This window comes from Pinus tabuliformis, chromosome 4_2, assembly GCF_031772625.1.
Source record: "Pinus tabuliformis cultivar Carrire ecotype Pingquan chromosome 4_2, CPIR1, whole genome shotgun sequence".
Classification (NCBI taxonomy): Eukaryota; Viridiplantae; Streptophyta; class Pinopsida; order Pinales; family Pinaceae; genus Pinus; species Pinus tabuliformis.
In genome coordinates, this window is record NC_142304.1 from 965,881,518 (window position 1) to 965,953,606 (window position 72,089).

Consider the following 72,089-nt stretch of genomic DNA (forward strand, 5'->3'; position numbering starts at 1 on the left):
TCTGATGATATATGGTTCAGGATGACGGTCATGAAAGAATGAAATATAATGTATGGTAGTGGATGGGACACAGGTGACTTCTCTGGATGACTTCTCTTGAACATGTCGGCGATACTTATGTGATGGATTGGTAGCATTTACCCCAAATGTGGATGGTATGGTGTGACCATGGTGATGTGACCGGTGAATGAAACAACCCAACCCGACTCGGGCACGGAGTGGAAGTGTCATGTTCAAGAGCGACTTGCTACCAATAAAGTTTCTTTGAGTTTTCTTCCCAATTTTTCCCCAGTCATTGCTGACCAGTACCTCTTTATTTTTGTCAAGCTTGAGGAGGATAACATATGCTTGTTCTATAATTTGCCCTTCGGGCAAACCCATCGCTATGTTTTAACGAGCCTAGCAATAGTGAAACTCGTTCTCGTCTAAAGACAAGTTTGTCACTATTAATATTTTTAACGAGTCTAACGACAAAGATAACTCGGTCCTTTTCATTTTTAGAGAGTCTGAAAAGGTACGTAAAGGTAACTCCGAAATTCCTTTTTCGTCATCTAATCCCTTAAGTCCGAAAAAGTATAAAACAATACAGAAGGGATGAATTTTCGATAGTTTTAACGAGCCGAACAAAACAAGTGCTCGATCTTTTTGTGCAATAATCCCTCAGGTCCAAAAAGATTAAAATCTAGAGGAGGGATAGCGCTTCCGGTCACTTTAACGAGCTGGAAGGCCAAAACTCGGCAATCTTTTCATATTTTACGAGTCAGTTGAAAAGAGCTTAAAGAAGACTCGTCTTTTGAGGAACGAGTGATAAAATGGGTAGCAGCTGATTCCAGGTAAGGTTTGGAATTTTCCAATCACGGCAGTGTCACAAGGATGGCTAGTGAAATCACTCTTCGTAGCTGTTCCTCAAAATGGGTAAACAATCAAATGGAGGTGAATGATCGGCCAATGGAAAAGTGGAGGTGACGGTGCAAACACGACCAAGGCTTTAATGGCTGAAATGCTTCATTCACGGTGGTTATTTACCAGGGAATAGTTCATTTTTTAACGAGCTTAAACGCGGGTGGAAACATTTGCTCATGTCTTATGTTTATTTTTTAACGAGCTTGAACTATGTGCTAAAACTGCTCGATTAGATGGTCTTGTTTTGATTTTTACCATAGATAGCTTTGTCCTTCCAAAGATCGTACTGTGTTTTCAACTGCTTCATCAAACTAGTTAGAAATGAACAACATTTGCTTTGAAAACGAGATTAAAACACTAATATTTTACTTTGAACTATGTAAAATTAATTAAAAAGTGTTTTTTACCTCTCATTTTACCATTTCATTTGAACTTGGTTTGTTTGAGCTTTGGAGGTGTTTTCCGCCTCGATTTTCATCAGTTGATTTCGGGAGATTCTGTGGACGATTCTCGGCGTCGTCTGGACTAGGTAGGAGTTAAACCTGAGCTCCTTCATTTCATGGTTTCCATTTTGCATGTTGTGCCTTATTCCCTGCTTTTCTGAGCCCCTGGGGTTTGAGGGATTCGTTCTGCCATCAACGCACCCTTAGTACATCGAAACCTGCATTGAATGCTAGCCTGTATGAAGGCAGTTTGACATTCAGCACACCTGGAACACTGCTGCAGGTGCGTTGGGCGCAGAAAGGGAAATTGTTGCACAATTTTTGATGGAATTTTTGCCTGTTTCTCATCAAAATCAGGATCTAACTCCTCTCTTGTTTGTTTTTCAGAGATCTTGGAGCAAGATGACCCTTACATGGCGAGAACGAGAACATGAAGAAGAGGACATAATTGCCCTACATGATCCAGTTACAATGAACGCGCTGCGGAATTGTGGCTTGTTGAAGTTCTTCCGCATCTCTAGCATGAGACAACAGATTAACTTATTGCAGTATTTGCTCGATGCTTGGGATCCTATCAACCAGGTTTTCCAAATTAGGGGCAAATCTATCCCCTTGACTGCAGTAGACATCTATTTCTTGACTGGCTTGTCGAGGTGGGGTGCCCCCATCTCTTTGTCAGGTTCGGCCCGAGGAGGCGATTCTGTGAGAGATTACGTCCGCCGGTATTGCAGAGAAGGATCTCAGCCGAGTAAAGACGGCAAGATCATCATCTGTGATGTCACTGACAGGTCTCTTAGGACTATCCTGTTTACTTTTGGTAGGATGGCCGGTAGTGCGTCTCTTCATGTGGCCAACAGATCCTATATGCAGCATGCCTTGGAATGCCTCCAACCGAAGGTGTTCAACTGGTGCGACGCAATACTTCTTGTGATGAAGGAACAGTTGACCAAGATAAAGAACGAGAGGTTGAAGAACTTTGGGTACGGTTCTATTTTGACCGCCTTTGCCTTGGAGAAGATACCACTGATGCAGCCGCAATACATTGTACTTGACTTACCTTCTCCTACTGAACCACGTATGCAGAGATGGGTTGACCATATGTCTAGGCATGCTGGCCAATCTCAGATTTCATTTTCTGATACCTTCTTCAGGTGGTTTGATCATCAGGAGATGGTTTATGCCGAGTATCCATATGCTGGCATGGACTTCCGGGGTGATCCAGATTTAGTACTGCCGGATGGCGAGCAGTGGGGTGCTATTGGTAAAATTTCTGACCATATTGTTGTTTACTGTTTTTGTTTATAATGTCCTTGTGCTTTGTTCCATCAAGACTCTAATCAAACTCATGTGTACATGCAGATGTTGGTCTCGTTCGTCCAGTAGTTCGCATGAGAGTACCAGCTGCTGCCCCAGTAGGAGAGGCTTCCGGAAGAGCTATTCTTCGCGACCTTGATGTGGCCGAGACTCTCACAGCTTTGCAGGAGCAGGTTGAGGGCCTCACTCTTGGTATACCAGATGTGAGGACTGACGAGCTACCTTTGCGGTTACAGCGGCATACTACTAGTGTGCCCAGACGATGGACTCGTCTCCTACGCATGATCGCACAGGCTGTGACTTGCTATCACGAGCATCATTAGACTAGGGTGCCCCCTAGCATTTTGAGTTTTTGGGTTGCGTGACCGATTTTGTCTTGGTTATAGAACATTATATGTAAACCATAAACAACTATATATATTTTTGATTTTCGGAGTTTTATTCTGGTTGAGTTATATGATCCACATGTAAAACATTGATGATGTGTTTCTTTTTATAAATGTTGCAAATGTCTATCTAACACATAGTTTGCTAATGCGTCGGTTAATGTGTTTAAGTTTCTAGAAATATGTTGGTATTGAATAAAATCAAATTGTCTTTCCAAAATCTTAACCCTTAGGAACATGCGATAAATAGCTGGGTTTCAGACGGAATATATACCATTGAGTTGTAGTATTATGAGCTGTGAGTCTAGCCTGACAATTAGTCGGCGTATACCATGAGTGATGGCATCAGAGAGAAGTTCTATCAACGCGCTATACTCAGCGATATTGTTCGTTGATCGACCAATACATACACCTCTGAAACTTACTAACTCGCCGCTTGGATAAAAAATGTCCCAGGCTGCGGAGGACAGGTTCCGCGAACTACGACTCGCTCCATCGACATATCCAACACATGGCTCCAATGGGTTTGACATCTGCAATAAATGTAAAAAGGTGGATTACTCGACCAAAACAAACACTTTAGCGAAAACAAAAATATAACAAAAGCATACTAGTTACTACTACGCGTAGTAACGCTTGAGGTACAACCCATTACGAGGTTGCGCAAGTGGAATTCTGTCATAATCCACCAACTCGTAGGCTCCCTTTGCTAACACCCGCTTAACAATATAGGGGCCCATCCATAAAGACTTAAATTTTACCTGCTCCCAATTTGTCGGATTCTTGGTCGTAAAGCAAGACCAAGTCACCTTCGGAGAAGACACGGGGTTTGACATTTTTATCGAACTGTGCCTTGACTCGTTTCTTATGGGCTTCGTTAGCCAAAGCGGTGTCATGACGGGTTTCATCCAATTGGATTAATTCCAAGAAACAAGCCTCTTCTTCTGAATTTCCGGGGAGGAGATCAATTGCGAGTTTGAGAGACGAGATTTCACACTGGACTGGTAAGATTGCTTCCAGGCCATATACCAGTTGGAAGGGTGTGAACCCAGTTGCATTCCTTACCGATGTTCGGTAAGCCCACAAAGCTGAGTACAGGATTAGGTGACATCTTCTTTTGTGAACTCCGATCATCCTTTGCAGCATGCACTTCAGGACCTTGTTGATCGCTTCAACTTGTCCGTTGGCCTGCGGATAATATGGAGTAGAGCTATCGTGAGACAACCCTAGTTTGGCAGCTAATTCAACCATCATGTGATTGCGAAAATGCGATCCATGATCTGTGACTATAGCCTGTGGTACGCCGAATCTGGCGACTACATGATTGAAAAAGAAAAGGGCAGTTGTTTCACCAGTATTATCTAATGTAGGCATCGCCTCGGCCCATTTGGTAAAATAGTCAACTGCGACTATGATATACCTATGCCCCCTGGTCGAGGTGGGGTTACATGTCATGAAATCGATGCCCCATTTGGCGAATGGCCCAGCAACAACTATTGGCTGTAGAGGTGTGGGTGGTTTTCTGGTTTTGCTATAAAAAATTTGACAAGCATGGCAACTTCTGACTGCGGTTATGCAATCTTTGAACATTGTTGGCCAGAAGTATCCTGCTCGTAAGATTTTTTGTGCTGTAGCATATCCATATTGATTCCCCCCACATGCGCCTGAATGACACTCATTCAGGGCTTTTTCGGCCTCCTCATGGGTGAGGCACCTTCTCAGAACCGTATCAATACCACAACGGTAAAGCGTATCACCGACGATCATGTAGTCTTTTGCTTGGTATCGAATACGTTTTTGTTCAGAGTGGGAGGTGTTTGGCCTAAATTTTTGGGTTTGGAGATAAATGATTATATCCCCATACCACTCATTGTTTGTAGATATCAGAAACAAACTTTCATCCACGATTGATTCTTCGGATGTTTCATCGTTGGACGACGATGGGAGATCGCATAATAATTCTCCGAAAACTAGAGATTTCTTTGACTTGGATTTTACAAATTCCAGATCAAACTCTTGAAGGATTGCTATCCATTTTGACTATTTGCCCCCCAGCAACTGTCGCGACAATATATAAGTCATGGGGTTGCAATCTGACAAAATGGTAGTCTTTCGAAAGAGGACATAGTGTCGAAATCTTTGTATCGCTTGAACAGCTGCAAGCGCTAGTTTTTCAACATAAGAATATTTGCTTTCTGTATCATTTAAGTTCTTACTTAAATAATAAATAGGATGTTCAGTTCCATCGACTTCTTGAACTAAAACCATTGCGATGGTCGTATCTGCTGCAGCCAGATACAGGTTAAAATCTCTTTGATAATCAGGGGCGTACATTAATGATGCTTTCATTAGGGAATCTTTTAAAGAATCAAAGGAAGCTTGCGCGACCTGATCCCAAACAAAGGGTACCTCCTTTTTCAAGAGACGAGTATAACCTTTAGCAAGTTCAGCGTAATTTGGAATGAACCTCCTCAGAAAGTTTGCTTTCCCTTGGAGTTTATGAATGTGAAGCAAATTTGAAGGTGGAGGCAAATTTATGAATGCCTGGACCTTACACGGGTCGAGACGAATCCCATCCTTGGAGACTAAAAAGCCAAGTAAACGACCAGAACTGATGCAAAATACACATTTGTGCGGATTGAGTCGTATCTTGTAGTGTCGACAACGTAGAAATATCGCTCTTAAATGCTGCGGATGATCAGTCCGCTTTCGCGAATGAGCCGGAAGGTCGTCGAGGTATGGTTGAACGATGTTTTTGATGTCATGGAAGGCATAATTCATTGCCCTCTGAAACGTCGACCCTGTGTTCTTTAAACCAAAGGGTAATTTTCAATATGCGAATGTGCCCCACGGACAAATGAATGCAGTCTTTGACTGGTCCTGTGGACGGAAATTTATTTGATTTTACCCGGAGAATCCATCCATGAATTAAAAGATTTCGCATCTGGCACATTCATCAATTATCTGGTCAATGAAGGGTGTAGGGTAGTTGTCTTTTGGACAAGCTTGATTTACATCCCTATAATCGACGCACACTCTAATTGTCCCTGGTTTTTTCATAACAGGGACAATATTCGATACCCAATCGGTTAACAGAACCGGGTAGATGAAACCAGCATGGAGGAGTTTTTCAACTTCTGCTTTAATGGCAACGACTTTCTTGGGGTGCACCTGCCTTAGCTGTTGTCGTATTGGTTTGACATCTGGATACATCTTAATTTCGTGTTCAACGATACTCGAGTCGATGCCTGGCATTTCATTGTATGACCAAGCAAAGACATCTTTGAATTCGCGAAAAAGAGCGTTATATATTTCCAGCTCTGGAGGAGAACAACATTTGCCGACATAAATATTCTCTACAACATCTGTTTTGGTCGAGATATTTATGGCTATAGCCTCTTCAATGTTGGATAAGTTTCGCTTGGAATCCACCGTATTTACAGTATTTGATAGAAAATCAACTACTGAAGGATGGTAAAGGTCATTTTGAGTATCTTCTTCATAATCTGGAAGAAGAGAACGATGGTGGGAATCATTCCATGGTGCTCCTTCAATTACCATAGCTTGGAGAATTCCTTCGTCGGTGCCATGCACTTGTGACCAAGGATATGAAGGAGTACCATATTCTCTAGACCTATCTATCCAAACGCTTGATGAGCGTTGATTTGGGTTTGCCTCCCATGCTAGAAACATTGATTGCTATAATATTTCCATTGGGCTCGGGGGCAAAACCATTGCATGATCCATGTCGATATCGTTCTCTGAGATATTTGTGGAAGATATCATGTTGCAGGTTCCTATTGATGCTACTTCCACCAAATTGATTGGAGGTGGAAGAGCGAAAGTTCCCATTAGTATAGGATCTTTTAGTAGGCCTACTCCGATATTCTGAAGCGAGTGGGGGCTTCCATGGATCATGGGAATGCTTCCTGTAACTTGAGAACCATTGGGGAAGAAGTTTTGTTGATCGACGATTGTAATCCCTCCCTGAAAAGGAAATGAAATATTTCTAAAATAGGTCGACACAACAGCTGCCATGGCATATATCCATGGTCGTCCCAGTAGGATGTTGTAATCAAGATTCCCATCGATGACTTCAACATCTATTTCTACTGTTTTCCCTCCTAGTTCAACTTTCAAGTTATTTAGCATACCGTATGGGGTATATGTCCTTCCGTCGAATGCTTTTAATGTTGTCGCAGACCATGACAAGGTTGGAGATCCTAAAGTTTTCCAGCAACTCATCGACATAATACATGTAGATGCCCCCTCATCAATAATCGTTCGGTGAACAATTTTGTTGAGGGCTTTCACTTGAATAAGGAAAGCTAATTGAGTTGGTAACTGAGGATCGTACCCTTTGTGGTCGAAGGATACAAGATTGGAATCCTTTGGATCAATCCCACCAATGGCCGATAACAAAGCCTGCCTTTGGGATGGGCAATTTTGTAGTACTTCAAGAGTTGACATAGTGGATGGCGATTGCGCCAAATCTTCCACTATGTTATAATGCTGCGCCGCTTTAGCGCGGGGATTAAATGTCGACTTGTGTACTACTCCCTTGGGCGGTTTTATTGTCAATTCGGGGATGGTGCGTGTACAACTTCTGTCGAAGTTGTTGTCGAACTACTTGGTTGATCTTTATCCTTGTTGTTCGACAGCTGCGGATTCCCATAATCTTTGTTCCTTGTCGAAATCAAAGCATCATTCTGCTGTTTTGAAATCGACAACATTAGCACTTGAGACGGGGAAGCATGTCCACTTTCAACCAGATTTTTCCTGGATTTGGAAATGGATCAGTTAACACTGCTAAGGTTTTCGAACTTTTAAAGAATCTCTTAAGCTCAGCTTTGTATGGACATTCTTTTGTCCAATGATCCTCATCGCATATATGACACCCTGCAGGGGGTTTCCTTTGCCCAGAAGGGTTTGTAGAAGGTTTTTTAGGAGATGACTCATCCTGTTTCTTCTTCTTCCCTTTGCCTTTCTTCTTGCTTCTTGGTTGTTTGGTTTCTTTGCCCTTATATGTCGATACGGCATTTACTTCCGAAGCGAGAAGTTCGTCTTTTGCATTTTGACTTGAAATCTTACGGGCCTTCTTGTATGTAGCCTTTGTCGATTTTGTGTCTGTTGTGCCAATCACGCCATCGCCGGCATGAGAGTCATTGTTCGATTTAGGAGGAGGAGGAATTGAAAATTCCGGTCTAGGGGCGTCAGGTATTTTGTCGTAGAGCGTGTCGGACTGAGTGTAAATCAAGTCCAAATATTGTGCACGAGCGATTACTTGCTCTTCCGTTACGACTCCCCCCTTTGCCACATCTTCCGTGATGGAAAGCAGTAATGACTTGATAAACCATTCAGCTAATAGCTGATCGGGAACGTACGTTTTTACCATCCTACGACGACGTCACCACTCATGTATATGATCAGATATGTGAGTGGCCGTCGTCTGTTTGAAGTTGGTAAGCAGTTCTGTTCCCGTTTCATACCTTATTGGTAATTGAAAATGGGTTAAAAAGGTTGTGGCTAAGGTACTGAAGTTGTCGAACGAAGCTCTAGGAAATTCAATGTACCATTTTTCCGCTGGACCCGTTAACGTCCTCTGAAAAAGGCGAAGTCTTATCGAATCATCATTTAAGGTGTTTGATGAACACCATAGATGAAATGTCATCACATGATTCGATGGATCTTCACCCGGATTTCCATTAAATTTAGGAATATCTGATGGAAGTTTATGCGGAATCGCTGGCCACCAAGGGGCGTAAGCAATTGGATCGTTTGTTAACCGGTTTAAATCAGGTAACTCTAAAGTTGCCACGAATGGTAACTGTTGATTCAGGTTAGGTGAAGCATACCCAGGATATGATGGAATCGCCTGAGCAGTTGGTCTTTGCATACCGGCATAATGCATTTGATGCTGGTATGTTTGGTAAGGTTGGTGGACTTGACCATTATAGAATGGTTGATTTTGACCATTTTGAATGTACGACTGTCCACTGTTCGCAAAGATCTGCTGCTCAGCACCTTGGTATACTTGTTGGAATTGTGGTTGTTGGTATTGCACCAGCCACGGTTGTGAAGCCATGTGCTGTTGCCCGATACTAACCGTTTGACCAAGGTGAGGGGTAATTGTACCCGTCTGGACCTGTGTCGACCCACTAGTCGGCGATTGTGGTTGAGTTGCAGGGTCAAGGGGCTGTTGTATTACAACCTGAGAAACTTGAGGTTGGCATACAATAGGTAGCGCTTGAACTTGCGACACTGTCACAATAGCTGGCGTAGTCAGTATGTTCGACACAGGTACGCTTTGTTGCATCGAATACACAACTCTTGGTTGTTGAGGTAGTATAGGTACCCAACCACTTGAGGTAATTCCAGTATAACCTGAATGTTGTTGTGAACTCCCGTATGGATATCCTCCCGGAGGGGATAATGAAAGGGCATACTGCCCCCCATATGGTGGTAATCCAGAACTCAAGGGAATTGTTTGCCCTTGGGGACCGGACTGCCCAAATTGACCTCCAAATGGATCAATTTGTCAAGACTCAACATAAGAGTTTCCGGATATTATTTCGGATGAACAAACAGGAACGGACCAGACTATCGAAATAGCCCCTGGGTGGGCTCCTTCTAGCGGTTGTGAGCTAGTCGGGACAGATGGTATACCGGCGAACATTGTCGGAGTGACACCAGGGAGTTCTGCCGTCGCTGTGTCAAAAGACACAGTCCTAGATGTTGACGGTTGTTCAGAAATTTGTAGTCTATCCAAAAGATTACCTAGCGATTCTATAGGGACTTCTGCTGGTGGTAGACTAACTTCTGATGTCGAAGGATATAGAGTGATCTCGACTCCAAAGTGCGTTGGAGTACTTGTTTGAGGATCTTCTACAATTTCTTCTATTGCAATCAGACCAGGTGGAAGGGGAAGACCGTCAGGTCCGTAAAATATTTCTGGTGCCGAAGAAGTAGCGACAGATGTTTGAAGGGAAAGACTCTCTGAACCAGTTATAGGTGGAACTGATTCAGTAACACAAGTGCTTACTCTCAAACTAGGATCAGTACCACTGTCTTTCTGTGGCTGTTGAACTTCTTCTGTTGAGGCAGGGATTCCAGAAATGTTTGGAGTAACCGGAGTCTCTGATGTCGTTGGAACACTTGTTCTAACTTTAATAGGAGACTTGGATCCGGTTAAACGAGTTCGCTTTGTCCGTACTAGTTTCGCTTCCGGAGACAAAGACGGTTGACTCGTAAGCCTCCGCGAACGACGGGGTTTCAATTGACTTTCTTCCACGATTGCGGATTACTCGATCAACTAAAATAAAAGGGAAAGTATGTTTTCGTATTAAATGAATTTTAGATGCTTTTGACACAGTTTATTTTTTCAGTTTTTAAGAGTCGAGAAAAAACAAAAGATGACTCTAGTCTCCTTCGATTTTTAATGAGCCTGAAGTGACAAGTGCTCAGATGGACCTTTTCCGCTAAGGAGTCTGAAAAGGAACGAAAGGGACTACTCTGGAGATCTAGGTAGAGGGAGTACCAAACCAATCGCAAAACTGCAGAATACCTTTTACGGTATGGCAGTCAATCTTCCCGAATGCTGTGTTCGGTGCATTGCGATCAGTAGGGCGGCTGACACGGCTTCCTATGGATAAAAGGTTTTAAGCCTATAGGGGTCTCCCAATATATACTCGACGGTACGTGGGAGCACAAGTCCGTACTGGCACTTATCGTCTCAAAGTGGAGGAATCACCCAACCATTAGTGATGACAATAGTTACCAGGCTTTACGACGCCGGAATACGTCTCTAGCCTAGACCTCTAAATGTTGTGCGTTAAGTTACAAAGCGTTGTTAAGTTTATTTTAAGTTGATCTTTCTTATGAAGTTTGCCTTTTGGGATCACCACGAGATGTAGATGTAATTTCTAAAATGCAATCTAAAGATGATAAACAAACTTTTATCTCTTTTCAGAAATGAAAATCCTAGCTACAAGGGAAAAGAAAGACACAATCTTTTCGCAAAGAGCAAAGAGCACACTGTAAATGCACTTTTCCTAAATCAAGCCAAACAGACTGCCAATATGCAAATGCACATCCATGTGTTTTGTTTTTCACTTTCTTAATATTGATGCCTAAAAAGAAAGTTGTTGTACAAATCTGAATTCGCTTTCAAGTGAAAAACATAAACAAGCTTCTTTTCGAAATCAAAAGGTAGAGACTAGAAAGTCACAAATTCAAGCTAAAGGCAAAAGTAAAAGCATAATCGACTGTCAGAAACAAATAAACTTTCTCCTATGATCAAAATCGACACTTGCGACAGATCTAAATCAAAGGACGACAGTACGACTATTATACTTTTGCAATGGAAAACTGTAAATGACGTAACAAACACACAAAAACATTTACAGTTTCTTTTATACAACTGAGGCAGAATTACAGCAAAGAAAAGGGGTTTTTCAACAGACACACACACTGATCACAGGCTGCAAAAATCACAGACAAAACTGAAAAAATTGAGCAAAGAACCTCAGCTGCACAGGGCTAGGCTGATCAACGCACCTGTTACACAGAGAAACTGGATTGCAATGCAGGTTGCCCTCTCGGGAACTGCGCTGAAATGCAGGAAGTCTTCACAGTACCTGTGCTGGGGCAGAAACAAGAATTCTATCTGGGTTCTAGGTCACGGTTTGCTGTTTAATCTATGGTTTTTGGCCGAGTAAAAGCAATCAGTAATGCACAATCAGAGGGTAGATTTAAAGGAGGCTTAAGAGCTATCACAAAGGGCAATCAGATCATTTGTGAATCAGCTGTTCAAATCATAAACAGATCCAATGAATGGATTGAAGCAGCAGATGTCTACTTTGCATTTGTTAATGGCAAATGCAGTTCGATTCGCTGCTTCTAAGTTTATGAAACAAACAACCAGAGAAACACAAACAAACTAACTAGACAATCGTCCCCAGCGGAGTCGCCATTTTGTTATCGGGAAAAGTGTCTATTCAGAACGACCCTATCCCACTAAGGTGTGATAGTGACCTTAGAAACAAACAGAGAAAACCACTTTTGTACTCTTCTTTATGAACTATAAACAAAGAGAAATAGGATGAACCAACCTGTGTCTTGTGCTAGTCCTTTGATCCAATCTCTCTCATCTTTGACACCTTCCAGCTACCTGCTCCCTCACTTGCCCAGCTTCACCAAGTACCTGCAAGATCACAGAAGAAGGAAACTATACAAAGACATGGGTTCATACTCATAAAAAGATTAGGATCAGATTTAAGCTAAACATACAAATGTAACAAACATCAATGATAAACAAGCATGTAGGAGAAACTCAAATAGTTTTATTGATATAACAAGAAGATCCAGGAGGAGTTACAACCGATGATTCTTGGTCCAGCATCAACCTCCCAGTAGAGAAGCCCCTCTTCACCTCCAACAAAGCATAAATCACCCAATACTCTGATATCTATCTCAAAACCAACAACAATTCTTTGCAATGTACAATATTCCAGCCTCTGGATCTCTTGGATGAGGGATCCATATATAGATGTATGCAAAGAGGATGAGTCAGCTCATGAATTGATTAGTGGCTTCTCTCTGTCAGTTCTTGCTTCCACTTGGAGACTGAGAGCCTCTTACTCATCCCTGGTCGAATTCAGTGAGGCAAGTGTCATTGGAGAAGATTCTGGAAGCTTCCATTGTCTCTCCACCTCGTGGAATGACTCTGCCACTTGTCATTTCCCGCTCAACGCACCCTGGTAGTGCATTTAGGTGCGTTGCAACGCACCTAGCTAGTGTATTTGGGTGCTTTGCAACGCAGCTAGCTAGTGGAGCAGCTGAAATGATCCTGATTTGACTAGTTCTGAGCAGTTTCTGGTGGAGAACTTCTGGGAGAAGCTGTAATTTGTTGACCTTGTTCCTTTAGGAGTTAGAACAACACTTTTAGGGACTTAGGAGCCCTTAGTTTATGGACATTTCATGCTTAGAGCTGTAAGGCACAAAAATGTCTATAACAAGGACTTGCCAAGAGCACTTGGCAAAGTACCTATAATTTGATCGAAGCCGAAGAACCAAAGGTGACAGCAGTACAAGCTACAGCGGGTTCTAGTAGAAAATCTGATGGTACTTTGAAAGACTTGGCTGACTCTTTCCTTCATCGGATAGTAGCTCGGGAACAAATTCTCCCATATACAGATGTAGTAAAGTGGGCAATTGAGGAAATCCCAATCACAGACAGAACTTTCTGCACCAGAGATGGGAGAATCTTCGGTTCATTCAAAGCTGATGATTTGAGGCAAATGTATCATTTGCCTTAGCCAGAGAAGAAGTACAACAAGGCATTTCTGGAGAAATTCTGAAATGAGAATGAAACTGAATCTGAACCGATTCGGGATTGGAGGCAAAATCCGGCGAAACACAAGCATGAAACTTCCGGTAAGTATTCTGTTGATTCCCTATGTTCTCCTTATTGTTATGCTGGGATAATGATGTGTAGATTATGGGGTTGCACGATTCCTCTAATTTCACTATAGAAATGGTTCCCTTGATGGAAGCGGCGTGTAATAGTGAGATAATGGATTGGGCAACTATACTGTCAGATAAGCTAGCAACAACAGTTCTTGATTTTAGAACTAAAACCCGCGTCACCGAAAGGCTTGTTCCCCCATTCTACTACAGTGCCTATATACTAGACACCCTGTGTTTTAACTCTGAATTTCCCGTGCTCGGCTAGAGGTGGACTGCATAAGACCCCACGCCTATTCATATATACCATCAGAAATTGTGGAAAACTTCCTATAAGCACCATTTATACCAAGTCTGAAATGGTTTCATGTTACCCATTCATTACTCTATTTTTAATAAACCTGCTCCCAAAATTTCTTATCAAGTAGGGATTGATTTTACATCAATAGGAAGATGGTTCGGATAGGAAAGATTTACTTATATAAGAATTTTCGGCAGCCAAGCCGAACCTCATGTTCTTCCTTTGTACATACCTGATAAACTGCTGGCGAGGAAGATAGCTTATCAGATTACATCCGAAGGAGTTACACAAACTCTAAAGAATAAAAAGAAACAGGTCTGGCCCTCTTTTCCTCTGAGATGTGGTGTCTACACGTTGCATGATTTCAAACATGCAGAGAAAGAAGCTACGAAGATGAAGTCATTAACTCTAGCGACTCTCCCTAATAGGCAATTTGATCCCAACAAAGTCACCTATAATGCACTAGAACAGGCCAAATGACAAAGTTTGACCATAAAGAAGATAAATTTGATGACCTATTCTCCTCGGATGAATCAATTTATCAAGTTAGATCGCTGGCCATAATGGAATACAAAGATGAAGGGTTAGTTGAATTCAACAGACTTAGAGAACAGAGGTTGCAAACTCTGCCACTAGATCTGTTAGCAACAACCCCAGCAACAAGACCAAGCGAGCCTGAACAACAACATTCAAAGGAACCGCAGGTTACAATAGAAAAACAGGAGAAAGTGCAAGAGGAAACCCAGACTAAAGAGCAAAAACAGAGCAACATAGAGGTGAATGTGGATACTCAAATTAATCCCAAATTGCTCCAGGAATGGCAGCAATTTGATTCAATTATCAGTAGTCTTGAATGTTCAAAGGACACCGAAACTTCGAAAGCGACAGATACACAGGAAACCACTTCACAACAGGTTCCAAGTGGAACCGGCGGCCTACCCAGTTCAAAAGAAGTAGAAATAATCCCAAAGGACCCCTCCAATCAAATTATTTTGCAGATAGAAGAAGGATTGATCAACCTTCCCTTTTCCCAGAACAAATGGTCACAGGCAATGTAGTTTGGAAGGAGGAATTTGACCCCTCTGATGACCTAACAAAACTATCAAAATACGCTGGAGCCTATTCGGCAGCAACAATAGACAAGGCATCAGAGGTGAGTCTTTTATTAAAAACGAAAGACCAGGAAATCTTTCTATTGCAAGCACAACTAACAGAAGCACAGCAGAAAGCGGAGCAGGCAGAACAGCAATTGTTAACACAACAACAAATAAACAATCAATTAACTCAACAATTGCGGGAAGAGAAACAGAGGATTGATCACAGCACAATCCAGAAGCAGAAAGAGTTGTCTGAAGCCTTGGCACAACCGAGGGCAGCAAATGAACAAATGTTGAAGTCAAAAGATGAGCAGATTGCTCAACTATCAGCACAGCTTGAGAAGGCAAATGGCGTTCCACAGATAGCCGAATTCAAATTAGAAGCATTACAGATAAATAAGGCATTAATAACACAAATCAAGCTTCTATGTCAACAAATCGCCCAGGCGGAACCACTATGCGAATTGACGGCATCAATAAGTACACAAACAGAAAAGGCTAGAACAGAATTGGATCAAGCTGAAGAAACATTAACTGAATTTCTTGACTGGCAAGATACCGATCAGGGACAAGCGGCAAATTTACCAAGAATTTTAGAGTCACATAAAGAAATATTGTTTACAGAATGGCAATCCCAGTTAATGAAAGCAGAGAGGGCAATTTCAAGATGCAAATCAACCACAAGTAATTTGGTTGAATTGGTTAATAATACTCTCTACTTGTCAAACATGATTTCCCAATGCACTCCAGGTAAATTGACAGCGGTGAAAACATTGGAGCAGTCATGTTATCCAGATCTAGAGGAAAAGGGGAGATTAATTGCTGGAATTAATAGTTTAACATGGGACACCTATTGGTTCTTCTTGGTAAAACCACACAGTCAAATAGCCGCCCTCAAATGCCTTACAGATGCAATCGGGTATATTATCCCCGATATTCAGGATGCCACCTATGCCACCCAGCTTAACTCTCACCTCAACAGACCGCCCGAAGTGGAGCCAATGCTTGTGATAACTCAGCTCAAGTTTAAAGGCAAACAACCTACTTGATGATTCATGCCGCCGACTGCCAGGTTGCTGAGAAGGAGATATTCAATATCATTTGATACCAATTAAGTAGGATTTCAGTTTCATAGATAGTTAGTTTAATTCAGTATTTATAAACCCTTTCATGTTTTTAGAAAGGGTCGTAAAGTTTTGTACTTGACTTAAAACCTAAAGTTGCACTACTGTACTTCAGGCATATTCTTTTATAAAACTGGACCAATCATTCTGATTTTGGCAAAGAAGCTTTTATGCAAATGTGCACTACTGTCTTTGTTTGAAAGTATTTCTGCGTTAGAGGAAGAATTTCAAATAGCGATTGATATTGGAGAGTGACTCGCAGCTCATATGGTACTATTATCTATGTCTGAATCCATTCTTTTTTATATGAATTGTTATTTGATCGCTTTGCTGTTATCGAATATATGTATGTGTTTTAACAACATTTCTTTATTCCCTCCACTATTGGATGTTTATGGTAATGCTTTTCTTTTGATCATATATGTTGATCCGGATTTAAACAGGAACGCAATAGATTACAGAGATAACCATAAATACAGAGATGCGATAACCATAAAAGCAGAGATGCAGTGGAAATAATACTTCATTTCATTACTGTAAAATACTGAAATATGCTTACAAATAGAAATAACCCAGCTAGGGCGATGGTAGCTTATCTCTGAGAAGAGATGTGTCGGCTACATGCCTCTGAACTGTTTCGAACTGTGTTACAATGAGGCTCGAAGGCCTATTTATTGTTGAGAAACAATGGAAAACTCTTCACATCCCGAAACCTAGCCCTAGAAGATGAAACGCCAAATTGTGGGCCCCGTTTGGGTAAATTGGTACATCAATTTCCCGGGGTCGTAACTTTGGCATACGATCTCCGTTTGACGCGTACGATAGCTCGTTAGAAAGATCTATCTGAGTAATACCACTTTGGGAGGCAACATTGATCCATGGACCCATGTTGCCCCAGAATCCCAAAAAAACGTCGTTTAGGGCCTCAAAACGGCTCCAGAAGTTCAGGACCCGAAAAACTGCTAAAAATAGTAAACTGTGCTACTATTTAGGAAACTGAAAAGACTGAAAGAGACAGTTGTGGGGGTCCAAATGGGTTGGTGGGTGGCCACCAACATCCACCTGGATCATTCCTCCCCCCTTAGGAAGCAATGGTCCCCATTGCGTTGAGTTCCTCCATCTGTTGAACTTGTCCTGCAATCTCTGATGTGTCCAGTGATGGTGGGAAGCATGGTCGACGATGGTCCACATTGAACATTTGGTGCAGGCGAAGGAATGGAGGAATGATGTGCTCCAAAGCATTGTTCCCCATAGCCTTGGTATTGTTGTAAGGACCATGTTGGAGTGGTCTGAGCTTCTGATGGGTTCTGGTAAGGCGTTCTTTCTGTCGATGCAACCAGACTTTGTTGCCCACCTGAAACTTGTGTGGTACCCATGTGGGTGAGGAGAAGTTGTTCCTGTGTTTTGTCATGACCGTATCCCTTTGTTACTGCTGTTGCGTGTAGGAACCCTTTGCAGGGGTCATGGATGTAGCAACGATCTTCCCCTTATTTTGGGAGTGAACCAGACAGATGAATTTCCTGGTCTGTGATATGAGCTTGCTGCCTTTCTTGGTAGTGATCAAGGATGTGGTAGTAGGTGGGGCTACCTCTGGTATCCTGTATAATGAATTATTCAAAGAAATAATGACAGCACGAGGCCTTGACTCATACACAGCATGTCACCTCCATAAGTATGGCTGGCCTAATAGTACATCACAAACATCCAGAGGTGTAACATCACACAATACCTCGTCTGTGAAGGGTTTGATGCTGTAGGGAAGGCGGCACTGCTGGCGAACTTTGAGATCTCGTCCTTCATGAAGCCATCCGATACTGTACGGCTGTGGGTGTGGTGTAGTCGGTAGGCCCAACCACTTCACGACCTCTGCTGAAACAAGGTTCTTTTGGCTGCCACTGTCGACAATGAATTGTAGCGGTGAACCCTTCACCCACATCTGTGAGTGGAAAAGACGCTCCCCTTCCTCTGGATTTTCGGGCTCATCTTTCTGGATCTTGGCGGTGGCAACAGTGGCGCTGGGATCTGCATCAATGATCTGCTTCCCTTTGCAATTCCCCTTGTCGGGTTCTGGCTCAGGGTCAGAACATGCATCTGATTCGGAAGCCTTCAACTCAGCCACCAACGACTGTTTGGTCCGACACTCACTTGTGTTATGAGTGGGACTCTTGTGGAACTCACACCACTTTCCTGTGTCCTTCTTCGGCTTCGTTGTGTTGTTCTTTTCTTGCGGCTTCAACAGATTGTCTTGGGTCACCCCGCCTTGGCTTTGTCCTTTGGGCTTCGGATTTGCAGATCCAAAGTCTCGCTTCTTCTGTTTGAACTTTTGCTCGATTTTGACAGCGTATCGGTATGCTGTGCCGAGTGAGGGGATGTTCAAGAACACCATCTCTTCCTGGATGTATTTGTGCAGGCAGCCACGGTATTTGAGTACCAGATGCAGCTCAGAATCTTTGATACCCAACTGTGTGCGAAGGGTATGAAAAATGTTTGTGAACTCCGGCACATCTTGGTCTCGTCCCTGCCGCAATGTGGTCCATTTGATGTATTTGTCCTCATAGCTTCCGACAGGGTAGTATTGCTCCTTGATGGCATCCCGGAAGTCATTCCAAGTGGGTGCGGCTGAAAATAGTGACCCTGTACTTTCATCCTTCTGCTCGCAGTAGGTTTCCCACCAGTCCTTGACGTGGGGGGCTGCTTTGAGAAGAGCGAAAACAATCTTTTCCCGATTTGAAAATTCATGAACAGAAAAATACCCATCTAGCAGATTTAACCATTTATCTACGGCATCTGCGTCTATTTGACCCTCGAAGATGGGGATTTCAAAATTAACTTGTACCTTAAACGGGGTGGCGTTTCCAGAGTCGCTGTTGGAAGCCGATGCGTCACCTCTGGGTAGCCGCTGAAGAATCTGCGCAAAGCTATCCATCATCACGTTCCTTTGCCGCTCGAGTGCTTCTTCGAGCAAGATTTTGATAGGATCTCTTGCCCCCTCGTCTTTCTTCTCATCCGCCATGGGAGGCCGTCGGGATTTGCGAAGCTGGTCTTGCAAAGGTTCGACCAGTTCAAGCCCTAACTCCTTATATCCCGACCTCGTTGGGGACATGCAAAGAAAAACAGAGAAAAAGCAGACCGCTCTGATACCACTGATCCGGATTTAAACAGGAACGCAATAGATTACAGAGATAACCATAAATACAGAGATGCGATAACCATAAAAACAGAGATGCAGCGGAAATAATACTTCATTTCATTACTGTAAAATACTGAAATATGCTTACAAATAGAAATAACCCAGCTAGGGCGATGGTAGCTTATCTCTGAGAAGAGATGTGTCGGCTACATGCCTCTGAACTGTTTTGAACTGTGTTACAATGAGGCTCGAAGGCCTATTTATTGTTGAGAAACAATGGAAAACCCTTCACATCCCGAAACCTAGCCCTAGAAGATGAAACGCCAAATTGTGGGCCCCGTTTGGGTAAATTGGTACATCAATTTCCCGGGGTCGTAACTTTGGCATACGATCTCCGTTTGACGTGTACGATAGCTCGTTAGAAAGATCTATCCGAGTACTACCACTTTGGGAGGCAACATCGGTCCATGGACCCATGTTGCCCCAGAATCCCAAAAAAACGTCGTTTAGGGCCTCAAAACGGCTCCGGAAGTTCAGGACCCGAAAAACTGCTAAAAATAGTAAACTGTGCTACAATTTAGGAAACTGAAAAGACTGAAAGAGACAGTTGTAGGGGTCCAAATGGGTTGGTGGGTGGCCACCAACATCCACCTGGATCATATGTATTGATGATATAAATGATGAGTGTAGCAATATTGTGTTAATCACCTTGTTTAACTATTTAAGCAAAGTAATCCTTGAATGATTAAATGTCCATGTTTATTAGATGGAGTCATCTACATGCCTGTTAATAAACATAGATCATCAAGCGCTACACTTCAAAGTACAATAGTTCCCAGGATTAGTAGTAATTCTTTTTATTTCGCTGATAGATTAAGTTATTCGCCTATCATTAGATCAGAAAATCAATCATTCATCCATCCCTTTTATTCATTACTGGGAAACTGGTCCCATTATCCCCAGTCGGAGCCACCATTCCAAACGGAAAAGGAGCTGTATTAAGGTCCGGACCGGGTGGTTATCCCCAAATGTTGATACAACGATTTTCAGGGCATCAACATTTTTGGCGCTAGAAGGAGGGCCTCAACTGTGAATGGCAAGCAAACCCAAATCTGCAGGCCATTCTAAGAGTAATTCTCCCTCCGCATCACCTCGTACTTCCCAATTGCATGCTGGTTCTCCAGTATCCAAACAAGAAGAAGAGGAATGAACTACCACTGCTCAAACCCATCATACTCCAGAACAACTAAGTCTTGAATCCCCTGAAGTTCAGTCTCTTATCCACAAACTTCAGAGCTTCTCGATTTCACCACAGAAATCTGAGGTATCTCAAAGCAGTGCGACTTCGCAGTTCAATTTACCGCACCCTCTCACCAGACTTCAGAGTGGAAAGCTCGGTATTGAGCCTACTGAGTTCCCTTTACCCAAAAGAAAAAAATCGAAGAAAAACACTGAAGGATCTGATAGTGAAACACTTTCATCCACATCCTCCATCTCATCTTCCCCAACGCGAAGTCAACCATCCACTCCCCCATTACATATTGTTGTTCATCAGGGATTAGGAACTTCAACATCCCAACCTGCTCACTCTGCAACATCAATTCCTTCCCAGACATCTGGAATTTCAACAGTAGTATCATCTACTACTGGTGTTATAATGGCATATCCATGGACCATGCCTGGTGCAGTCAATATGCCTACCCCATTGCATGCATTACCTGATGCACCTGAAAAATGGCTACCCAAGTTTAATCCAGATGATGGAACACAAGCTGAGGAACATATTAATAACTTCATGTTGGCAGTTAACTTGAAGGGAGTAACAGAGCAAGATGTTGTCGTTAGGCTTTTCCCTTATAATTTGCAGGGATCAGCAGGATCTTGGTATTTTTCCCTGCCTTCTGGTTCCATTACCAGTTGGACGACTTGCCAAGAACAGTTTCTTACTAAGTATGGAGATGATAGGTTTTTGGCTACACTAATAAACGATCTCTCCAATCTTAGGATAGAGCATAGGGAACCAATTAAATAATTCAATGCACGATTCAATAAACTCTTGAATAAAATCCCAACGGCCTCCAAACCAAGTGAGCAAATCAGAAGCGAGTGGTATATAACTGCCCTACCTGCCAATATAGCTATTTTTGTAGACAGGGCTGGAAAACCTACTCTAGCTGAAAACATGAAAGAAGCACTTGCTGTGGAGAAACATATTAATGCTCTAGAGAAGAAAGCCGCTCTTGAAGATAGAAAAACCAAAAAGGTTTCTTTTAAAGATGATTCAAAGAAGAAAACCCCTAAAGATCCATATGACATGGAAGGTCTTCAAAAGGTCCTCAAGACTATGTAAAATGAAATGGTTGAAATCAAAAAACAAGTAGTCGAAACCTCAACCAAAAGGCCCTTTAAGAATTACAAGAAAACTGAATCAAAACCACCAAATGTTATATCAAATGCAGATTCAGATCTTGAAGAAGGAGAAGAAGAAACAACTACACCAACTGATGAAGAAGAGGAAGTTGTTGAATGTCATGGAATGTGGGATTTTATATTACCTAACTCCGATACAGAAAACGAAGAAGAAGCGTTTCCTGTCACTACTAGGAGTAAAAGTACCTCCGAACCTGTTCAGACAACTTCGAAGAAAAGAAGTGCAGGTGTTGCTACAACAAAGGAAAAGGTACCCCCGAAGAAGCCACCTGTAACAATTCCACAAAACCAACCTTCAACCTCAACAATCCCATCAACATCTAAGACACTGGTAGTGTCTGATTCAATGGATTACAATATTGTTGATGACATGAAAAAGACTAAGGCAAACATTACCATGTTTGAACTTAGTAAATTGAAACATCAGCAAAAATTGCTTCTCAAAGAATTAAATTTTGTTCCTACTTCACCTCTTCCCAGTGCTAAAACTGCAAATGATTCAGGTCAACCACCTTCTGGTATGGTTGAAGCTACTGATGCAGTTCTGATTGGAGATAGATCAAATTCTCATACTCCACCTTTCCTTCTAACCTATGAAATCTACAATAGAAACCTGCACAACTGCTTGATTGACTCAGGGGCATCATCTAATATAATGCCAGCTTCAGTTTGTTCCAAACTGAACATTGAAACCCAAAAGTCTTCGATTCATATTGTGCAGTTGGACAGGAATAAAGTACAGTTTTTGGGAGAGATCAACTCCGTAACTATCAAGTTATCTGCTGATCCCAGAGTAGTACAAAGAATTGATATCTTGATCGCCGATATACCTAAATTTTATGGTTTGATCTTGAGTAGGGATTGGTCTGAAAAACTACATGGGTATATTTCTATTGATTGGTCACATATGTGGCTTCCCTATAAGGGTAAGCCAAATCAAATAAGAATCGATCGGGAAAAGCATATGACCCATACATTTACTGAATTTGAACAAGAAAACCAACCAATAGCATTTAATAACAACATTTTGGGTAATTATTCATCAGAGTCATTCTTTGACAACTTCGCTGCCCAACTATCCCCTTTCTCAGTAAACCATTTTACATCTCAGATCGAAAATTATTCACAAACAGATAGGTCAAGATGTTTCAATGATACTGATAAAACTGTAAATAAAATTGTTAATACTTCTTTATTTTGGTCGTTATATTTTGATGGGTCCAAATCTAGTGAGGGCTCAGGAGCAGGATGTATTTTGATTAGCCCGCAAGGAGAAAAAAAAATGCTGTCCTGTAGGTTAGAGTTTGAATGCACGAATAATACAGCAGAGTATGAAGCCTTAGTCCAAGGACTATATAAAGCTATTGGCCTCAAGGTCCAATATTTGAAAGTGTTTGGAGATTCTGAAATTATTATTAAACAGGTAAGGAATACAATTCATTGTCTTTCTAGCCATCTCAAACATTATCAGTCGCTGGTACAGGAACTCACCTCCCACTTTTCGGCATTCAATATTTCTTCCATTCCCAGGTCTCAAAACTCGGCAACCGACCTACTAGCCAATGTTGCTTCCAAGCTCCTACCCTCCGAAGACTATATCCCAGATAGATTTTCAGTAGAATTACTTTTTAGGCCATCAATTCCTGACAATGTCACTAATTGGAGAGTATTCAACTACGATGAAGACATTTTACAATTTTTAACTTTTGAAAAATCCTATGATGATCAAATCATTGAGGAAAATGAGCATGACCTTCAAATGCAAGGTAAACACGAGGAAAATTCAATCCCAAAGCCTGTGGTGAAGCTTGAGGATCTTTATGATATTAAAGACAGGTTTAAACCTGTGACCAATACAAAGCTCCAAATTTCTACCTTAAGGTTTGAATTGATAAACCTTGGCACTGAGCAAGCTCCTCAAAACATTAATTTAGGATTAGGACTTTCCTTGGAAGAAAAGGAAGCATTCATTAGACTGTTACAGAAAAATAAACAGGTTTTTGCTTGGAAATATGATGATTTAAAGACATATGATACATCCATCATCCAGCATACCATTCCAATGCTTCCCGAACAGAAACCAATTCAGCAGAAGTTGAGAAAAATACATCCAAACTTAGAGAGTCAAATAAAATCTGAACTTAATAAACTCTTGAAAGCAAAGATTATTTTTCCCGTTCGGCACTCAAACTGGGTCTCCAATATGGTGCCAGTCAGAAAGAAAAATGGCGACATTAGGATTTGTATAGATTTCAGAAATTTGAACAAGGCAAGCTTAAAAGATAATTTCCCATTACCTACTATGGAGCAGATACTCCAATCAGTAGCAGGCTCTGAGTTAGTGTCCTTTCTAAACGGTTTCTCAGGATATAACCAAGTTTTGGTCCATCCTGATGACCAACTCAAAACCACATTCAGAATAAAATGGGGAACATATGCGTATCAGAAAATGCCTTTCAGACTTATTAATGCAGGAGCGACGTTCCAAAGAGCGATGGATATAGCTTTTAAAGGGTTGATTAACAGAACAGTAGTCGTCTACCTAGACGATATTACTATATTTTCTAAGGAGAAGTCTAATCATTTGCAGGATTTAAATCAAATCTTTCAACGCTACAAAAGATATGGTATTTCTCTTAACCCTAAAAAATCCTTCTTCGCTCTTGACCAAGGAAAGCTCTTAGGCTTTATTGTTTCTAAAGATGGCATTTATATTGATCCCGATAGGATCAAAGAAATCTCTGAAATCCCTTTCCCTCATAATAAAAAATCCATGCAGTCATTTTTAGGCCAAATCAATTTTGTTAAAAGATTTGTTCCAGACTTTTCTCAAATCATTTTGCCACTTCAAACTATGATTAAGAAAAATTCAATCTTTAAGTGGGGATCAGCAGAAAAGGAAGCATTTGATTTAATCAAACAATCAATAATTAATGCCCCCGCCTTAAATACCCCCAATTTTTCTAATCATTTCACACTGTATACTATCGCATTTGATTTATCTTATGTAGCAGTACTCACACAGATTAATGATCACAATTCGGAAGCACCCATTTCATTCTATAGTTCAAATCTTCAGGGTGCTGAATTGAATTACTCCGAGGTAGAAAAACAAGCCTTTGCTGTATATAAAGCTATCAAACATTACAGACCCTTCCTTTTAAAAGCCCATACAAAAGTTATAGTTCCTTTCCCTGCAGTAAGGCAACTATTGATCCAAAGGGAATTAGGTGAAAAAAGGGCAAATTGGGTTACAACACTTCAAGAATATGATTTAGAAATTAAACCAACAAATATTGTTAGAGGCCAAGGTTTTTGCAGGTTATTGGCAGGAGCATCCAACATTCCAGAATCAGGTGATACAGATCAAACCGAAGAAATCAACCAGATAAGTATTACTGATTCTAAATCACAATATGCTGACTTAATCTTTTATTTGAAAAATGGATATGCACCTCCTAACCTGTCTTACAAAAACAAAAGGGCCATTAGATTGAAAGCCAAAAATTTCACAATTATTGATGATGTGTTTTTTAGGCAAAATTATGATTCAATCTTATTAAGATGCCTAGAAAAACCTAAAGCACAAAAGGTATTGTAGGAATTACATGATGGACTAGCAGGAGGACATTTTGGAGATGATACAACAGCCCACAAAATCATTCATGCTGGATATTATTGGCCCACTCTGTTTAGAGATGCTCATGAATATGTAAGGAAATGCCGAAATCGTCAAACTTCTAGTGGAAGGCAAAGAAAACCAGCTTTCCCTTTGCAACCAGTCAACATTGAACAACCATTTGAGCAATGGGGATTGGATATCATTGGGGAAATTACTCCTCATTCTTCCAAACAGCATAAGTATATCCTTACTGCCACTGATTATTTTACTAAGTGGGTTGAAGCAATCCCTTTGAAGACAACAAATTCTGAGGCAATCATTGAATTCATAGATCAATTCATCATTACCAGGTTTGGTGTCCCAAATGCTCTTGTTTTTGATAATGTATCTTACTTTTCAGGCAATGCTATGCTTGATTTCGCTATTAAAAGAGGATTTAAATTAAAATATTCTGCTAATTACTATCCCCAGGGTAATGGTTTAGCAGAGTCTACAAATAAAAATCTGATTAAAATTATTAAGCGAACTATCGAACAGAATCATAAAACATGGCGCAAATCCTTAATATTTGCATTATGGGCTGATAGGATAACACAGAAGGCTTCCATAGGATCTTCTCCATTCAAACTTGTATATGGAAAAGAAGCAGTACTACCAACAAATCTTGTTCTTCCTTCTCTAGCCCTAGTTCAGTTTATTAAGGAAAGCCCTTCTTCTTCTATTCAACTTAGACATGACCAAATTCTAAAATTAGAAGAGGAAAGAGAAAAAGCCAAGGTTATTCACGCAAAACATCAGCAAATCATCAAGTCATCCTTTGATTCAGTCTCATCCGGTTCAAAACAATTTCAAGTCGGTGATTTGGTCCTGAAATGGGACAAAGCCCATGAGGACAAGGGAAAACACACCAAGTTCCAAAGGATGTGGCTTGGGCCATTTCAGATCTGTGAGAAGATAGGCCATTTGACCTTCATATTACAAGATTTATCAGGTTTGAGAGATTCTCTCCCTGTTAATGGCCTTATCTTAAAGAAATTCTTCAATTGAGAAGGTAACCCCTTCTCCCCTTTTTTAGAATTTTATAGTTTGTAGGATCATTAGAAAATAAAGTTGTAAGGTATCTTCCATTGACCTTTGCTATACTTAAAAGTTGCTCAACAGAAGTAGTGATGATATTTACTTTTAAAGTAATAGAAGTCTTAAACAAGAGGGATAATTCTGGGAAATTAGGTGTAATTGCATTCTAAAACCACACTTCAATTTTTGTGAACTCTTCTCAAAGTTTAGAAGTATTGTAAATCATTTTCTGTTTTCAAATTGGTCACAAAAAGGTTATCAATATCAAAACAGAAACTAATCCAATTTCAGCATCTCCAACTCTTACCCTGTCATCCATTTACTATTAAGGAGAAAATTGTCCATCCCATTCACCAAATTTTATGGTTACTCAGAGTGTAATTCTAAAATATTTGATATAAAAGATAAGAGGTCTTATTACAAGCCTGCTTACCATGATCATCGGGAAATAGTTTAACTGACATTACCAATACTGCATACCAAAACAGGGTAATGGCTTAGAATTATAAGACAAGGGGTCTCATCACGAGCCAGCTTGTTCGGTTAGATTACTACCAGTGAATGGCATTGTCAAAAAGCTGGCCACCAAACCAGGACAATGGATTTTTATCTTAGCAATAACAGAAAAAGGAAAAGAAATACAAAATATGAAAACATGTTTTGAATTCATTCTGTTAATCACACTCTTAAATGGATGGGATAATGGACAATAATATGGTTAAAAGGTATCCCTATCGAAAATATGAATGTTTGCTGGCAGCAGAGGCTCTACCTATGATAGACGAGTTAACTATAAAAGCTGATTTGGAAAGGTTTTCTGTTTTATCATTATAAACCAATAGAGGCCTATTTAAAACTTAGAATGTATCTAATTTTAAATAAGAGAGGAAATTAGCAAAGATAGTTTCATTTTACTCGGAATGCATATATACCTAGTTATATTAGAATTTTCCCCTTTGATTAGAACTCTATTTTGAAAAAGTTTAAGTATTTCCATACTTTTCAGTGATAACTATTTCTTCCAGCGAATCGCCAATTGTTGTGCTCTACAACAACCCCCCCTTTCATATCATTTTTATTCACAAAACTATCATATGAAATGGGTCCCTCTTAGTTTTGATTGGTATCAACTTTGTATTATTCAAAAAGGTTTGAAAACAAAATGAAAACATTACAAAAAACCTTTTTGACAAACCAATTTTGGTCTTATAATATAAATAATCAATCTTTTATCATTGCGATAAAGCGATCGCAAGATCGCATATCGCAATGGCAAAGGAGGCATAACTTAAAAACCCATTGGTTTGCTCCGATGCGATAACATGCAATAGCCTATCAGACATCGGCAATCATAAGTTCCCATAATTAAAGTGCATTTTGATCCGATGCGATGCGATATCGCTATCGCCGATTAGCAATATACCATGCATGCTTTTAAAGTGCCTTTCGATCCGATGTGATGCGATAAACTCCCGTTCGCTCCGATGCGATGCGATATCGCTATCGGCGATCGGCGATATACCATGCATGCTTTTAAAGTGCCCATACTCCCAATGCGATGCGATGCGATATCGCTATCGGCGATCGGGGATTTCAAAAGGTGTCAATATAAAGATTTAAGTTTTCCCCGACACCCGATTGCGATAAAGCCGAAAGCGCAAATTTCAAAAAGCCGTTAAAGCAGAGGTATTACGATTAATTTGTATTTAAGGCCTTATCTTTCAAACAATGATTCACCTGCGCTCAACCGCCAAAACGTCCAAGGCACGCTTAAACAAATCATGCGGCCGATAAGAGATATGATGAGCATTTAAAGGATTGGCAGGTTTTAATGTCCATTTAATGAAATAGTAAGCTTAAAAATCTTCTCATAGATTGTATCCGCGGCCACTTTAAGTTAATCCTTCATCATGCATTGATCAATATATCTCACTCGTATTTGGATTTCGCTACAAATTCTCTGTGTTACGCTTATTTCCACTATTGTGCAGAATTCTTCCGAAGTAATAGATTCAAGCAGAATGGGGAAGAAGTCTAAGAAAACCACAGTCGATTCCACTACACCAGCCACAGGACAAGCCGTTGCTGATCCAGCAAATAAAAAGAAAGGATTAATATCTGATACTACATGTTTAGGACTTGCCAAGATCACTTGGCAAAGTACCTATAATTTGATCGAAGCCGAAGAACCAAAGGTGATAGTAGTACAAGCTACAGCGGGTTCCAGTAGAAAATCTGATGGTACTTTGAAAGACTTGGCTGACTCTTTCCTTGATCGGATAGCGGCTCGGGAACAAATTCTCCCATATACAGATGTAGTAAAGTGGGCAATTGAGGAAATCCCAATCACAGACAGAAATTTCTGCACCAGAGATGGGAGAATCTTCGGTTCATTCAAGGCTGATGATTTGAGGCAAATGTATCATTTGCTTGAGCCAGAGAAGAAGTACAACAAGGCATTTCTGGAGAAATTCCGAAATGAGAATGAAACTGAATCCGAACCCATTCGGGATTGGAGGCAAAATCCGGCGAAACACAAGCATGAAACTTCCGGTAAGTATTCTGTTGATTCCCTATGTTCTCCTTATTGTTATGCTGGGATAATGATGTGTAGATTATGGGGGTTGCACGATTCCTGTAATTTCACTATAGAAATGGTTCCCTTGATGGAAGCGGCGTGTAATAGTGAGATAATGGATTGGGCAACTATATTGTCAGATAAGCTAGCAACAGCAGTTCTTGATTTTAGAACTAAAACTCGCGTCACCGAAAGGCTTGTTCCCCCATTCTACTACAGTGCCTATATACTAGACACCCTGTGTTTTAACTCTGAATTTCCCGTGCTCGGCTGGAGGTGGACTGCACAAGACCCCACGCCTATTCATATATACCATCAGAAATTGTGGAAAACTTCCTATAATCACCATTTATACCAAGTCTACAATGGTTTCATGTTACCCATTCATTAATCTACATTTAATAAACTTGCTCCCAAAATTTCTTACCAAGCAGGGATTGATTTGACATCAATAGGAAGATGGTTCGGATAGGAAAGATTTACTTATATAAGAATTTTCGGCAGCCAAGCCGAACCTCATGTTCTTCCTTTGTACATACCTGATAAACTGCTGGCGAGGGAGATAGCTTATCAGATTACATCCGAAGGAGTTATACAAACTCTAAAGAATAAAAAGAAACAGGTCTGGCCCTCTTTTCCTCTGAGATGTGGTGTCTACACGTTGCATGATTTCAAACATGCAGAGAAAGAAGCTACGAAGATGAAGTCATTAACTCTAGCGACTCTCCCTAATAGGCAATTTGATCCCAACAAAGTCACCTATAATGCACTAGAACAGGCCAAATTGACAAAGTTTGACCATAAAGAAGATAAATTTGATGACCTGTTCTCCTCGGCTGAATCAATGTATCAAGTTAGATCGCTGGCCATAATGGAATACAAAGATGAAGGGTTAGTTGAATTCAACAGACTTAGAGAACAGAGGTTGCAAACTCTGCCTCTAGATCTGTTAGCAACAACCCCAGCAACAAGACCAAGCGAGCCTGAACAGAAACATTCAAAGGAACCGCAGGTTACAACAGAAAAACAGGAGAAAGTGCAAGAGGAAACCCAGACTAAAGAGCAAAAAAAGAGCAACATAGAGGTGAATGTGGATACTCAAATTGATCCCAAATTGCTCCAGGAATGGCAGCAATTTGATTCAATTATCAATAGTCTTGAATGTTCAAAGGACACCAAAACTTCGAAAGCAGCAGATACACAGGAAACCACTTCACAACAGGTTCCAAGTGGAACCAGCGGCCCACCCAGTTCAAAAGAAGTAGAAATAATCCCAAAGGACCCCTCTGATCAAATTATTTTGCAGATAGAAGAAATTCCTCCCTTGGATGTCTTCTATAGCCCAAGGCACAATGCTGTGGTAAAACGACAGAGGAAGAGAAGAAGGATTGATAAACCTTCCCTTTTCCCAGAACAAACGGTCACGGGCAATGTGGTTTGGAAGGAGGAATTTGACCCTCTGATGACCTAACAAAACTATCACAATATGCTGGAGCCTATTCGGCAGCAACAATAGACAAGGCATCAGAGGTGAGTCTTTTATTAAAAACGAAAGACCAGGAAATCTTTTTATTGCAAGCACAGCTAACAGAAGCACAGCAGAAAGCGGAGCAGGAAGAACAACAATTGTTAACACAACAGCAAATAAACAATGAATTAACTCAATAATTGCGGGAAGAGAAACATAGGATTGATCACAGCGCAATCCAGAAGCAGAAAGAGTTGTCTGAAGCCTTGGCACAACTGAGGGCAGCAAATGAACAAATGCTGAAGTCAAAAGATGAGCAGATTGCTCAACTATCAGCACAGCTTGAGAAGACAAAGGGCATTCCACAGATAGCCGAATACAAATTAGAAGCATTACAGATAAATAAGGCATTAATAACACAAATAAAGCTTCTATGTCAACAAATCGCCCAGGCGGAACCACTATGCGAATTGACGACATCAATAAGTACACAAACAGAAAAGGCTAGAATAGAATTGGATCAAGCTGAAGAAACATTAACTGAATTTCTTGACTGGCAAGATACCGATCAGGGACAAGCGACAAATTTACCAAGAATTTTAGAGTCACATAAAGAAATATTGTTTACAGAATGGCAGTCCCAGTTAATGAAAGCAGAGAGGGCAATTTCAAGATGCAAATCAACCACAAGTAATTTGGTTGAATTGGTTAATAATACTCTCTACTTGTCAAACATGATTTCCCAATGCACTCCAGGTAAATTGACAGCGGTGAAAACATTGGAGCAGTCATGTTATCTAGATCTAGAGGAAAAGGGGAGATTAATTGCTGGAATTAACAGTTTAACATGGGACACCTATTGGTTCTTCTTGGTAAAACCACACAGTCAAAGAGCCGCCCTCAAATGCCTTACAGATGTAATCGGGTATATTATCCCCGATATACAGGATGCCACCTATGCCGCCCAGCTTAACTCTCGCCTCAACAGACCGCCCGAAGTGGAGCCAATGCTTACGATAACTCAGCTCAAGTTTAAAGCCAAACAACCTACTTGATGATTCATGTCGCCGACTGCCAGGTTGCTGAGAAGGAGATATTCAAGATTATTTAATACCAATTAAGTAGGGTTTCAGTTTCATAGATAGTTAGTTTAATTCAGTATTTATAGACCCTTTCATGTTTTTAGAAAGGGTCGTACAGTTTTGTACTTGACTTAAAACCTGAAGTTTCACTACTATACTTCATGCATATTCTTTTATGAAACTGGACCAATAATTCTGATTTTGGCAAAGAAGCTTTTATGCAAATGTGCGCTACTGTCTTTGTTCGAAAGTATTTCTGCGTTAGAGGAAGAATTTCAAATAGCGATTGATATTGGAGAGTGACTCGCAGCTCATATGGTACTATTATCTATGTCTGAATCCATTCTTTTTTATATGAATTGTTATTTGATCGCTTTGCTATTATCGAATATATGTATGTGTTTTAACAACATTTATTTATTCCCTCCACTATTGGATGTTTATGGTAATGCTTTTCTTTTGATCATATATGTATTGATGATATAAATGATGAGTGTAGCAATATTGCGTTAATCACCTTGTTTAACTATTTAAGCAAAGTAATCCTTGAATGAGTAAATGTCCATGTTTATTAGATGGAGCCATCTACATGCCTGTTAATAAACATAGATCAACAAGCGCTACACTTCAAAGTACAATAGTTACCGGGATTAGTAGTAATTATTTTTATTTTGCTGATAGATCAAGTTATTCGCCTATCATTAGATCAAACAATCAATCATTCATCCATCCCTTTTATTCATTACTGGGAAACTGGTCCCATTATCCCCAGTCGGAACCACCATTCCAAACGGAAAAGGAGCTGTATTAAGGTCTGGACCGGGTGGTTATCCCCCAATGTTGATACAACGATTTTCGGGGCATCAACAGGTTACTGCAAAGCAATTTAGTAAGCTCATTTCCAAAACCAGGAAAATTGTTTTCTTGATGATACGCCCTCAGGGAAAGAACAAGATGGTGGCCATGACCTCTAGACAATGCCCCTTTGCATGACAACAACAAATGGACAAGTTTATGGAGGAGTACTAGGACATCTTCACCTCCTTCGTAGGGGTGCCTCTGCACTGTCAAGTCAAGCACTCCATCGATCTAACCCCAGGTGCATCATTGCCCAATGGACCAATATATCGGCAATCTGTTCTAGAGAACGACGAAATCAAGAGGCAGATTTAGGAGCTGCTACAAGAATGTCACATCCGGTCGCGTTCATTGCCCTATGGGAGCCTGATTGTGTTGGTACATAAGAAGGATGCGACTTGGAGACTCTGTATTGACTATCAGGCGTTAAACAAGATCACTATCTAGAATAGGTCCCTGATCCCATGGATTGATGACCTTCTGGACCAACTCAATGGGGAAAAATATTTGATCAAGATAAACTTGAAGTTTGGATATCACCAGGTAACAATCGAACCCTCAAAGTGTGGGATACTACCTTCAAAGCCAAGGAGGGCCTTTTCGAATGGTTGGTTATGCCTTTTGGGTTGACGAATGCTCCTACAACCTTAGTGAGGCTGATGGATGCCATCTTGCGACCATTCACCAACTCATTTGTAGTGGTATACTTAAATGACATCCTAATATTCACCCAAAGTTGGGAAGAGCACCTCAACCACATTCGACATGTTCTCCAAACACTGCGACAACAAAAGATGTGTGCCAATTTGGAGAAATGCACTTTTGGAATGACCTAGGTTTAGTGTATGGGATACATTATTGATGAATGGGGGGTGCATGTGGATCCAACCAAGATCCAAGTCATTCTGGATTGGCCAGCCCCAACCACTCTGACAGAGCTCCATAGCTTTCTGGGCCTTGCCAATTTCTACCGCAGCTTCATGTTGGGATTCTCTTATATCACTTGGCCATTGAGTCAAGTCATCAAGGGAGAAGCAAAAGAAAAATTCTTCTGGTTTGAATCTCAACAGAAGGCATTCACGAATCTGAAACATCACCTTTGCTTCGCACCAGTGGTCACTTTACCAGACTTGCAACAACCATTTGAGATTAAGACATATGCCTCTGATTATGCTATTAGGGCATTCCTTACTCAACAGGGGCATCAGTGGCATATCACTGTGAGACACTTTCAAACAGAGTCCAGAAGTATCCCACTTATGAAAAATGGATGTATTCCATTGTGCAAGCCTGTTGACAATGGAAGCATTACATTTTGGGGAAGGAAATGGTCATACGCACAGACCATCGACCCCTGCAGTTCATATAGATGCAAGGGAAGTTGCAGAATGATTGCCATCATAAGTGTTCCACATACCTACAATAGTTTCATTGAATATCAAGTATATGAAGGGTAGCACCAATAATGTTGTAGACTGCCTCAGCCGACCACTGATCATAGTGTTAATGACTGTGCTCAACTCTTGTGGGCACAAGACTTCTAATTGGACACTTCTCTACAAAAGCGACCTAGAATTTGGCCACACATACCAAACACTCTCGAAGGGTCAGTAAGTTCCAGATTTTCACCTCCAGGATGCCCTGCTATGCCACCTAGGACACCTTTGTGTTCCTTCAAGCGAGCGAGCCAAGATGATTTGGGAATCGCACTACAATTGGGTTGCTGGGCATTTCGGGGTCGAGAAAACAGTGGCATTACTGCAAAATCATTTCTATTGGTCGAATCTTTGATAGGATGTTGGGAAGTACATCAAATACTACACTTCTTACAATATTGCCAAACCAACCATCAAGAACCAAGGCCTCTATACTCTGTTGCCTACCCCTAGTCGGCCTTGGGAATCCATTTCCATGGATTATATGTCAGGCCTTTGTTCCATCTCCATGGGTTAAACTTCAAAAATTGCTGACTTTGGACTCCACATTAGTATGTACACCTCAAAATTGAGACACAAGATAGTTGCAGTGCCATTTAGGTCTGACATTGATGACATGTTTTATGATAAATATCGAAATACATGACAAACGTCTAGATAACTTAGCATCTGGATATTTAGATGATTTGAATAAATAAATAAAATATTGAGGAAACTTATCGATTTTTCTGTATTCGTGATTCAACATCTTCCATGTGTCCATCGCAGCTTGTAGAGAATGTGCATTACACTAATAAGGTAACTTGTTGGTTTTTCTATACAGCCTCCTCCATGTGTAATTGAAATTTGTAGAGAATATTGAGGAAACCTTTTGGCTTTTGTCGTTAAATAGGTTGTTCGTTGATTCTATTTAATATGGGTCGGTCTTAGTTTCTTCTATAGGGATTTCTATGGATAAATATGCCTGCTTATTTTTTAGTTGTGTTATGTTGAATCTCGTCTGACCATTACTAAAATTGGTGTTTTTTATTGCCTGAAAAGAAAAAGAGGTTGTGATTGATTCTGTTTCAAAATCTATGGGGGGAATTTTGAAGTGGTTTATAGATTGTGCATTGATTTGTTTGAAAGAAAATAGCTTAGATATTCTTTAAGAGTGTCAATTTTATTTTTAAATAGCTTAGATTTTGTTTTTGGTGTTAGTTTTATAGTTATATTTAAAAGTATAATTTAAATAAAAAATATGATCATTTCATTAAAGAGTATATTATAAATTATGAAGAAAAAACAAAAAAATCATTCAACATTATAATCTCATGAAAAATATGGATTCCAAAAAAATAAAAAAATTATTTGATTCTTAGAGAGAGGAAAAGAAAATTATTATTTGGAGTACATCCAGTCGAATGCAATGAATAACAGTTGGTTGGTGCAAGGCTTCTTGTTAAATTTTTTATAGGGGCAATAGGAGAGGAGTCTCCCTCAACAAATTAGGTGCGGAGGTCAAATCTCGAGTTGCAGCAAGAAAATCACAACTAGACAAATGCTTGTAAAAACGTAGAAATTTAACTCACGACAAAACAGAGTAAAAACATAGAGTAAATTTTGGAGCAACTAAATAATACTTTGGATTATAATTCTTAATGCTGAAATACATTCATTAATACATGACATAGAAAATATTTGAGACACAGGATGGGTGATTATACAAAATGGATGGTTTCCTGAACTTGTAGAATTTGCGCACTGCGAGTAACAGTTGCACAATAATTGTTTACCAATACATATTTACCAAACTTCATTAAATTTCCATTTTCTATTAAATGCTTGATGTATGTGGTAGAATAGGGAACTTGTACTCCTACTTAGAGCTTTTGTCCTTCAGCATGCAATCAAATCCGCAACCTGCAAAAATTGATCTGACAAGTATGACTGTTGTTAGTGTGTCTAACGTGGTGGTTCTAATTAATTTTCCAACACTCCCCCTTAATCACAACTACCGCCACTGGCAATTCCCAAACAGTCTCTAATATAAACAAAATTTTCACGTGCTAATGGCTTTGTAAAAATATCAGTAAACTGTTCCCATGACCTGTAGTGTTGCAACACAATTTCTCAATTGTTAATCAACTCTCTAATAAAATTATATTTAGCATCAATGTGCTTGGTCCTCTTGTGAAAAACAAATTTCTTTGATAGTGCAATTGCGGAAGTGTTGTCGTAGAACATAGTTGTGGGTCCCTCTTGGTTGTGGCATAGATCCCTCAACATTCGTCTCATCCAAATTGCTTGACAAGCTGTTGTTGTTGCAGCGACATATTCAACTTCTGCTGTTGACAATTACATTATTGGCTATTTCTTGGAAGCCCATTAGATGGCTCCATAACCCAGATTAAAAACATATCATGACGTTCTCTTTCAATCATCAACACTTCCTTCCCAATCACTGTGAGTGTAACCAACTAGCCTGAAATCATTTTTTTGTGGTGTACAAAACACCATACTATTTTGTCCCATTCACATAGTTTAAAATCATTTTGGTTGCTTTCGAATGTGTCTCCATGAACCTCGACACCAGGCTTACTGCATACATTATATCCAACCGAGTGGGTATAATTTCAGATTGACATTGCCGCTGCAATCTTCTTTACTCAAATTCAACCCCATGAGAGTTGGAGTTGGTGTGGGCTTGTTGTTCTACATATTAAACCTCTCCAAACTGTCTGCTACATACTTTGCTTGAGAAATAAAAATGCCATTTTTTGTTTGCTTCACTTCTATGCCTGAAAAATATCTTAACAACCCCAAGCCATTCATTTCAAATTCACTTTTCATGACTTCTTTGAAATTAGCGATGAGGGGATCATCATTGCCTGTAAAAATAAAATCATCTACATATAAGACAATAATAAGCTTACCATCACTTTCTTTGATGTAGAGAGTAGGCTCTACATCACATTTGTCTAATCCATTGTTCAACAAGTAAGCATCTATCTTGCTATACCATGCACATGGTGCTTGCCTTAGCCCATAAAAATATTTCCTCAACCTATACACCTTGTTTTCTTAGCCTTCTACCTCACAACCAAGTGGTTTCACAACATACACTTCCTCTTTCAACACTGCATTCAAGAACACTAATTTTACATCCATTTGACACACTTTCCATTTATGTTGCGCTGCAATCGACACGATTATATGCACTGTTTTCATCATTGTGAATGAAGCAAATGTCTCTGCATAATCTCTTCCATGATGCTTCTTGTATCCTTTGACAAATAGCCTTTCTTTATGCCTTTCAATCTCCCCCTCAATGTTTCTCTTGGTCTTATATACCCACTTCATTCCAATGACTTATTTTCCTTGCAGAAGTTTCACTAACTCACATGTGTCATCATTTTCTATTGCTTCTATTTCTCCCTCCATTTCCACAACCCATTTTTCTTCTTTTACTACATACTCAAAATGGATTGGGTCATATACATGACAAAATAATGCAAATAAGGAATTCAGACCAACGTTACTATCAACTTCATCTTGTTGATAAATTTCATTTAAATTTATGAATTTTGGTCGTCGTATTCTTGCGGAAGATGGGCTTGAAATGTCACTTGGTGTTGCGCTTGAAGTAGATGATGTTCTGGGTCTTTGTGGCATGCTTGGAGAAGAAATTTATTGAGTGCATGATGTTGTCCTATTATTTTTTGATGACGTTACTTGCTACCTGCTTTGTTGCCCTTGAATAGGAGTAGAAGGAGTCAGTGTTAAGGAATTACTTGTTGTGGGCAATTCTTCTTTGTCATCATGTGGTATACAAGTTCTCACATTGAATATCTTCTCTAAACTTCCATCCCACGCTTCCTCTTCTATGAACTACTCATTTCTACTGATTATGACCTTCTTGGTTGATCAATTGTAGAGCTTGTATGCCTTGGATTCATCACTATATCCAAAAATATGCATTTCTCCCCCTTTCTATCCAACTTTCTCCTCAACTCATCTGGTACATGTGCACACACCACACATCCAAACACTCTCATGCAAGTGACACCATTCTTTCTTCCACTCCATGCCTCTTCAGGAACCACATTCTTGACACTTTTGGTTGGACACCTATTCATGGTATATGTTGCACAAGCGACAACTTCAGCCCAATAATCCTTTCGAAAATGTTTTTCTTTCAACATATTGCTTGCCACATCCATAATGGTCCTATTCTTCCTTTCCATGACACCATTTTGCTATTGTGTATACCTTGTTGTAAATTGCTTGTGAATTCCATGCTCCCTGCAAAATTGAAGGAAGTCATTTGAGATGTATTCGCCACCTCTATTAGTCCTCAAGATTTTGATGTGGTGTCCACATTTCCTTTCAACAAGAGCTTTTTATTAATGAAAGCAATCAAACGCTTCACTTTTCTATTAAATTAGGAAGTAGACCCATGTATTCCTTGTATAATCATCTATGAAAGTAAACAATTAATTGCTTCCACCAATTGATGGTGTCTGCATTGGTCCACATAAATATGAATGGACAATCTCCAAAGGTTCCTTCACCCTTATTGACTTTCAATTTGGAAATGTTTCTCTATGTTGTTTGTCAAAGATACATCCTTCACATAGGTTGCTCATTTTTTCTATGAGTGGTAATCCCTTCACCATGCCTTTCCTATGTAGCAAATTAAAACCTCCAAAGTTGAGATGACTAAATCTCAAATGCCATAACCGGTTTTCATCTTTGACCTGTGCCTAATAGTTTACTTATGTGATAACTGCAACTTTTCTTTCTTCCTCTTGTCAATTCATTGACATTTGTGCTTATGCACCTTCTTCCTTCAAATTTGATGTTATCTTTAAGGGAAACATTTTATTTCTTGTCATTTGGACTTTTGCAATCAATTGTTGGCTTGGAGGCTTCTCCAATATTGTGCACTCATCATTTTTGAAAGATACATTGTATCCCTTTTGCATGAGTTGTCTAATTCTTATGAGGTTATGCTTTAGACCAGGGACAAAGTAAAAATTTGACATGTATTTCTTCTTCCCCTTCATTGTTAGAATATTCACTCTACCTTTTCCCATGACAAATACTTTGCTATCAGTCCCTAATGTCACTTCATATTTCACACTTTCATCTAGATTGGAGACTATTTCTATGTTCCCTATCACCTGGTTGCTACACCCTGAATCTAGAAATCATACATCACTTTGTTTTTCTTGTGCTACATTATAAGCTAAAAACATGCTATCATGGTTCTGATTCTCCTTTGTGAAATTTGCACTTGGTTTGTTACGTATGTGATATTGCTTTGTTCTACCTTCATTTGCATAATGACCATACTTCTTACAGTAATGACATTGAACTTAAAATTTATTATCCCTCTGAACTTGTGCTTGATTTTGGCTTGGGCCTTGACTTGTGTTTTGATTGCTGCCTCTTCCACTTGAGCTTGAAGGGCTACCACTTCCACCTCGGTGTGGTCTTCTTCCTCTTCCTCCAGCATTTGATCTTCCTCCGCCTCTAGCTTGACCAAATAAAACTTGTGTCTTGAATGCATGCCCCAATGAGGAGCCTGTTGCTCTATTAAGTCTATGTTAATGAGAAATTAGTAATGCATGAAGCTCATCCACTGAAAATCATGAGAGATCCTTTGTCTTTTCTATGGCCACAACAATGGCATCAAACCTTACTTGTATACTTCTCAAAACTTTGTCAACTATTATCCTTTCCTCAAGTGTCTCACCATGATCCCTAATTTGAGTAAGCAATCCAATTACTTATAAAAAAAAATGAGTCTACATTCTCAGACTCTTTCATACAAATTGTCTCAAAACCTCTCCTTAGAATTTGTAGCTTTGCTATCTTCACTTTCACCATGCCTTGGTAGGCTATCTAGAGGGTGTCCCACGCTTTCTTAGAATTTGTTTCTACTACAGTCCTTGGGAAAATACTTTCACGAAATTCTTGAAAGATGTAGAAGAGGGATTTTTCATCCTTTTTCCTAGTGTCCCTCAACAAATCCCTTTCTAGTTGTGTCAAGGCATTGTATGATGCTGCATTTGCTGGTTCTTAAAAACCATTCTCCACCAAATCCCCAATGTCTTGAGAAGAAAACAAGGCCTTCATTGTAACATCCCAATAATCATGATTTTTTCCATTAAATTGAGGTATCTGAGTATTATTAAATCTTGTGCTTGATGTTGCAAATTCCGAGTGTTAGAAAAAAAAAACTTTCTTCCTGCTAGAACAAATACGCTCGAAAATAAATTTCCTTGAAATCAATTTTTTTTCTAGTAAAAACACTTATTTTTACACTAACAAAGTTTAATCCACTCTTGATACCATGTTAATTTTTTTACAGGGAGTAAAGGAGAGGAGTCTCCCTCAACAAAATAGTTGTGGACGTCACATCTCTAGTTGTGGCAAGTGAATCACAACTTGACAAAGGCTTGTAGGAACACAGAAATTTAACTCACAAAAAAACAGAGTAAAAACAAGAAGTAAAATTTGGAGCAACTAAATAAGACTTTGGATTATAATCCTTAATGCTGAAATACATTCATTTGAGACTGTGGCTCATTCATGAAGTAAAATAAACATTCTTATAATGATTTACACTTCACCAGGGGTTGCGAAGTAACACACAAGAAAACACAGTAACTGTTGTTTTCACATTCCTGCCATAATTTGCTCCACGATTTTCTACTTACACCTCCTACTCTCTACTAACCCGTGCAAATGATTTTTACATTCATATTTATCGAAACATACAATTTTGACTCATTAACACATGATAGAGGAAATATTTAAGACACGGGATGGACTATTATACAAAATGGATGATTTCTTGAAATTGTAGAGGTTGTGGAGCGCAAGTAAGAGTTGCACAGTAAATGTTTACCAATACATATTTACCAAACATCATTAAATTTCCATTTTCTGGAATGGTGAACTCATACGCCTGTTCAGAATTTTTGCCTTTCAGCCTGCAAACAAATCCGCAACCTGCAAAAATCCATTTGATAAGTATGGATGTTGTGAGTGTGTTTAATGTGTTGGTTGGGATTAATTTTCCAACACTCGTGAACGCATTCCTAGGTATCCAAAATGATCTAAAGTCACATTAATGCATTTTTGTTTTTGGAATTCACAAGCAACCAAACATAAAAAACTTTTCTAAGATTATTTGTAGAAGTTTTTAATGTACTCAATATGAAATGAAGATGCACAAGTGGGAATGTATGCCAATGGTGGAAATGTGAACCCAAAAATTAACTGCTAAAGGTAGTATCATGCTCGCACCTACCAATTGCTTCTGCGAGACGGTAAGTGTTGGTGAAGTAAAACTTTGCTGAAGTAATCTTCAAGTGTTTCTCTATACAATAGTGATATTAATAATTATCTATAAACATATCTAACAACCCAAGTTATGGTAGATTTATGAACCTATTACGATATAATTTTGCAAATATATATTATTAATAAGATAGGAATGCATAATATTTTCCAAAAAAAAGAACAACATTTATAAAGTTTGAGAATAAAGTTGGTAGTAATATTGAAAACAAAAATACATTATTAAATTATCAAATTTCTTTTAACATAAACTATTTTAATAGTAATAAAAAATATATATAATAAACATTAGAGAGTAACTTAAAAATCTGGTTTAAACATATTTGTTGATGAAAAAGAGATACTCGGAAAATAAATTTACACAGTTGTTAACAGGAGTTGCTTGCAATGGGTTATATGAAACATAATTGCCAAACCTAGAAAGCAAAGATTTGTGAAGAAAAACTATAATTTCTAGCATATCATTAAGCAAATGATCAAAGTTATATCATTATATAAATAAATTCATTTTTTTCAAAAACCCTCTCCCTATTGCTATAAATTTTAATATAGATACAACTTCCACATACCATAAATTGCCACATACCATAAATTAGCTACTTTTTGCATGTCAAAGTGCACTTTAAAAGAGTTTATAATGTCTTTCAATATAGCTTTGATTTGGCTGGAAGTATAGCATTTCATTGAATATATTCATATTGGATTTTAAAGCTGTGTGCTCACAGTCTACAATGCATCTATGAATTTTTGTTGGCTATTTAGCAAAGCCCTAATTCAAAGGAAAGTGGTTGCACATGTTGGACTTATAATTGTAGAAGCGAGGAACCTAGGAATGTGTTGGAATTTGTAATCGTGGAAGCTAGGGACCATGGAATTAGGATAGTTTTCAACCCATTAATAATTTTGATGCATATCGTAGAAACTGTTGGTATGTTGATTGGGCTCGTGATGGGCACAACAGAGAAAACTAATTTAATATGTTTTGCATGAAGAGGCCTAGAATGAATAAAATTATTGCATTAAGGTTCTTTTATATCGGGGGAGCAAGGGCTAGAATCGAAACTATAGTAGTATATTGTTGCCATGGGGAGGGTGATCATAGCAGAGAGAAAGAGAGAAAAGTTAGTGTTGAGATCCCATATGCACCATGGGAAGGGACCTGCTCGTTTTTCGTAGTCTCGACTATGAGGAGTGAAATGGCTACATTAAGGGCATTATCTCTAATGTAATCCATGACCTAGGGCAGGGTGCTCTGCTTTAGAGGGTGACTTTTAGAAACCACTTCTACTATAGGTACCAGAAGGATCTTTTCATCACAGTTGAGGGTATGCATATGGGTCAGTTCTTTTAATGTGGTATGAAGAAAAATATTTGATACTTAGTCTTGGAAACATGGCTCACAAACATGCTTCCTATTATGTATCTATTTCCATTCCCATCCTAAGATTTAATATTCAATGATGATTTGTTATACAATAATTGACTAGGAGATCTATTTGTTGTTATGTCTTTCTTCATATTCCCATTTTGAGATTTGGTACATGGATAGGAGATATGTTTGTTAATTTGTCTCTATTTTGATTTCCATTTTCAGGGTTGAAATTACATGAGCACATTCATTCATATTGATACCATAATCTAACAAATTAAAACACTTTTACTAAACAAAATTCAGTGCTTATAAAGCTATTTAGTTGACAAAAATCAAAATTGGAACATAAAAGGACAGATAAATATTACAAACAATGTTTCAAAACTTTTATGTCACTATGAGAAAAAAAGGGAATTCATCTTCTTGACATAAATGTTTTACAATGTGAATGTTTTTTGTGGCCGAATGTAGTGATGTTCACTTTTCCTTCAACATTAAAATTTAATATCTATAATAACCTCACATATTGTTTTTTTTTATTTTTATTATGCTTGCATGAGGAAAATAATAATACAAAGTTCTTATTAATGTTTTCATAAATAAAAAATTCTAGCATTTTGTTAGAGGACTAAAAAGTAAAGTTGAGAGAAAGGGGATGGGCAAGGTTGTGGAGGAGTACAGGGACATTTTTGCCTCACCTACAACAGTACCTCTGCATTGCCAGGTCAAGAACTCCATTGATATGACCCCGAGTGTGTTGCTACCTAAAGGAATGATCTTTTGACGCTCTATTCTATAGAATGATAAGGTCAAGAGGTAGATTCAGGAGTTGTTGCAGAAAGGGCACATCAAGCCAAGCTCATCACCCCGTGGGAGCTCGATTGTATTGGTACCGAAGAAGGATGAGACTTGGAGACTCTGTATTGACTATTGGGCATTGAAGAAGATCAATGTTTAGAATAGATACCCAATCCCACGGATTAATGACCTTCTGGACCAGCTCAATAGGGCCAAAGATTTCATGATGATTGACATGAAGTATGGCTATAACCAGGTACCTATAGAATGATATGATGTTTGGAAGACTACCTTCAAATGCAAGGAGGGCCATTTCAAATGTTTGGTCATGTGTTTTGGGTTGATGATTGCCCCCACAACCTTCATGGATTCATGGGAAAAATATATTGACCCTTCACCAATGCATTCGTGGTGGTTTGTTCATCTGACATCTTGATCTTTAGCTATAGTTGGGAAGAGCACCTCCACCATATTCGAGGGGTTCTTCAAACCCTGTCATGAGCCCCAAAAATGGGTAACTTATTGGGCTCAATTTGCCTACTTTTCTTCATCAATCCACCATTTTTCATAGATTATGCATGTTTTTTGAGTATGTTTATGTATTTTGAACGAATAAGGGTGGTCACTTTACCAAGGAGGCTAATACGTGGTTATTTCAGGTTTTTTGGACAAATTTTGGAGCAAAGCCAAGCAATTATGAGCCAGGTGACAGCCAAGCATGAGGAAGCAAGGGTGAGGATTCGTAGGGAGGTTGTATCTTGCATTAAATGGCCCTTCCTCAAAATCTCCACCCTCAACTCGGAGCTCAGCAGGCCACCAAAATGAATCCTAAAGGCAGCTGAGCAACTTTATGAAGAGTGACTGTTTACTGTCCATTTGAACAGCTGAGTCCCTTGAGTTAAGGAGGGCTGCTAAGCCCCTCGTAGTGCATAAATAGGAAGGCCTCAACTTTCGTAGTTTACTTTTGGAACTGTTGGGTTTTGCACCTTAGTGCTATCATTATATCAGCTCATTTTTGTAGCTACTGCTGTATAACTTTCTTGTGACATGATTATTTTTGGGTAATGAAAAGTAGCTCTATTTGGCATCAGCTCTGAGTTCTTCATAGGAGCCTATAGCTCTTGGGATTGGGCCCAACCCAAGTGCCAAGGCTTCCTTTATGTATTGTTATTTGTGTTTTTTTATGTCTTTTCAAAATAATTTATGTTAAGTAGTTTAAAATCTTGTTGATTATTTAGGTCATTGTTGATGATTAGAAAGGCTTTTCAAGTTTAGATTGAGTTGATAAGTCATTAATAGGGAAGATATCCAGAAAAAGGCCACCAAGCACCTCTGATTTCACCTCTCCCTCAGTGGGATCAAGAGTTGGGATCAAGGTGACCTTGCTGCCACCAAAAACACTGTCTTTGCTTTACTATGCAATAATTAGTGTTCGATTTTTATTTGAAAAAGTTGGTTACATGTTTAGATTCTTGATTGCTTCATTGCATAGTTAGTATACATGGTTTCCTTGCAAATAAAATTATGTTCATTCTCTTTACTGTTAGCTAGATTAGATTAGGTTAACGTAACTAGGTCTCTGATTTTCCAAGTCTTCGTTAGTTCAACTGAAGAAACAACTTGCGGGGCACTCGTACCACTTCTCTATCTGCCCATACTCCATCAATCCTATCTGCTCCATCCCCTAACACAGATTATTGCCTCATGTTTTCCATTTGCTCATATAACCCTAATTTTTGTGCATCATTGCTTCACTCCTCCTTGAACAAATCCAACCATCTTCATCTCTCCTAAGCTCCATCCACCAAGTCCTTGACCTCCTCACACCCTTATCCTACCTCCATACTCACTCCTTCACCTTTCTCTCTCCATCCACCCTCCAAAATTCCATTTCTGAACAACCTGTAGAAAATACAGAACATCTTGTAGAACCCTTGCAGACTTCCTGTAGAAGCTCACGAATGCGGTTTCTTGATAGCAAAAATTTGTGAAACTCTCTGGAAGGGTGCTAGGGACCCCTTAGGCCCTCTTTTAACCTTCCCAACCACCTCAAGCATTTCCTCTCGCCAATCCACCTCTACACAGTCACAAACTAGTTAAAAGCACATGCATGATAATTCTAACAGCTTATTCAAAAATACAAAAAGATGTTTTTTCCAAATGTTACTATAGAAGTAGCTTACACACATGCATTGTACCTTCCTAGATGTCAATGGAACCTCTTTAAGTAGCTTACATCATATTTCTTGCATCAGTAGGGCTAGCTGGTAAAATTAGGGTTTGCTAGGGTTTGCGTTTCCTTTCAGCTTTCCAGTTTCTTTCTGTAAGTAGATTAGCCTTCTTTGAGTTAGCTTTCATCCATCAGTTAAAATGATTCTTCTAAGAGCTCATAGAAGTTGTCTTAAGCTCCTAGCGGACTTGTGCCAGCTGACCAAGTGACAGCTGCAGCAAGATCTAGTACTTGTGCATACAGCACCGTCGCTTCCAAGTTTGTTACGAACTACCGGGTTGATAAGAGTAAAGAAGGGATTCCCAGGAGTTGCAACATTATTTCCGCAATACTGGAGCCCACCATTCTTTTTGGCACCGTTGCCTCGGAAGCGTCAGAGTATTTGTGATTGCTCCTTTTCTTCTATTTTTCTACTCCAACCTTCTGCTAAGTAGTTTATTTCAGTTCCATTCTACAATTTAATTTCTACAAAAGTAAATTAGACATTTCCTACTTTCATAGATTAGCCTTTCAATTCTGCAAGCGTATTCTAGCATTTAATTCCTGCAATTTGATTTCAACAAAATAGATTAGTCCTTTCCTTCTTTCATTTCAATTCCACATTTTCATTTCCACAAGATAGATTGTAGATAGTCGCAATTCCATATGTTTCAGTTTTGCAGGTACAAGCAGAAAAAAGCAAAAGCAACCAAAAACCTTTTCATGCCTTGTAGGAATAGAGATAATACCAGAAAATTCCTACCCAACACCCCCACTACTTCACTGAGTCACCCTTCTCTCTTCTTTGGTTGCAGTGACCCAGAAGAACCTATAGGTGAACCTCCTGAGATATACGAAGATCCTATAATAGAAGAAGAGCAAGAAAACATTCCTTTTGAGACCATGGTTGAAAACAGAAATGATAGAGAAGATGACGAGAGAATAGAAGGTACCTTCCCCATCCGAGAGACCAACGGAGACATGAAGATGAAAAACATAAGTCCGTCACCCTTACCTCATTTCCATGGATTGACCACTGAAGACCTTGATACCTTCCTGTTTGAGTTTGCTGTCCTTCGCCGAACTTATGACTATGCTGAGGACGAGCAAAAGTTGAAGCTCTTCTTGTCCACCCTCAAGGATGTAGCACTCCACTGGTTCATGGGGTTACCTGGAAACAGTATCACAACTTGGGCTCAGATGTAGCAAGCCTTTAACAACAAATATCGGGACTACTGTAGGTCCAAGGAAACAAAGGGAGAGATCTTCCGGATGACCATGGGAAATCACAAATCTTTAGAAGACTATGAGGAAAGGTTCCAACTTAGTTATAAATGGGCCAGGTGCACACTTGACCCTGAATCTCTGAAGCTGGTTCTGCTTCGAGGAGTCCCTGAAGACCTTCTAGATACCCTTCACATGCTAGCTGGAGGAGACATCTACTAACTACCTTATGAGGACATAAAGACTGTGTTTAGAAACCATTCTAGGGTAGCCCGAAAAGGAGGTAGGGGGAATCCACTTTCAGCTAGTACCACCTTCTCCAAGCACGATTTTTCTAATCAGATGGAAGACCTCAAAAGTGAGATGAGACAGACCATTTCCATGCAACTTGATATTTTCCAAATCCAACAAAAGAAAGAGGAAGCTGAGAGGGCTTTGGCCATTTTTTGTCCCAGATGTACGAGGAAGCACCCTAAGAATGAGTGTCCATTGCACTTAGAAGAGGTATGTTTCGTTTGTGAGGAAAAACACCCCACAAACCAATGCCCAACCTTACCCGGATTTAAAGCCATGTACCAAGGGACTGAGGCAACCACTGAACCTCTCTACTTCCTCAACCAAAGGAGGCTGCATGGGCCCAGACCTTACCAGCAGGAGATGCAAGGGCCATCCCAAGCTTATTATAGCCCCAACCAATCTGCTCACATACCTTCTTGGGGTCCCCCTGCTGATCCTTCCTGGTCCGCACCTCCTCCATGGTCTTATCCATCTCAGTACCATACTCAACCCACTGCTCATTTGTTTCACTCACATGTCTAACCATAACCTCAGTGGAATGCACCTCAACCAGGGTGGAGGCCCCAATACAACTCTCCTCCTGCCATTCTGCCTCCACCACCGGCTCAGCCACAAACATTACCTCCTGCTCCTCCAAGACAACCCCAGATGCCTCCTCAACCGAACCCAAACCCCAACAACCGACAGGCCTAGCCGGTATACAATAGGGAGACAACATGCCCTACCTATGCGGTGGAGATCTAGGAGATCAACCTGCAATTTGGGAAGACGCTTCCAGATCGCCAACCTCCTCCCCTGGAGGACGAGGAAGAGAAATAGGAAAGTGAAACCAAAGACATTCCACCCTTTCCTGAGAGACTAACAGTAACCACGTAACCGAACCCAGAGGAGACTGAACTTCTGGGAGAAATTAAACAGTTGTGTGTCAAAATACCACTTCTCCAGGCCATAAAAGATGTACCAATATACAACAAATTTATTAAGGAGAAATGTTTCAGGCACCCAAGCAGGTGAAAGAGAGATGCCTTGACTATCAATGTCATAGGACAACTCTCTGATCTAATGTTGGGGCAAGTGATCTATCCAAAGTATTTGGACCCTGGGAGTCCTGTAGTTGATGTCCACATCAATGGCACCATTATCCCCCATACCTTGATTGATCTAGGGGCTGCCATTAATGTGATGACTAGGGACACCATACTTAAACTCAACCTTCAGAGTTCCTTAAGGAAGACCTCGATAGTCCTGCCATTAGTAGATCGCTCCACTGTGACTCCCGAAGTGATTGTGGAAAATGTCTTGGTCTCTGTTGATTCTTGGGAGTACCCTGCGGACTTCTTGGTCCTTCATCCAAAGGAAAAGCTCACTGGATACCCCCTCATTTTGGGAAGGCCTTGGTTAGCCACTACGGATGCTTACATCAGCTGTCGAGTTGGAAGCATGACCATCAAGAATGGGCCTATTTCCAAGCAGCTAGTCCTATACCCTCCTGCCCAACCTTTGCTAGAACATGACTTACCACTTTGGTTGGAAGAGGGAGATGAGGATGAGGTCTACTCTCCACCATTGTGCACAGTAGAAACCACTAGGGGAGGCCCTCAAACCGAGGATGACTTGACTGAGAATTTGATTCAAAATCCACCCCCAGTGCATTGTCCTTAGAGGAGCTGGTGGAGGATACCCAAGCTAGCGCTTTAGTGGACCTCTGTGTGACTGATCTGACCTCTCCTAGAGTTAAGAATGTGGAATTTGGCCATGAAAGAACCTTAAATATCAGCTCCTCCCTATCTCCCTCCCACGAGAAGGAGTTGTGTAGCTTACTGAACAATCATTTGGATGCTTTCACCTGCAGCTATAAGGAAATGGAAGGAGTCCACCCTTCGGTCTATACCCATCACATTTACATTAATGAAGATTGTAAACCAATCAGGCAGCCTCAGAAGAGAATGAATCCAGCCCTTAAAGACATTGTCAAAGAAGAATTGCAAAAATTGTTGGATGTAGGATTCATCTACCCCATCTCCGATAGTGAGTGGGTCTCACCTCTAGTGCTTGTGCCCAAGAAGAATGGGAAGTGGAGAATCTGTGTAGATTACCGAGAACTTAACAAAGCCACCAAGAAATTCCATTTACCTTTTCCTTTCATAGATCAAGTGTTCGATGGACTGGCAGGAAAGAAGTTTTTCTCTTTCCTAGATGGGTTCAGCGGGTATAATCAGATCCAAGTCAGCCCGGAGGACCAAGATAAAACCACCTTCACTTGTCCATGGGGTACCTTTGCCTACGGAGTCCTTCCCTTTGGGCTATGCAATGCTCCTGCCACTTTCCAGAGAGAAGTATTGAGCATATTTTCTGAGTTGGTCCATGATTCGGTAGAAATCTATATGGATGACTTTACTCCATATGAGTCCGACTTCCAAGAAGCATTGACTGACCTGGGAAAAGTTCTAACCAAGTGCATTGAGATGAACCTATCCCTTAGTCCCGAAAAATGTGAATTCCTGATGACTGAAGGGACCGTGCTATTTTCTCAGCAAGGATTACAGGTGGATCCTAACAAGATTACTATCATCCAAAAGGTCCCACCTCCTCAAAAGGTGAGAGATTTTCAAAGTTTCCTAGGCTTAGCAGGATATTATAGACGATTCATTAAAGATTTTAGTAAGCTAGCCTTGCCATTGTTTGGCCTCTTAGGGAAAGATGTTGAGTTTAAATGGACTGACGACTGTCAAGGGGCTTTGGATGGTGTCTGCCCCGATCTTGAGAGGTCCAAACTGGGCCCTACGTTTCCACATCCACACTAATGCCTCAAACAGAGCCATAGGGGCAGCCTTAGGACAAGTTGAGGAGAAAATACCATATGCCATATACTTTGTTAGCAAAAACTTGTCCAAGGTAGAAATGAACTATATTGTAACCGAGAAGGAATTCCTGGCTGTAGTCCATTCCCTAAACAAGTTCAAACACTACATCACTGGTTATCAAACATTTGTACACACTGATCATGCTGTGATTAGATTTTTAATGAATAAGCCTGATGTAAATGCTCGTATCATTAGATGGTTACTTTTGTTGTAGCAATTTGATTTGATGATTGTCGACGAGCCAGGTAAAGAAAATGTTGTTGCTGACTTCTTGTCTAGATTAGATTTGCCTGTAGGTGAGGAAGGGACAGTGGATGACCAGATGCCAGATGAACACCTATTTGCTATCTCAATACTCTCTCCATGGTTTGCTGATATAGCAAATTACTTGGTCTCAACATAGTTCCCTCCACATCTATCCTCAAAGGAGAAGAGCAAAATTGTGAGGAAAAGTGCCCTGTTCACTTGGATCGGGGACAACCTATTCAAACTTGGCCCAGATCAGATCTTGAGGCGTTGTGTTAGGGAGGAGGAATTCTTTGACATCCTCCTAACCTGTCACGATGGGCCCTGTGGAGGCCACTTTTGCAGCAAAAAGGACTGCCTTCAAAATTCTACATGCAGGCTACTATTGGCCTACTCTTCACCAAGATGTCAAAAGATACATTAGCCAGTGTGACCGATGTCAGAGGATGGGGTAACCGACTCCAAGGGATGAAATGCCTCTCCAACCTCAAGTGATCTTCGAGCCATTTGAGAAGTGGGGCATGGATTTTGTGTGTCCTATCAACCCTCTTTCAAAGCAAAGGTCTTACATCATTGTGTGCACCGACTATGTGATAAAGTGGGTAGAAACAAAGGAAATCAAAGCAGCGACAGAAGAGAAGGTGGCTGAGTTTTTAAGGGAAAATATCTTCTACAAGTTTGGCTACCCAAAAGAGTTAGTCACTGATCAAGGAAGCCAGTTCACCTCTAACCTGATTGAAGAATTGCTCGCTCATCACAAGATCAAGCACATGACTTCCACCCCATATCATCCACAAGCAAATGGGTAGGAGGAAGTCACTAATAGAGCATTGGAAGGGATTTTGACTAAGGTGGTGAGCAGCAGCAGAAACGATTGGGAAGATCGCCTGGTTGAGGCCACCTGGGCCTACAACACCACTTGGAAGACTACAACAGGTTTCACACCTTATGAGCTAGTCTACGGGAAGAAAGCTTTGTTGTCCATAGAGTTCGAGTACAACACATTGAGGTTGGCAGCTCAACTGGACTTAGATCTCAACCATGCTCAACGTGAAAGATTATTGCAGCTGAATGGATTAGATGAACATAGAATGCAAGCCCTCCTCCACTTAGAAGTAGTTCAACTCCAGTGGAAGATATGTCATGACAGACACCTTAACGAAAAGCAATTCCAGTCGAGAGATTGGGCGTTGTTGTATGACTCCAGATACAAGGATTTCAAAGGAAAGCTGAGGACAAGATGGTTAGGACCATATACAGTGGAGAAATGCAATGACAATGGTTCAGTCCTTATTAGGACCATTGACGAAGAGGCCATCCCCATTCTTGTCAATGGGCATCGATTGAAAATCTACAGGAAACCCCTTTCGAGGCAGGAGTTCATTTGAACTTTGGAAAAATCAGTGTTGGTAGTGGGCACGGCTTTGCCTCTATTCCGCCCACACCTTGATCATCAAAAAAAAAAGAGAGAATAAAAAGATGCTTGGGTGAAAACCTCTCTGAGGTGACCAGGGCAGATAGTGAGGGTGAAAACCTCATGGAGGCACCCCAGCTATTTCTCAGAAAATAAAGAAATGGAAAAAAAAGGATCCTTGGGTGAAAACCTCTTTGAGGTGCCTAGGGAAGATAGTGGGGGTGAAAACCTCATGGAGGTGCCCCTGCTATCTCTCAAGAAAAAAGAATAAAAAAGAGAACAACGAGAAAAGAAAGAAAATAGAAAAAGAAACAGGTCTAATCTCTGTAAAGTTATTGCAGGTTGCAAGGAATACATTATAGGTAAATAAGGTCGTGCAAAACGAGGACAGGGGTCTGTACTAGGCTACAGGACATCCTTACAAACACTCCCTCCATAGCCACTCACTTTTCCCGGGATTTTATCATCATATTCCACCTCCTACAGGAAGTTCTAGGCTTTCTACAGGAAGTTCTGGGCTTTCTACAGGATGTTCTACATTTCTACAGGAAACATCATGTATTCCTGTAGAGCCTTCGGGCAGGCCAAATTCAATTTTGGAAGGGGATTTGAAGCTTGGAGTCTATTGATTAGGCCTACAGCCACCCCTCTCCTCCATCCATCACCTGTTTCATCTCTTTCCACTGCCATTGCAACCATCTGGTTATGTACTCCTGCACAGTCATACAAAGAGCCCTGTTTTCCTCAGATTGAATTTTTTTTCCAAGTGACAAATCAAGCACACAAAGGCTCACACACTCTAGCTATCAAAGCTCCATCAGGACTCTTCATCCATGAATACAACCCTGCTCGTTTAAGCATGCATCCCAGGAGGAGAAGCAGCTACAGGATATCCTACTGGAATCCTGTAGCAGCTGATCCATCCAGAGCACATACTCTGGAGTCAGTAGCAGTTGAAATCGACACAGGGGACATGTAAAAATCCTTAGCTTGCATGTGAACACATCCTCGACAGCTGAAATCAGACAAAACCTGTGCATGCAGCGTTTACAACTAGAGGATCGGGTTCCAAAGCCATGCATACAACATCAGCGAATGGAAGAATGGATTCTAGAACCTGTGCACGAGGCAGCAGCAAGCGAAGCAGTCGTTCCAAGTCCCGAAGCCTACAGAACATGTCCACGACCACACAGGTAAGTTTCTAACCTTATTCGTCAAATTGCATAGACTATATTCTAAAAAATGCATGTTTGTGAAATGGTTCAGATTGAACGAATTCAGTGGCCAGTCAACTGGCCACCCACAGTCAGTCGAATGGCTTCGTGGGATCAGAACAAGCTTGGTTACGTTCAAATTCACCAAAGAGACATGTATCTGACACGTGGGAAGTGTCCAGTTGGGGACAATCGGCAGGATTGGCAGTGGTGGTTGCAGTTAATGGCAGAGGAAAGGTAATGGCGGTCAGAGACACGCAGGGGAATGATGGCTGTGACGTTGGCTAATGGATCGACTTGGCCACCTCACCCCCTCGCCATGTATTGTGCCGTAATTCAAAAATGCTCAGCTGAAGAACTCACGTTAACCGCTGTCATTTACACTTGCAACCGTTCTCAGTGAAGTACATGTCCTCCTCCTCCGCAGTCTATTAGCCTAAGCTTCTTGGTTTGTTTCAAAATTCTCTTGCATTCCAGGCTCGTTCAGAAGTGCTGTGACATCCTACAGAAGCTGGAAAAGTGTTCTACAGGAAGAGGCTCTACAAGAAATATAGCATAGCCTCCCGGAGTAGAGAAACCTGGACTTTCTGTGTCAGAATTGGAGTTTCGAAGAGAGGTAGGCTGGAAAACACCCTTCCAATGCATGGTATATGTCGAAAACTGGGTGAATTAAGTTGTCTTGAATTGAAGGGATAGAGACAAGTCTGCCTGTGAGTCACAATAGCAGTTTACTTTTGGTTGCATGAAATTTCTTTGTTGGTTTTGCGTCCAAGTTTTTCTCCACGGTTCTTGAAGAAAATTTCTCCTGTAGAAACGTTAAAGCACTGTCAGGGCTAACCTGTGTAAGAAAAATGTGAATTTTACATGGTTATATGTATGGTGGGGGGTGGAAATTGAGCTCTGCACTCTGTCTGGGGAAACCAAAGTCTTCCTTCTGTACACGGAGAGTTGAGTTTTTTTAAAACCAAGGAACTGGTGCAAGGTTAAAACATAAACACCTGAGGGATACTGTCTTCAAGTTCAAAGAAGGAAACCATAAAACAGCAAGTCCTTTCTAATCAGAGCACAAACCAGAGCAGAGTACTCTCACCATGTCAGGAGGGTTTATCAGAAAGGAACCCTCGGATTCCAGAAAATTGCATGATACTCCCAAGGTGGTGAACCTATTCACTCATGCCAATTGGATGACCTTTTGTGACAGAATTCAAGGTCATGATGATGAGGTAATAGAAGACTTCTTAATGTCCCTACAGCCTAAATCAAAGACACTGGCCACTGTGAATTTCAGAGGGTTGAACCAAAAGCTTACCCCACAACTCCTTATTCGAGTTACTGATCTGCCATTGGGGATACCCTGGAGCAAAGAGGAGAGGGAACTGGGCCAAAAAGCCAAGAAAGAATTCTTCCTGCCAGAGGAACAATTTGCAGAAGACAAGAATGGGGTCCGGAGAGCTATCCTACATCATTTTTGGAGTGAAGTCAGCTTTTAGATTATGAAATACATTAATTGTGAGGGGCGGTTCAGTATTGTTTACGACTATCACTTCCGGTTGCTGAGCAAACTCAGATATGGGATAGATTTACGTCCAGAACAAAAGTTAAGAATCCCCTATTTCCTCCTACAATCATTAATTGAGTGTGGCACAAAATTGAAGGAAGGGACAATGGATCAGCTAGCCCATCATGGGCTTATCAAGCTTCTAGTGGAAGATGCCCTCCATACCTACACTATCCCTCTCTCCTGGGAGATTTTCCGCAACATGTCCAAGGATGATGATATTCGAATTCTGGCCGAGGAACTCACTTCATCCAGCAGTGAAGAAAGGGAACACATTGAGGTAGAAGAGAAAGCCAGGGGTAAGGAAACACAGGACAGACCACCACAGAAAGAACAAGAAGAGAAACGAGGGAAAGGCCAAGCTGCTGAGCCCAAAACTGTGGGTGGAACAAAGGCACAAACACCAAGGGAGAAACGATTGTAGAGCAGGGCAGAGAGGACTGAAAAAGTCCAAACAAGTGAGGACACAACCAAGGCAACCACACCAAAATTAAAAGGGAAGACACCCCCAACCAAGCAGACCAAAATAGTGAAGACAGTTTCTACAGGAAGCTAGAAAATAGTTTCTACAGGAAGCTAGAAAGCAATCGACACAAGAATTTCTATAGGAAGCATGGAGACAAGGCAACAAAAGGAAAAATCGCCTGAGATTTTAGCCAGGGAGGCAGCAGCTATGATGGCAACCCTAACCACATCTCCAAAGCAAAAAGGGAAGCGAAAGAGGGAGACTTCCATGTATTTTAAGGCAAGAAGGAGCATGCAGATAAAAATTGGCAGACCCCAACCACCGTTAAAAGAGCCAATAACGATTGTAGACACCCCAGATACACAAAAGGAGTGGTCTCCCTCAGAGGCATCCATCACCTATGAACGGGGAAGCCCGAAGACATCCACTTGGAGTGAAAGAATGAAAATGTTGGAGAGAAAGGCCTCTCTACAGGATGTCGAGATTGTTCTATAGGAAACACTGGCTAGGCTAAAGGAGACCGAAGAAATGGAAGGAGAGGCAACTAAATCACCACAGGAGGAAGAAAAGGTGGAGAACGTTGTGGAACCTAGCCCCTAACCCAGCTTGGGCTCCTACTATAACTTCTTAGGGGTCAGAAAGATCATTCCCGAAAAATACACAGTGCCACTTTTCCTTACACTAGAAGAAGAGAGAGTGAGGACCCACACATGGATGAAGATCGCTAAGTCCAAGGGTGTGGCAGATATAGGTCCCCTGGAGGAACAACTCAAAGAGGAAAGAAAGGAATTGGCTATGGTACGGCATGTGGAGAGCAGCCAGCGGGCCAAGCTACAAGAAGAAAATGAGCTGCTTAAATAGCAGCTACAGCTACAGGGACAGAACAAGGAAGACAGGCCTCACATATTGGGAGAGCAACAACAACAGGAGGAGCCCAAAACAGACAAAGAAACCCTTGATGAATAGCAGAGAAGAGAAAGGTTGAAGGATGAAATTGGGACACTAAATATACAGCTACAGGAGAAGGAATTGCAAGCAGGCTAGGAGATACAGTCTCTGAAACAACAGATACAAGAAAAAGAGGCCCAACTGGCTTGCATGGCTGGCAGGGAAATGGAAGGTCTGTAGTGTAGGTAGCCTACCAAATCATGCGCCATATACCTTAAGGATCAGTTGCTACAATTTCAGATTAACATCTTGGCCCAAAGGGGCATCACTCCATTTCAAAATTATCATCAATTTGTAGCTTTATGTGGCAGTAGTTCATCAGCGGACAGGGCCAAATTATCAGAGTTTTATTTGCACAACTTAGCCCTTCCAAACATGAATGCATGGGATCCCAAGACTGTGATAGGAGATATCCAACTTATGGCCATGGCCTCTTGGATGAATCATGAGGAGAAAAGAGCAGCAGAGGTCCGCAGTATCATAGGTAGAGAACTCAGTGAGCCACTAATGATTAGAGCAGAGCTGGATGACCCCTCAGCAGTGATAAGCACCCACCAGCACTTGGCCAACAGCCCTCAGGATTTACCAGAATACATTGAGCAACAGGCTCAAGCTATTGCCCACTTTGAGGACATAAAGAGATTGTTGGGGGAAAACTGCCTTCATGCCTACACAAGGCGGTGGAACACACTGCCTCACAACATGAAGATAAGAGAATACCACTCTCCCACCAGGATGAGGGAGGCCTTGGCAATGGTACCTCTCTACAAACAGTTGATGCAAAATCTGCAGGCCAATTGGATTGGCCTGAAATTCAGTTCTCCTTTGCTTTTGGGATTGCTAGAAGGAGTTAAGGAAGAGGAGGAAAACAGACAGTGGGAGGAAGTGGAAAGGAAAGCAAAATTCCACGAACAGGAAGCAGATATCACCGCGAAGGCCTGGAATGTGAGGGAGGTGGTCAAAGCTATAAAGGATGATGAGCTAGATTAGTTGCTCAGAGGATGAGCAACCCATTTAGCAGGGGGGTGATGATGAGCCCCAAAAATGGGTAACTTATTGTGATCATTTTGCCTACTTTTCTTAATCAATCCACCATTTTTCATAGATTATGCATGTTTTTTTAGTATTTTTATGTTATTTGAACGAATAAGGGTGGTCACTTTACCAAGGAGGCTAATACGTGGTTATTTTAGGTTTTTTGGACAAATTTTGGAGCAAAGCCAAGCAATTATGAGTCAGGTGACAGCCAAGCATGAGGAAGCAAGGGTGAGGATTCGTAGGGAGGTTGTCTCTTGCATTAAATGGCCCTTCCTCGAAATATCCACCCTCAACTCGGAGTTCAGTAGGCCACCAAAACGAATCCTAAAGGTAGCCGAGAAGCTTTGTGAAGAGTGATTGTTTACTGGCAGTTTGAACAGCCGAGTCCCTTGAGTTAAGGAGGGAGGGATGCTAAGCCCCTCGTAGTGAATAAATAGGAAGGCCTCAACCTTCATAGTTTACTTTTGGAACTATTGGGTTTTGCACCATAGTGCTATCATTATCTCAGCTCATTTTTGTAGCTACTGTTGTATAACATTCTTGTGACATGATTATTTTTGGGTAATGAAAAGCATCTCTATTTGGAATTAGCTCTGAGTTCTTCATAGGAGCCTGTAGCTCTTGGGGTTGGGCCCAAACCAAGTGCCAAGGCTTCCTTTATGTATTGTTATTTGTGCTTTTCTATGTCTTTGCAAAATAATTTCTGTTAAGTAGATTAAAATCTTGCTGATTATTTAGGTCATTGTTGATGATTAGAAAGGCTTTTTAAGTTCATATTGAGTTGATAAGTCATTAATAGGGAAGATATCCAGAAAAAGGCCATCAAGCACCTTTGATTTCACCTCTCCCTCAGTGGGATCAGGAGTTGGGATCAAGGTGACCTTGCTGCCACCGAAAACACTGTCTTGGCTTTACCATGCAATCATTAGTGTTTGATTTTTATTTGCAGAAGTTGGTTACATGTCCAGATTCTTTATTTCTTCATTGCATAGTTAGTATACATGGTTTCATTGCAAATAAACTTCTGTTCATTCTCTTTACTGTTAGCTAGATCAGATTAGGTTAACGTAACTAGGTCTCTGATTTTCCAAGTATTCGTTGGTTCAGCTAAAGAAACAACTTGCAGAGCACCCGTACTGCTTCTCTATCTACCCATACTCCATCAATCCTATCTGCCCCATCTCCTAACACAGATTCTTGCCTCACATTTGCCATTTGCTCACATAACCCTAATTTTTGTACATCATTGCTTCACTCCTCCTTGAACAAATCTAGCCATCTTCATCTCTCCTCAACTCCATCCACCAAGTCCTAGACCTCCTCACACCCTTATCCTACCTCCATACTCACTCCTTCACCTTTCTCTCTCCATCCACCCTCCAAAATTCCATTTCTGAACATCCTGTAGAACCCCTGCAGACTTCCTGTAGAAGCTCACGAATGCGGTTTCTTGATAGCAAAAATTTGTGAAACTCTCTAGAAGGGTGCTAGGGACCCCTTAGGCCCTCTTTGAACCTTCCCAACCACCTGCAAGCATTTACTCTTGCCAATCCACCTCTACACAGTCACAAACCAGTTAAAAGCACATGCATGATAATTCTGACAACTTATTCAAAAATAAAAAAAGATTCTTTTCCAAATGTTACTATAGAAGTAGCTTACACACATGCATTTTACCTTCCTAGAAGTAAATGGCACCTCTTTCAGTAGCTTCCATCCTCTCTCTTGCATCAGTAGGGCTTGCAGGTAAAATTAGGGTTTGCTAGGGTTTGCATTTCCTTTCAGCTTTCCAGTTTCTTTCTGCAAGTAGATTAGCCTTCTTTGAGTTAGCTTTCATCCATTAGTTAAAAAGCTTCTTCTAAGAGCTCATAGAAGTTGGCTTAAGTTCCTAGCGGACTTGAGTCAGCTGACTAAGTGACAGCCGTGGCAAGAGCTAGTACTTGTGCATACAGCACCATCGCTTCCAAGTTTGTTACGAACTACTGGGTTGATAAGAGTAAAGAAGGGAGTCCCATGAGTTGCAACATTATTGCTGCAATACTAGAGCCCACCACCCTGTGACAGCACAAGCTGTTGTAAATTTGGAGAAATTCATTTCTGGCATGACCCATGTTCAATATCTAGGGTACATCATTGATGAGAAGGGTGTGTGCATTGACCCAACCAAGATACAAGTCATTTGGGATTGGTCAACCCCAACCACTCTAACAGAGCTCCACATCTTTCTTAGTCTTTCCAATTTCTACTATAGGTTTGTGTTGGAGTTCTCTCATATCACTTGGCCTTTAAGTCAAGTCACCAAGGGTGGAGCATAGGAAATTTTTTATTGGTGTAGAACCCAATAGAAGGAGTTTGCCAAGTTGAAGCATCGCCTCTGCTCTGCACGAATGCTCACATTTGTTGGGTTGTGTTATATTCTTTCCATGTAGTTAACGGGGGGTTAGCCCCCCTGATTCGTTGTGTTGATTTTGCAGCAGGGGGCTGACAAGGGGTTTGAGGGGGGCGGGTAGCCCCCCTCTACGGGGTCTGAGGTAGTGCCCCAGGGAATTTTTTTTTTGGACCCCATATTAGGTTGGGCGGACCTACTTATCGCTTTGTGCATGGTTTTCGCACATGGCTTTGGATGTGATGGTCTTCAATCCATGGTATTGGATGCTTTGACATGTATAAATATATATTGTAACATTGAGAGAAACATAATGAAAAATCAAGCTGGTAGTCCCGGTTTTGGGATCAAGGGGAAAATCTTTGTGTATATGTGTTTTATGTGTTATTCTCTCACATTTGTTTATCTATTTTTATTAGAATCCATATGCAGGTAATTTCTGTATGGGGTTAAAACCTACATTTGGCATCAGAGATGTGTTCTCTTCAAGGGGATGCCTTTGTTGCTGATAGGTTTCGCTCAAGCCTGTGGTAGACCTTGTTTAGTGGGAGATCTGTGGGATCGATTTTGGTGGTGAAAGAAGATGGCGAGCAGTGGAAAGATAGAGATCAAGAAATTTAATAGTCAGAGTTTTGAGTTGTGGAAACTCAAGATGGAGGATCTATTGTGGATAAAGATCAGCGGATCATGGTAGATATGGGTACTAAGCCAATGGGAGTGTAATGAACAATGGAATAAGTTGGATCGAAAGGCAAAGAGCACAATATGACTGTGTGTCTTAGATTCAATATTGCTGAATGTATCAGGGAAAGCTATGGCTAAGGCTTTGTGGGACAAGTTAGGTACTTTGTACCAATCTAAGTCTCTGGTGAATAGACTATTCCTACGGAAAAATTTGTATAACCTGAGGATGAAAGATGGAGACTCCGTGACAGAGCATATGAACACATTTAATACTGTGGTAAGTCAGTTATTATCTATTCATATTAAATTTCAGATGAAGATAAGTGCGTCAGTTTGTTGTGTTCTCTACTAGATTCGTGGGATAGTTTAGTTATTGCAATAGGTAGTAATGCAATTGCATTGCAGTTTGATGAAATAGTATCATCCTTGCTGATAGAGGAGATGAGATGAAAAATATGGAGAACCAGAATGGTGATGCCTTGTCTGTATGAAGAATGTCCCAAAATAGAAATAAAAATAAGTCATCGAGTCAGAGATCTAAATCTAGAGGAAGATATAAATCTCCAGGAAAAACCTGTAAAGGTGGTGTGCTGGAAATGCAGAAAGGAAGGGCACTACAAAAGAGATTATAAATCAAAATCTCCTGACAAAGCAAAGGGATCTGATGATGCTCCTTCTACAGAGGCAAAAACCACCTCAGGTGAAGGTGGGGATGTGTACATGGCTTCTTCAAGTACACATGTAGATCAAGAGGCATGGTTGAGTGACTCAGGTGCATCCTTTCACTTCACTCCCCATAGAGAGTGGTTCTACAAGTATGTGAAATACGATGGTCATGATGTCTTCTTAGGGGATAATAGGAAGGCTTGAAATGTTGGCTTGCAGAAAAGTAAAGTTCAAGTTGCAAAGTGGAAGGGTTAGAACACTTCTGGGTGTTCTGCATATTCTTGCATTAGCTAGAAATCTGATTTCTGTAAGCAAGCTGGATGATGCAGGTGTAAAAATAGTGTTCGAGAAGGATACCTACAAGATGGTTTAGGGAGCACTTGTATTGATGCGGGGAGTTCAAATTGGAATTCTATACAAGCTGCGAGGTAGCACTGTTTTTTATGGGTGCAACCATTCTGTGGTTCCTGAGAGTGGAGCAGAAAATCTAGTGGTCTTTGGAGAGAAGACCATGTTGTAGCATCAAAGGCTTGGACATATTGGAGAGAAGGGCCTTTGAATACTTCATGGTAAAGGTATGGTAGAAGGTATGAGTAATAGCTCCCTGGATTTTAATTTCTGTGAAAATTGTGTATATGGGAAGCAAAATCGAGTGAGTTTCCCCTCTGGTGGTAATAGGGTCAAACAGATATTAGAGCTTGTGCACAATGATATGTTTGGACCTATGAAGGTTCCATTACTGGGTAAGTTTGTGTACTATGCATTTACAGATGACTTCTCAAGGAATACATGGATATATTTCCTTAAGAAGAAGTTTGAAGTCTTGAGAGGTTTAACGAATTTAAGGCTTTGGAGGAAAACCAGACAGAGAAGAAGATAAAGGTGCTGAGGACAGATAACGGTGGAGAGTTTTGTAGTAAGGAATTTGAAGAATTATGTACGAAGTGTGGTATAGCACGACAGAAGACTACTCAATATACACCTGAGAAAAATGGAGTTGTAGAAAGAATGAACAATACGTTAATGGAAAGGGCAAGAAGCATGCTTAGTGGTGTTGGGTTAGGATAGGAATTCTGGGTAGAGGTGGTGGAGACAGCATGTTACTTGGTCAACAGATCACCTTCATCAACATTGGATGATATGACTCCACAAGAGGTATGGACTGGTAAGAAACCCTCTCTTTCATATATGAGGGTATTTGGATGTGATGCACATTGTTATAGACATTTTTGGGCACTGCAACCCCAATCCTAAATGTCCATAAATCGAGGGCTCCTAAGTCCCTAAAAGTGTTGTTCCAACACCTATAAGAATAAGGTCAGCTGATTACATCACCTCTCAGAAGTTCTCCATGAAAAACTACTCAGAACTGGTCAAAACTGGACCATCCCACCTGCTCCATGGACAAAGTGCGATGCATCCCACCTAAATACTCACAGAGGGTGCGATGCATGTGAAAAAGCCCTTCTATGGGGTGCATTGGGCGAGAATGGAAAAATGGCAGAGGCAATGTGCGAGGTGGAAAATCATGGAATCTTCCAGGAACTTCTCCTATGACACTTGCCTCCCTGATTTCGCCCAAGGATGAGTAAGAGATCATCATTCTCCAAATGGTGTCAAGAACTATCAGAGAGAAGACACTAATCAAACCCCAGAAGCTGACTCACTCTCCCTTCAAACATCTATTTATGGATCCCTCATCCCAGAGATCCAGAGGTTGGAATTTTGTATCTTGTAAGGAAGTGTTGTTGGTTTCTTGCTGCAACATCATAGTGTTGAGTGATCTAAGCTTTTCATGAGGTGAAGAAGGGCTTCTTGCTGAGAGGATGATGCTGGGTCAGAACAATTGGTTGTAATCCTCCCCTGTACTTTTCTTGATATCAATAAAGTTATTCAAGTTTTCCTCCATGTCCTTGCATAGGTTATGATATATGTTTGTATCTGGTCAATAAACATCTGATCTTATATTGTTTATGCTAGTAGATATCTGTTCTCGTATAGTCTTATGCTGCTTTTATTCCATAGGTACTCTTTGAAGCTGGGCTGGCAAGGGAGCAAGTAGCAAGAGTCTATCAGAAGAGAGAGGAATCAAAGTGAGGAACCAAGCGCAAGATTGAGGTTGGTCCCTCCATTCTTCTCTTATCTATTTAGTCATAAAGGAATACAAGAATAGCTTTACTCTGTTTGTTTCTAAGGTTGCTACCACCCCTTAGTGGGATTAGCAGTTCTGCATAGACACTAGTCCCGGTAACAAAATGGTGACTCCGCTAGGGAGCGACTAGATTGTTTGTTAGCCTATATTTGTTTCTTTTATAAACTTACAAATAGAGCCTGAAGCCAAGCTAGCTAGCCTTCAAACTACATTTGCTTTACGAATGCAAAGTAGATCAATGTTGCTTCAGTCAATCTCCGGGTTTGGTTTATAAATTAAACAATAGATCTACAAACAGACTAATTGCCCTGAGTGGTAGCTCTAGTAACCTCCTTAGATCCACCTCTGTGTTTTGCCTATACTGAACATTGCTTTCTTAGCTTAAATCCTCGAATTGAATTGCAAATTGTGAGCAAAAATTTGTTTGAAGTCTCGTTCTGGTACTATCACACCTTGCTTTAAAGGCAGTCTAATTCCAGCGCACTTCTCGAGTGCAGTAGGTGCGCTGAAAGCAGAGTTCCCTGTGTGCCAAGTGCGCTGGTCAGATAAGGTTAACTCTACCTTAAGGCTTGGGTTTTTCACTCACTGTTTTTAGTTCTATTTTGGAGTTTAGCTATCTATGGTCAGTATATCTCTGTAAGAACCCCCTTTCTTTACATATTTCTGCCTCCATAGTGCAAAGAACTGTAAGTGCTCTTATGTATTTTGCATCATTTTCAGTTTTTTTTTGCAAAATAGTAGCATAATCGAGCTGTCGTTCTTTGATCTAAAAGTGTCGTAACTGTCGTTTTCAGCCATAGAAGACAATCCCCTTGCTTTGGTAGTCGATTATACAAGTTACTATTGCATATGATTTGAATTCGTAAGTTTTAAAGTGTCGAAAAGCAATTTTTCATTTCAAAAATCGCAAAGTGTCTCTCTTACCCTCACTTCGTTTTGGAAAGAAATTTGTTGAGTACTGTCACTTTAAAAGTAATTCAGATTTGTGCTTAGCTTTCTTACTTTCACATACATTAAGGAAGCTGAAAAACAATACATGCATGTGCATTTGCATTTAGACTGCTTGTCATTTGATTTAGGACAGTGCATATAGTGTATGCTCTATGCTCTATGCTGAAAGAAAATCATCTCTCTTTCCTTAGTAGCTAGGATTTTCATTGCTGAAAGAAGATTAAACGATTGTTTATCATCTTAGACTGCATTTTAGGAATTGTACATCTACATCACGTGGTGAACCTGAAAGGCAAATTTCTTAAACAAGATCAACTATAAAATAAATTCAATGAATCTAAAAATGCTTTGGAACCTAACGCACAACATTTAGAAGTCTAGGCTAGAGACGTGTTCCAGCGTCGTAAAACGTGGTAACTGTTGCTTTCATTGTTGGTTGGGTGATTCCTCCACTTTGAGACGACAAGTGCCAATATGGACTTGTGCTCCCACGTACCGTCGAGTATATATTGGGAGACCACAATAGGCTTTATCCTTTATCCATAGGAAGCCGTGTCTGCTGCCCTATCGATCGCAATGCACTGAACACAGCATTCAGGAAGATTGACTACCATACCATAAAAAGTATTATGCAGTTTTGCGATTGGTTTGGTAATCCCTCTGTCTAGATTTCTAGAGCAGTCTCTTTTCTTCCTTTTCAGACTCCTTAAAGGAAAAGGTCCATCTGAGCAATTGTCACTTCAAGCTCATTAAAAATCGAAGGCGACTAGAGTCATCTTTTGTTTTTTCTCGACTCTTAAAAATTGAAAAAACAAGTTGTGTCAAAGCGTCTAAAATTTATTTTAAACGGAATAAATATCACCTTTCCTACGTTGATCTTGAGTTGAGGAAAATGGAGTCCACCAACCAAGGGGTTCCTCTTGGAGGAAATCCTAGTCCCTTCTCCTCTTGGGGAGATGTTGGTGCACCCCACATGGCCACATTGTCACTTCCTGGATTGACGATTGGTTTGCCCGTATGGATTTTCTCAACTTCTGTCGTTCAGAATACCGTAACTCCTGAACAGTCAAATCAGCAACTAAATGATGCCAGAGCCACCCCCCAAGCTTCTACTTCATCTAATTCTTCCTCTCCTCCTTCCTCTTCGCTTGATGAAGCTGGTAAAGCCAAAAATCAAGTAACTGAGAAGAAGAAGGAGAAGAAGAAGAAAGAAAAGAAGAAGAAGGAGCCAAAAGTGAAAAAGGGGAGCCAAACATCATCTAGTGAAAATCCACACACTGCACCGACCAGGCCTAAATCGCCATGTGTCATTTGCAATGGAGACCACTATCACCGAGATTGTCCCTGCATCCCTCAGATCTTAAGGGACTGGTCTCCTCGTTTGCACAACCCGGTGTCATCAACCTCTGATGATCATGTTGAGAATACACCATCAACTAGTGAAGGCGAAGTCTCTGGACAAAAAGGGAACCACAGATTTCCTTGTAAACTGTGTGAAGGCGATCACGCCGTCCACTGTTGTCCCTTCCTTGAAGAGGCTAAAGGAGTTTTAGATAATCGTCTGGTTTCACCGTTACGACTTCCTCCTGGATATCAAAAACTCTTGCCGAGCCCTCCACCAGTTGAAAATCTGGCTGGCCCATCCTTGTGGTCAGCCGAAGCACCTATCATTGAAAATGAACCCTCGGAATCCATACCAGACGAAAGTCAAAGGGTCGATACGGCAGTTGACCCGGTATTGCCTTCAGAGTGTTCATCTTCGAACGATACCGCCACTGAAGAGAAAGAGAACGACACCGTTCAAATTCTTTTCATCAACACCGACTCTGATGATCTTGGGGGCAGTCCTCCCGTTCCTTTACCGCAGGAAGGAAGTTCATCAGAGCCCTACCCGGCCGTTTATTCAGTCCCACCACCAAGCAACCTAGTTGTTTCCTTTGACTGGAATCTACTAGGCAGACCCCGTTTACCAGCCAGTGTACCATTCAGAATCATTGTACAAGCTTACAGAATGGTCATGGTTGGTACCATCATTGATGAAGGGGCTTCTGTGAGTATCCTTTCCTCAACTGCTTGGAAAGCGCTTGGTTCGCCATCGCTTTTTCCTGAAATGAGAAATCTAACAGGCTTCGACAAGGGAACCAGTCGACCTTTAGGGATCCTTCCGAATGTACCCATTACTTTGAGAAGGAAAACTGTTCACATGAACGTTATGGTAGTTCAAGGACCTTTAGATTATAATCTACTCCTTGGATGTGACTATATTTATAGCATGGGAGCCATCGTCTCCTCACTCTTTAGAGTAATGTTTTTTCCACAAGAAGGCAAAGTCGTCAAGCTTGTAGAGCAACTGTCGTTTCCTGGCTCACACATAGCTAATAGTCAAATACCATCCCTGAATGGTCTTTTCACGCAAGGAATGTCTCATCAAATTCCAATCCATCTACCTGATGAATGCGAGTGATTCAAGAAGATGGGACTATAACCTAGGGGGCATGCACCCTTGTCTACTTCGGCAAGAAAACCTTGGGTATAGGGTTGATTTCCATGAGGGATATATGACTAATCTGGCGAACCCGTCCTTATAGGAAAATGGAAACAGACTAGAATAAGATACCTTCGTTAGGGTTATGCTGGGTGACACCACTCCCCTTTTCCTATTTCGATAGACATCGCCGAAAAAGAATTTTATCTACTACGCAGGTGAAACTTTCTTGGTAACCTGGAAATTGTTCGCTATACCTAGGGGCATGCAAACCTTTCCGCATGCAAGCCAAGAGCGGCTATTTATTATTTAAATTTGTAGGACCTATAACCTTTAAACTCGTAAGGTTAGTTGTTTCCTAACTTGCATAAAGAAAGGATTCGGAGCAAAGCTTCATAAGGTGCAAGCTCCACAAAAATGGCATCTTAGATGAGACATCCGTATTCTACGACTGGATCAATCAGTTTTAGCGCATAGTTCAAGCTCGTTAAAAAATAAACATAAGTCATGAGCAAGTGTTTCTCCCTGCGTTTAAGCTCATTAAAAAATGAAAAGGTAAATAACCATTGTGAATGTCTTATTATCAGCTTTTAAAGCCCTTGGTCGTGTTCTCATCGTCACCTCCACTCTACATTGGCCGATCGATCACCTCCATTTGAGTTTTTACCACCTTGGAGGAACAGCGGTGAAAAGTGATACAGTTAGCCATCCTTGTGACTCTGCCGTGATTTGGAAATTCCAAACCTTACCTAGAATTAGTTTCTATCCGAAATTATCACTCGTTCCTCAAAGACGGGTCTCCTTTAAGCTCTTTTCACCTGACTCGTAAAAAATGAAAAGATTGCCGAGCAATTGGTCTCTCTAGCTCATTAAAGCGACCGGAAGTGCTATCCCTCCTTTAGATTTTAATATTTTTGGACCCGAGCGATTATTACACAAAAAGATCGAGTGCTTGTCTTGTTCGGCTCGTTAAAATTACCGAAAATTCATCCCTTTCGTATTGTTTTATACCTTTTCGGACCTAAGGGATTATATGATGAACAATGAACTATTGGAGTTTCCTTTATGTCCCTTTCAGACTCTCTAAAATTGAAAAGGACTGAGTTGTCTTTATCGTTAAACTCGTTAAAAGCTAATAGCGACAAACTTGTCCTCGCAGACAAGACTAAGCTTCACTATTGCTAGGCTAATTAAAACATAGCGATGGGTTTGCCCGAAGGGTAGATTATAGAACAAGCATATGTTATCCTCCTCAAGCTTGACAAAAATAAAGATGTACTGGTCAGCAATGACTGGGGAAAAATTGGGAAGAAAACTTGAAAAAACTTTGTTGGTAGCAAGTCGCTCTTGAACATGACACTTTTACTCCGCATCCGAGTCGGGTTGGGTTGTTCCATTCACCGGTCACTTCACCATGGTCCCATTACACCATCCATATTTGGGGTTAATGCTATCAATCCATCATGACAGTGTTGCCGATATGTTCAAGAGAAGTCACTCAGAGGATTCACTTGTGTCTCATCCACTACAATACATTCATCCTCCATATTTTCATGATCGCCATCCTAAACCTTGTATCCTCAGATCATTTTCACCTCCGCTAAAATCATTTGATCCGTTCTGTGTCATAGATGTCGGATTCATTAAGGCCCTCTTGTGACAGATCACTTCTTGTCGACATCAGCTCATTATCCAAGAAGTCAATTTAGGAACAACCCTTCCAGTACTTTGAAGCTTGCATGCCTCAATGGCAAGTTTCTCACTTCCGGTGATAGGTTTACATCACTAGCCTTCGACCGAAAGATTTTGCATGGTGTTTGATGCCAAGTCCCTCTCTCACACCATGCGAATTTTACAGCAGTACCTTGAGGGTCATCATCATTATCAATGATTCCTCTCGTGCCTGTTAACAGCTTACATCATTGGCTGGTAATCAGGCAATGTCTTTCCATGTTCGACTCCAGAACATTTCTCACATGGATCGACTTGTACTTCGAGTGAAGATCGAACGAGATTGAAGACCTCGGATATAGTTTCATCCATCTGGCTACGAAATACATTCATGAAATAAAGGCATCCAGTGTACATCATTGCTGCATAGATAATCATCCAACCTAAGGGATGATGGCTCCACCAGAATCATTAGTCTGCACTCAGACGATTGTCTGTCCTATGTACATGAAAATGAATTTATAAAGATGAGCATGGGAATGCCCGACTCAGCTAGGAAATGAAAAATATTATGAAGATAATGTGTTGTATTGTATCTTATTACAGGTCGCCTTCCAGCTCGAAAAACTTCGAATCCTCATGATAAAGCATTTCACTCGACATCAAAAAATTAATTAACGACCTCATGCTTTAGGGGGCAACTGTTATAGACATTTTTGGGCACTGCAACCCCAATCCTAAATGTCCATAAACCGAGGGCTCCTAAGTCCCTAAAAGTGTTGTTCCAACCCCTAAAAGAACAAGGTCAGCTGATTACATCACCTCTCAGAAGTTCTCCATGAAAAACTACTCAGAACTGGTCAAAACTGGACCATCCCACCTGCTCCATGGACAAAGTGCGATGCATCCCACCTAAATACTCACAGAGGGTGTGATGCATGTGAAAAATCCCTTCTATGGGGTGCGATGGGCGAGAATGGACAAATGGCAGAGGCAATGTGCGAGGTGGAAAATCATGGAATCTTCCAGGAACTTCTCCTGTGACACTTGCCTCCCTGATTTCGCCCAAGGATGAGTAAGAGATCATCATTCTCCAAATGGAATCAAGAACTATCAGAGAGAAGACACTAATCAAACCCCAAAATCTGACTCACTCTCCCTTCAAACATCTATATATGGATCCCTCATCCCAGAGATCCAAAGGCTGGAATTTTGTATCTTGTAAGGAAGTGTTGTTGGTTTCTTGCTGCAACATCATAGTGTTGAGTGATCTAAGATTTTCATGAGGTGAAGAAGGGCTTCTTGCTGAGAGGATGACGCTGGGTCAGAAAAATTGGTTGTAATCCTCCCCTGTACTTTTCTTGATATCAATAAAGTTATTCAAGTTTTCCTCCATGTCCTTGCATATGTTATGATATATGTTTGTATGTGGTCAATATACATCTAACCTTATATTGTTTATGCTAGTAGATCTCTGTTCTCGTATAGTCTTGTGCTGCTTTGATTCCACAGGTACTCTTTGAAGCTGGGCTGGCAAGGGAGCAAGTAGCAAGAGTTTGTCAGAAGAGAGAGGAATCAAAGTGAGGAACCAAGCGCAAGATTGAGGTTGGTCCCTCCATTCTTCTCTTATCTATTTAGTCATAAAGGAATACAAGAATAGCTTTACTCTGTTTGTTTCTAAGGTTGCTACCACCCCTTAGTGGGATTAGTAGTTCTGCATAGACACTATTCCCGGTAACACACATGTACATGTTCCAAAGGAGAAAAGAACCAAGTTGGATAGTAAATCTGAAAAGTGCATCTTTATTGGGTATAAGGATGGTTTAAAGGATTATGATCATTGGAAACCTGTAGGAATTTACAGGGTAAGTTCCTCAGAAAGAACACCAAAAGGACACCGCTCACAACCAGATCACAGATCAATACGCCAATATTTTTGACGTGGTTAAAACCCTCAAAGAGGGAAACAGTCCACGGCCTGTCCCAACGTGGGTACTACAGGCAATTTATTAATTAAAGAATGAAAATTTACATAAGCTTCTCTCATGCACGGATTACCCGAACAATGACCCTCCATGCGCTTTAAGTAGAACTCATGGACCAATCGGGTGTCAAGCCACGGATCAAGTGTCGGTAATACCGAGGAGAGAATGAACCGTCGGATCACTATATATCGTGACCGTCAGATTGTAAGTTACAATATGTACAACGGTAAAGAAACACACTTTACCTAACTCTATACCTAACTCTAAACTAGACCAAGTTGTACTTAACTATTTCCTATGTGTCGGAATATCCTAACATCCCCCCTTAAGAACAAATTGGGATAGGATTGAAGGATTTACAAATATGACACAATAGGAGAAGGAAGGAGGCACTAGAGCCTATCCCCCCTTAGTGACAACTTCCTGAACTCCAAGCATATATCGAAGTTTAGTGAACTTCGCCTCTGTGAGAGCCTTTGTGAAGATGTCTGCAACCTGATCATCTGTTGAACAATATTGCACTTCAAGAACATGGTCATGAATGAGCTTTTTGATGAAGTGCATGTGTAGTTCAATGTGTTTGCTGCGCTGATGCTGGACTGGATCTTTGCATAGCTGAATGGTACTTTAATGAATCCCAAACTGTACTGTACCTCGAACATAACGAAGTATTCTTTTAGCTGCTTTCCAATGACTTTCACGGGGGTTTTGCATAAAACGAGCAACAAGGCCAACAGCAAAGGAAAGATTAGGACGAGTATGGGTTAAATACAACAGTTTTCCTACAAGTTGACGGTATAAGGTAGCATCAACTTCAGGAGAAGTACAAGAGACTGAAAGTTTGACTCCAGACTGAAAGGGAGAAGGGGCTGGCTTACAGTCTTCCATGTGAAAATGACGAAGAATATCACAAGCATACTTGGACTGGGAAAGGAAAATACCCTCCTTGGATTGCAAGACTTGAAGACTGAGAAAATAGTGTAAGTGTCCTAAGTCTGTCATTTCAAATTTATTTTTGAGGCTGGACTTCACATGGTTTATAAGGTTGGGATCACTACTAGTAAGAATAAGATCATCAACATAAAGAACAAGGATGATAAGAGAGTTGCCCACTTTCTTGGTGTAGACAGTATTGTCAGAATGACACCTAGAAAAGCCAGATTCTAAAAGAAAGCTATCCATTTTGGCATACCAAGCCCGAGGAGCTTGCTTGAGGCCATAAAGGGATTTCTTAAGTCGACAAACAAGGCTGGAGTATGTTTGTATGAAGCCAATGGGTTGTTCCATATAGATTTCTTCCTGCAAGTCCCCATGCAAGAAGGCAGATTTAACATCCATCTGATGGACTTCCCATTTTAAAGAGGCAGCAAGGGAAAGAACAAGGCGGATAGAGTTCATTTTGGCAACAGGGGAGAAGGTTTCAGTGTAGTCAATGCCTTCAACCTGTGAAAAGCCCTTAGCAACGAGACGAGCTTTATGTTTATCAATTTTCCCATCTGGTCCATACTTGGTTCTGTAAACCCATTTACATCTAACAAGTTTGCGTCCCTTTGGTAGAGGAACAAGATCCCATGTATCATTTGTCATCAATGAATGATATTCTTCATTCATAGCTGCTTCCCAATGTGGATGGCCTGAAGCTTCTGCAAAAGTGTCAGGATCATGATTTACTGGAGCTTGAGCCAGTAAAGAAGAGGCTCTTTCAAACTGAGAACGTGTACGTCGCTGATCTGTAGGATCACCGGCAAGATCACCTGCTGCATCCCGAGTAGCACGGACCCATCTTGGAAGTTGAGGATCCTGAGAAGGTGGGGGAGGATTATCATCCTCGCTTTCATCATCTGAAGAAGAAATGTTTTCAAAAGTAGAAGAGATAGGAAGAGGTGGCACATTCGCCGGACTAGGCTCGCAGGCCGATTTATTTTCATCAAATTTTACATCTCTTCTAATGATAACATTTTTGGACTTAAATGGAATAAGTCTATAACCTTTTACATCTTCAGAATATCCAACAAAAGTACATTTCTCACTCTTAGGTTCTAAAGCTTTATGCTTTTCATCTGGAATATGGGCCCATGCTTCACTTCCAAACACACGAAAGTGACTTACAACTGGTTTAATGGAACTCCAAGCTTCTTCTGGAGTGATATTCTCTAGAACCTTAGTAGGAGTGCGATTGATTATATAATTTGCACAATTAATTGCTTCGGCCCAAAAACTAAGACTGAGTCCTTTAGATTGCAGCATACAATTAGCCATTTCCTTTAAGGTGCGATTTTTCCTTTCAGCTACACCATTTTGTTGTGGAGTGTATGGAACAGTATGTTGCATTTGAATTCCATTTTCGGTGCAAAAGTTGATGAATGTGTTTTTAACATATTCTCCACCATTATCA